Raw genomic sequence first — 72,089 nt, 5'->3', positions numbered from 1 at the left:
TACTTATTCTGATGGCCGGATTGTTCCAGCTTTGGTCACTAGGTGCTCCTTCAGTCGTTTTAGCCACTGTGTCCCTTTGACCTGTATCATTGCAGATTTTTTATTTTTGAGAATTTCCTTACTGCTTGTCACTATAGATGTTCTTGACCCCAAGAACAACTTTTTATTCCACAATTAAAGCTAAACCATAAACTGACACAGAGGTAACTTAAATACTGGGTTAAATTCAGATGAAAGATTTATAGGAGATAAGGGGAGAAAAAGAAAAACATTGAAGACCAGAGGAGGATGTAGAAGAAGAGCCCAGGGAAAAGGCAAAAGGCACAGGAGGTTGGCTTAGCCTAAATTTCAGGTTTGCTCAAGGCTATTTCCATATATTGTTCTACATTCAATTTTCCCATGCAATTAATTCACGGATGATTTTTTTTCTATTTTTATTCCTAAAATTCAACTATTTTGTGTCCTTAGAAAATATAATATTATAGTTATGAGGTAGAGACATTCTATTGCATGTACTAATAGAAAGAGTATATCTTTAGAATATTGTTTTAAAAAATCCTGTTAAATTCTTTGCTCTTCCACTCACTGGTTGTGTGATCTATAGTAAGCTTCCACCTCTCTGAGCTTCAGCAGACACAAAATAGGCATCAATGCGGTAGATGGACAGACAGAAAGACAGCCACGTAGATAGAAAAAGAGAGATTCTTGTGAACACCTAATGAGCTGACACATAAGTGTCTGACATAAGGAGAAGCACATAGTAGGTGGATATTCAGTCAATATCAGATTGCATCAGCTCTACTTCTCTGGTGCACTGGTCCATTTAAGTATTAGCATCTACTTCATCAGTTTTGGGAGATCCCAACATTAATGTATTATGTGTACATGTAAATCATGCTAAAAGCAAATGAAGTCTTTGAAATGCCCAGGCATGGTCAACACTCTTGAATTTTCATATAATTCTTTAACTATTTTGTCCTTCTAAAGATTACAAGGGATTACAGATGAATGTTCACAAAAGTGAACAGTACTTTAAAACTCTTAAAATTCACTGTTTTCAAAGGATATCTTCTCTGGTATCAATTCTAATACTGAATGATTATTTACCACTCATATAAAACAGGTGTGTTTTCTAATTCCGCTCTCTAGTTGGCCTTGACATCTTGATGCTAGAAATAAATAATAAATTATTAGAAACAAAGGATAAGATCAGAACATTGTTATAAAAACTTAAGTATGAGGCCGGGCGCGGTGGCTCACGCCTGTAATCCTAGCACTCTGGGAGGCCGAGGCGAGTGGATTGCTCAAGGTCAGGAGTTCAAAACCAGCCTGAGCGAGACCCCGTCTCTACCATAAAAATAGAAAGAAATTAATTGGCCAACTAATATATATATATATAAAAATCAGCCGGGCATGGTGGCTTGTGCCTGTAGTCCCAGCTACTTGGGAGGCTGAGGCAGGAGGATGGCTTGAGCCCAGGAGTTTGAGGTTGCTGTGAGCTAGGCTGACGCCACGGCACTCACTCTAGCCTAGGCAAGAAAGCTAGACTCTGTCTCAAAAAAAAAAAAAAAAAAAAAAAAAAAAAAAAAAAAAAAAAAAAAACTTAAGTATGATTTTAAGGACCAGATGCTCTTTATAAATTGGGAACACTTTACAATAGGTATATTAAAAGAATCTAGAGAAATTTAAGAGAAAATAAGGAAAAATGGAAAATTTCTCCACATACAAAACAGTAAACAATATACATATATGCCTTAATTTTAAGCAAATTAATAAACATGTAGATGGTCATAAATGGACAATGCTTAATGTCAAGAATTTAAAAACTGATATCGTTTCAAAAGTTAAAATGTTCTCTAACAGTTAAAAATCTGCCAAACTAGTCCCCAAATACTCATGGTTACCTTTGTCAACAGCAATTTTGATTAGAGCCAAGCTGAAAATTGAATGGAAACTGATTTCTCTTTGTATAAATATTTCACATTTTGTAATTCATGTGAGATGAGGCAGGGGAAGAAAATATGGAAAGGAATGAGTTACATTTCAAATTTTTTTTTCACGGTTTATTTCAGGTCAAGGACAAGATAAAAAGTTAACATAGAGATTCCTTCTAGCACCACTCCTATATGTGTATACTAGAAAATGAAATACTCCCTCAAAGGGTACAATTTTACATTACCTCCAAGAACTAAGCAAATTTCTGCCAAGTAGAGGTAAGTCCCTTATCAGGCTTACATTGACATGGTAATGCCTAGTAAGAGGGTGGCGGTGGGTGCAATTCATTTGCATTAAGGTGAGTTGCTAACAGAGGACTGCACCTCCACAGGACTCCAGTCAGACTATTATAAAACTAGGGCTGCTGTTCAGGAGGTGGGAAGTGTATGTGCAAATGAGCCTCTTTATTAAACTGCAGTCTGGCTCCATAAAACTCCACTGGAGAATAGTACACGTTGACAGCAAAACATAGAACATAGTTAGTGGCAACCCAAGGTCCCTCAATCCCCATTAGAGACACAGTTTTTTCTCAACAGAGTTACTGCAGGTATTAGGTCCACTCTCTTGCTTAGCGATATATATATATATTTCTCAAATGCATGTTGTATATTCAAACTTCAACATCCAGAACAATTTATTTTTGAACTCAAAAAATAAGCTAGGACATCAGGAGAGTAGACACTGAAATGTAGATGATGATGATGATGATGATGATGGTGACAGCTCTCAGTTCCTGCTTTCTCAGGTCCCTTGCTAGGCCATTACAAATATTAGTTTATTTATGTATTATACTTTCTAAAAATATTTGACTAGTATTAGAATTACCCAGCTTTAAGAAGAGCTGCTGAGAGTAGTTATTGAAGCTGTTCTTTCTCATTCAATTTTAGAATTTTATGGAAGATTCTAATAAAATCGTTTAAGAGAGATTTCTGGTAATACTTCAGACAGCTAAAATTGCTGAATTTTTAAATTATAATATTAGAGGTGCTGTTTTGTTTTATAATACATAAATACTGTTCTGTTGTATTATATATAATATGTGAAACATATATAAAATACGACACACAGAAACACACTTTGATTCAATATTTTTAAATAATTTTATGAACTGAAAAGAAAATAAGGAATACTCAGAAGCTAAAATCTGACCTAAATCTAAAAAGTAAAGCAATGTCCTGGCCTTCAACTTTGAAAGCATGTGCAAGACCAGGTAAATTTGAATTTGAAATTACAGGGACTCAGTGAGTCTTGGAAACAAGAGACAAATCTTAGAGTCCAACCAAGAAGGAGGTGTATAGGAATTTGTATTTTGGAGGTGCTTGATTTATCTACAAAGAAAAATTATGAATTATTTTATTATAAAATGCTCCTAGAAGTCTTAATTGTGTTTATTTTTTAAAAACTGTTAGACTTGTGTGCATGTAAGTAATTAAGGTACATATCATTATTGTAGTTTAAAAGTTGTACATGATAAGACATTTTATTTTTACTGTATGTTTTTACTGAACGATCTATTCCCCATGCCAAGGCAAGCATGAATAAAATTAGGTTAAATGTAGCATGTGGCATCACAGTCTCTTAGAATTTGTTTCATCTATTTTATTTTATTGAATATGTCTGTATCTTTGGTTTATCCTGTTTGAAGAAAAAATAAAATATGGCCAGCAAAAAAAAAAAAAGACACTCACATACAAAGCTGGGAATGCAGTGGCCTATACCTCACTGTTAGGATAAGTAAGAAATAAAATTTTACATAAATACTCCTCACTCAGTGGTTAGTAAGGAAAATTACTTTTCTAATCTTAGCACTGAGGCAAAGAAAAAAAAATTCCCACGTAGAATTTGTAACTGTAAGCTGGTCTTCCTCTGGATTTAAAGCCTGAATTCATGATATCCAAGTGATCTAAAAAAATCTCAAGCTGAGAATTTATTTTAATGTGTTTCTGACTGTGTAATGTCTTTAGGCACCTTTCGGAAACAAAGCCAAACTAAACCAATAAGACCTCTCTCCCTAGAAGACTTCATTGTCAAACCAAGACTCAAACTATACCACTGATAAAGTTCCCCCAAATACTAGCTTGAAGTCAAAACACACACATGCGCACACACACGAACACACACAACACATGGAAACAAAGGCACTAGTAGCTAAAATGTATAGTAGAATTAGACTGCAAAAGTCTCCCTTTTCTGAAATTATCAATGACAAACTATAAAATAAATGTGTATAATATATTTAAAGAAATAAAAGATTAAAAATATGAGAAAAGGAGACCCCAGAAATATGAGAAAAAAAGATTTAAAAACATGAAAGAAAAATCAAGGGAATCTAACAAATCCTCTTAATGCCACAAGGAAAAGAGAAACAGTGAAGGACAGGCAATACCTAAAGAAACAAGTCCGATCATTTTCTAAACTGATAAAAGATACCAATTCACAGATTCAGGAAGCCTAAGGTAAGATAAATGAAAAATAAAATCCAAATATAGACACACTACTGAATATCAAAGAAAAAGTCAAAATCTTAACTGCATCAACATAGAGAAGAACAATTATTTTCAAAAGAACAACAGTAAAGTCGGGAACTAACTTCTTATCAGCCACAAAGAAAGGCAGAAGTCCAAGACAATATGTTAAAGAGTGAATTTCTTCAGATAAAATAACAGCAAAAAATTATATCACAGGGGAATTCTGAAATGTAAAAGGAATGATTAGCATATGAAATGTTTATGATATGCATATATATTATAGTCAAATAAATGTTAGATGTATAATACAAATAGAATGATATAAAATTTGTGGCATTAAAAGAAAAGATTAAAAATATATTACAGGATAAAATAAAACTTGAGAGTGGGCTAAGTGAAAGTGTTTTAAGATTTTTAAATTGTGAAGAATTTAAATATACTGATGAATTTACACTTTGGTAAGTTAAGTATGTTAAAACTTCTAAGATAGCTAATGATAAATAGACATTGTTGTATAACTTATCTGGTAGAGAAAATAAGAAAAAATATTGAATCATCGTAAAAGAAAATAAGAAATGAGAGAAAACATATAGAGCAAGGGCAGGGTAAGAATAAGGTTCAAAATTTTAAAAGTAGAAATAAATCTAAATATATTAGCAATCAGAATAATTGCAAATGAATTCAGTGCTTTAGTTAAAATGCAAAGATTGTCAGACTTTTTTTTAACCCAAACTTTTTAAGCCAAACCCAAACTGCTAATACAAGAAACATTTAAAAATCAGAATACATAATAATAGGAAGGAAAGAATGAGAAGAAAGCTTATATAACTCTATTCATATCAGGGAAAAACAAAACCAAATATCAGGTAAAAACCCTCATTAGAGCTAAAGAAGGTATTTACAATTTACATATTGATAAATATTGACATTGCACAAAAGAAATGATTCTATAACCTATATTTCATGTAACTAAGATTGAACCACAGAAAGTACTAAACACATTCACCTTTTTATTGGAACATTTGATGTTTAAAAAAATGCTAAGCGTAAAGACAATTAAACAGAACAATTAAGAAACTTCATCCAATAGACACATAGAAATATACTGTGCCTAATGACTGTAGAATATGCTATTTTTTCTTGGACATACTGAATACTTATGAAAATTGAATACATATTGTACTGTAAAGCAAGTCCCAATGAATTGCAAAGAATTCCTATCAGAGAGACTACACCTCTTTTTGTTGCAGACATTTAAAGATATGAATTTAATATGAATAAATTTATACTAATAAATTGGAAAGCATAGATACAATGTAAATATTCCTCAAAAAATGTAACATACAAGACTGCCTCAAGGAGAAACATAAAAGCCTAAATGATCTCTTAAAATATCATTCTAACAAAAAATCATTCATTTGGAGATGATGGGAATAGTCTGTTTATTGATGGTACAGGTGGTTTCACAGGTGGGAGTATGTGGCAAAACTCATCTTTAAATGGATATGGTTTGTTTTACATGAAATAAACCACAATAAAATTAATTCAAATGTTTTTTCTTCAAAGAAGAAATACACCTAAACAGTTTTGGTGAGTTCTGCCCAACATTCAAGAAATAAATGATTTTGAACTTATGTAAACTGCCTCATGGAATATACTCTGTAACTAACTATTTCTATGAATCTTGATAATAAGACATAACAATGATTACATGAGAAATGAAATCAGATACCAGTGTTACTTATGAACATATTAGTAAACTAACAATAAAGAATAATAGTAATAGCAAATAACATTTCCATAGTGCTTATTCTGTGGTAGGCACTGCTTAAAGTTCCTTAAATATATTAATTGATGTTATTCCTCACAACAACCCTATGAGATAGATACCATCATCTCCATTTTACAGATAAAAAATCCGAAATATAGAAAAATAAGTAGCTTGCTAAATATAACAGAGAAAAGACTAGAACTCAAATTCAAACCACCTAATAATCAAGCTTTAAAAGTCATCTCTAACTACCAAACCATACTGTCATTATTATGATCAAGTTTAATTTATAAGGAAATCATTTATGTAACTTAATACATGTACAGGTTAGAGAATAAAAAGAAGTTGACCATGTTAATAGATGGAATGAAATCATTTGATAAAATTCAACATCCATTTATTTAAAAAATTTAGTAACCTACAAATCAACTGGAATTTTCCTGTTACCATAAATGTATGTCATAAAATCTACAGCAAACATAATTATCAGTAAAATGTCAAAATGATTTTTTCTATAAGGTACAATTCAGGTATACTTGCTTGGTTGATTACCACTTCTAGTCAACATTCTTCTAGAATTCCTAACCTGTGCAATAAGGCAAGAAAAATGAAATTAAAAGTATGGATAATTCAGCCAAAATGTTTTAATTATTCAGCATAAAAATTTTTAATTATTCATAATATGCAGATAATTTGCCAGAATTAAAAAGTATTTAACAAGTTTGCTTACTAAATCAGCATACAAAATTCAATTACATATTTTATTCTGGCAGCACACAGGCAAAATGTAATCAAAGAGTTTTGATTTACATTAACCTCAAAATATATAAAGTGTCTGGGCAATATCTAATACCTATTTGCAAGATTTTTATCGATAAAGTTAAAAAAATTATTGAAAGACATCAAAGATGTTATAAATAAGTGAAGAGTATTATCATGTTAATGGGTTAGAGAAATGATTATCATGAAGGTACCTATTCTATTCATATTGATCAATAGATTATAGAAATTCTACTTAAATTTTCAATAATGTTTTACTTGGAACTTAACAAAAGGGATCTAAAGTTTATATGGAAGACTAGAAGGCCATCAGAGCCCAGACAATCATGGAAAACAAGAGCAAGGAGAGGGGACCTGCTGTACCAGTTATCAATAATTATTTTTTCTCTTTCTTAAAAAATTGAGATATAATTCAAATGCCATAAAATTCATAATTTTAATGTGTAAAATTCAGTGATTCTTAATATATTCATAATGTGGCACCACCATCACCCCATCTAACTACAGAATAATTTCATCACATAACAAAGAGTCTCTCATCCATTAGCAGTTACTACCCATTTCCCTTTTGCCCCACTTCCTGGTAAACTCATCTACTTTCTATGTCTTTGGATTTGTCAATTCTTGACGTTTCAAATTAAAAGAAAATATGCAATATGTGGTCTTTTCTGTCTTCTTTCACTTAATCATGATATTTTCAATGTTCATCCATGTCATAGTGTGTATCAGTATTTCATTTTTTTAATGTCTCAATAACATTTTGTTCTAAGGATATGTCACATTTTGTTAATCTATAATTAGTGGATGGGCATTGCATTGTTTCTACTCTTTGCCTATCATGAATTATGCTACTATTCACATTCATGTATACGATTTTGTTTTGATTCTCTTGGGTATATACATAGGAATGAAATTCATGGATCACATGGTAGGTGTGTGTTTAACTTTTTAAGGAACGGTCAAACTGCTTCCCACAATGGCTGGGCCATTTTATATTCTCACCAGCAATGTATAAGCTATTCAATTTACCAACATTTGATATTGTCTGTTTTTTAGTGATAGGCATTTTACTAGATATAAAGTGGTAGCATTGTGGTTTTGATTTTCATTTGTCTAATGGCTAATGATGTTGAACATTTTGTCATGTGCATATTGGCTATTTGTACACCTTTGGAATAATCTATTCAGATGTTTTGCCCATTTTTATTTGAATTTATTTTATTTGCCTTTTTATTTTAAAAAAGTAAAAAATAAAAGTTTATTTTATCCTCTCAGAGAGACAGAGAGAATGAGAGAGAGAGAGAGAGAAAGGGGTGGGGGAAGAGAGCTGGGAGATGGCATGGCATCCCAAAGAAAGAAAAGGGGAATGCCAGTTATATCTTTTCACCATGAAATGTAAGTTTTTTTAAATATTCTGTAAATAAGTCCTTTATTAGATATATGATTTGAAAATATTTTCTCCCATTCTGTGACTTATCTTTTCACCTTTTAAATAATGTCTTTTGACACAAAATTTTTTTGATGAAGTCCAATATATCTATTTTTCTTTCCTTTTGGTTGATTGTTCTTTAGATATATCTAAGAAATTTTTGACTAATCGAAAGTCATGAAGATTTTCACCTGCGTTTTTTCCTAAATGTTTTATAGTTTTAGCTCTTACATTTAGGTCTCTCATTCATTTTGAGTTAATTTTTATTTATGGTGCAAGGCAGGGGCCAAAATTCATTCTATTGCATGTGGATACCCAGTTATCACAGCACCATTCACAAAAACAATATTATTTCCCCCACTGAATAGTCTTATTTCTTTGTCAAATAATTATTCTAAAAAATACTAATTAATATTGTATTGGCACAGTGATGAATAAATTGACAATGAAAAAACCTAAAAACATATATAGATAGATACATCTAATATATTAAGTATATATGTACATGTTTATACCCAAATATATAATTAATTACAGAGATGTCATGGCAAATTAGTCAGGTAAAGACGGACTTTTCAATAAATGCTGCAGAAAAAACTGGTCATCCAAATAAAATAGACTACTATAACACATCTTAGAGAAAAATCAATGCTGTATTTTCTAAAAGTAAATAGCAAAGCTATACAAATTTTAAAAGTAAAAAAGGGGAACTTTTTGTTTTCAGCTAAAATAAAATCCCTTAAACACCATCCTGAAAAGGAAAACTGTAAAAAAAAAAAAAAGGATTATTAATGTCATCTGCTTAAAATTAAAAACATAGGTTCCTGAAAAGATACCATAAAGAGGGACAACACAAGCCAGAAACTTACATATATATATGTGTGTGTGTGTATGTATATGTTTGTGTGTGTGTGTGTATATATTTATATATAAATTCCTTGAAATGAGCAATTAAAACAGAAACAGCCCAGTGGATAAATGCAATTTCACAAAACAGGTAATGTTTGAGTGGCCAATACACACACACATGAAACAGTGTTCAACCTCATGAGTAAATGAGGTAGATTAGAATCATAATGAGATTCTGATTTTTCACATCAGATTAGCAGGAATTTAAAAGTCTGATCAATGTTAGCTAGAAAAGCAATGTTAGGTAGATAGTATATGAATAAGACCAAATAAAAATTCTTGGTTCAAATATACATCAATACATACCCTTTGGAAACAATTTGGCATTATGAAATAAAGCCAAACTTGATATTTCATGGTTCTTCAACTCTGTCCTAGGTACATATCCCAAAGTCTTATATTTGTATAAGAAACTTAAAACAACACAAATGTCTATCAGAAAAAGGAATGGATAAATAACTTGTATTATAGTCATACAATGAACTATAACACTGACAATAAATGACTTATACATATATTCAACATATGGAACAATATGGAATAATCTAAGATTATAACAACAACAAATTGCACATATTATTTCCATTGACACGAAGTTTAAAAATACCCAAAGCAAACCATATATCGTTAAGGTCACAAATATATATGTTAAAACTAAATGTCAAGGGAATGACAAAATTTACAATTCAGAATAGTGGCTACCTCTGAAGGGATTGCAAAACGATGCAATAGACTAGAGACGCATAATGGACTTCAGCATAATGGCAATGTTCTATTTTTTTTGTACCAGGTTGTACACATTATTATTCCTTTTATTATGCATCATTTAAAAAATCTTTTGAATGTTTAATAAAAACATTTTTTGAGAGAGAGAGTTAGGAGAATAATACCTGTCCAATTCTTAACACCAAAATCTAGGCACTTTATATTCATCAGATTAAATCAAAATGGACCTTGCATTAACTTGTCCATGATGCATTTGTTACCAAATTAGATGATTAATTACTTGCATAATTCAGAAGTAATATGAGTTTTTCCCCCAAACTTTTGATACTAGAAAATTTCAAACACAAAATTGAAAGAATAATACAATGAACATGTTTATCTGCCAAATAAATAACATTTGTTGATATTCTTCCCCCTGCCTCTTCCTCTCTCTTAAAATGTATTAAGTTATAATCTATTAAAGTCTCAAATTTGGCCAGTGGCATCCTTTTCAAACTGTGTCCTGTGTTCTCTTGGCCTGAGTCCATTAGTATTTGAGCACTTTTTTTACTTTTGGCCTCACATGATGCCTGAGGTGGGCTCACTGCGATTTCTCTGCTCAGTGGAACACATATTGACTATTAACTTTTCACTGAAAGCAAAGACATACTTTTGATGCTCTTACCAGTGTTTGCTAATTAATTGTTATTTTTTTTTTTTGAAATTGTCTTCTGATTTAGTAGGTTCATATCAAGCCTCAGTGTATCTGTCATAAATGGCTCTTGGTGAGAGAAATTTGCTTACAAATAAAATCTGTGTGACTGTTTTAACTAATCTGAATTCAAAATTGACTCTTTCAGTTTCTTGAGTACACAAACCATAACTTAGTCTCCTTTATCCCCCTCTGAGGCTGCTAAGTATAGCTGCTCAATTAATATTTGTCAAATGGCATTAAATACAAACACAGCTCTGTGTGTGTGTGTGTGTGTGTGTGTGTGTGTGTGTGTGCACATGCGCACATGCGCACACATGAACTCAATTGCAATGCCCCAGAATGAGTATAGGAGGAGGTCTGTAAGTTAACAGAAACCACATTTCATCTTTATCTCTCCACTTAAAAGCTGATTGGCCTCTGAGTTTCAAGGTTGCCACCTTTGTCTGAGAACTGAAGGGGCTTGAAATGCTCCTCACAGATGCAGTTGTTGACTTTCAAACAAGGATCTTCTCCTGGGGGCTCCCGCTCCTGGGACCCACCCCTCCCAGAAACCAGTAGGTTTTTGAGTGACTTATGCTTCAGTGGCTGAAATGATTGGAGCTGACTCAAACACTCCAGGCAGGGCTCACAGCCACACGCTCAGCCTAACTTATGTAAACATCGTCCTGATGACAGCATTCTCCTACCCCATCTGCAGCTGCAAGGGAATCCATTATTTTTCCAGTCCCGGGGGAAGAAAAAGGTCTCGGGCATCATTACTCCTAGGCAAATGTAACTGACTCTACCGCATACCTTAATTTGCTCGCCATAATTATAGGTCGCTCACCTGCTTTGTTATTTTCAACTACTCCCACCTCCCCCCCCTTTTTTCTTTTTTCTTTTTATTCTTATCAATAATAAATGGAGCCCGTGAATCACGACGCTGTAATATTTGGATATTATGAAAACGGTCATAATAACAAGGTAGCGTCGGCAACACCCTGGTTTTATCAGCTGGTCAGATGCTCTATTAGGCAGCCAGTGAGGAGTTCAAGCAAATTGGTTATGTTAATGTCCTGTAGTACTTGGAAAAGATGAGGAGCTGGCAATTAATTTTTTCCAAGCTGCAGGCCGACAGGCAAATTTATATTCCTCCCTCTCTGTGGGATCAGGCTAAGAGAAGGTGAGGCAGAAAAGTGAGCTCCAAGTAGCTTTCCGGGATCTAATTGAACAGTGCTAAATAAAGCCTGGAGAGGAGAGGGAAGAGGGGAGAGAGTGCACCCAACAATGGACAAGCAATGCTCTTCCCCATTCATTCCGCTGACAGGGCTTTTGCAACTTAAACCTGTTTTATTAATTATGTTTGACATTTCCTTAATTAGTTTCATTTACATCCCATCAGCCCCTACCAGACGATTGCTCCATACATCATCTTACTAGAGGAGCGTGATGCCTACAGAATTATAACAACAGACAATTTTATGTAACTTACAGAAAATTAGTGGACAGTCCTTTCCATTTTACGTGGTTTCATAGAAAGGGGTGGGGGAATTCATCTGGTAGGTTTTTTTTTTCTCTGAATTCCTAAGATACACTAGTATATTTACAAAGTTAAAAGTATCTAAATTGTATATTCATATACTCAAGTTTGTTATCCAGTTGTAAGTTTTACCAAATCTTAAAAATTACTTGTAAACAAAAAAAGATAGAAGCCTGAATACATGAACTAAGGCCACAAACACATCAGGAATTGCCTTAGTCTTTGTAACGTAACTTCCCCTGGTCCCATCCACCAAATGTACCTATTTGCCTCTTACCCGGGAACTTAGCCAGCAACCAGTTACAGGAGCCCTAGGCTATACCAAGCCCTTAGCTATAGGGTCGAGCAAAATCAAATTGATTGAATAAGTGGATTAATGAATGAATAAATTGGAGCCTCAGGTCCTGATCTTATCTGCCCAAATTCACTTTGTGACTGTGAGTCATCTAACCCTCTGGCTTTGCTATAAGAGCATGGAATGATATGATATTAATATATATGACCGGCATTTGCAAGCATAAAGCACTACACTCATCTAAGGTTTGACTTTTGTCAGCATTATTGTTGTTCAGATTTGCGATACAGGGGCCCTAATGCTGTGCATGTGAATCTGTCCTTGAAGAACTTGGCTTCTAATCCACAAACCTTTTGCATGGAGCCCTGAGACTTTATCTCAGGTTCCCACCTGAGTTCCTGATTCCGAAATAAAGGTCTTGTTGCTCATGTGAACAAATCGCACCTTCCACTGTCCCTTGTCTTAGTTGAGTTTCCTGGGTTTAACTCTGGCCTTACGTGCCTTCCTGATGCCCACTTGCATAGCTGCCTTCTTGACCACATGGAACCAACCACTTCACCTCTTTGCCCAGCTTCTCTGCATGTGATGGCCTCTTACTACCCAGGCTCTAGAGTGATATTTGCATAAAATTTATACCCAGAATCACTATAAGATAAATGACCTTTTCCAAGCTGTATTTTCCCAAATGACTAAGGACTGTAAGACTTGGTGATTTATTAACACTACCAGTCGAGCTAAACCATGTTGAATGGTATCATTGCTACTGCTAATCCAGTTTACATAGTTTTCATTCCTAAAAGTTACCATGGTTTTTGATTGAAATTATAATCAAGGGTTATGACAGCTATTGGTTTTGCAGTGTTTTACTAGGCAATAGCCATTGGAGGTCCATACATGGGGCAGCTCTTCTGAACCCATGCAGCATGTCTCAGGCTGAGCTCGAGAGACATGAGTTAGCACCACTTACCAAGCAATGAGCAAAGTGTACACCTCATTTAGTTGGTTAAGTTCTACTTAGGTTAATGTATAGCACTTAATGAGCACCTATGAACCAGCCTTATCACATAATTCTTTATTGAATGCATTGGAGTATATTTGAATGAATCTCTTCTTTCTCTAACCACCAAACACTTCTGTTTCTCTCTGGACCTATCTTTTAAAACATTCTTTTCTGTTCTGAAAGAAATTGGCAATTCTCTTCTTTTCCAAAACTGTCCATGGTGATATGAACTTGCCCCCTCACACTTTCTGGCTTAAATACCCTCCTCTCTTTACATTTCTGCCATTAATCCATCCATATTTGCTTTTTACTAGGGGAAAAAAATAAATAAATAAAAGGAAACTGCTATTTTCTCCCATGAGCACTTCTAATTTCTAGTCTAGTTTTCTTTTGTTTTCATTACAAGAATGAGTCATTCATATCTGCTGTAACTTGTTCCTTTCTCTGACTACCTTACAATCCACTTAAACTTCTACCACTGATGTTAAGATTCCTGAAAGTCACCACTTCCATCCTAATTAACATCTACAATTTCAGTTCCTAAGCTTAGTTTTTTGTGACTTTCGTGGGAAACTAGACCTTCTTTGTTGACAATGTTTTCCTCTCCTCTTCTTTTCTTTTTCTGAATCAATCAAGAGTCTACTCTGCACAAGAAGCAAGTTTTGAGTGTTTATCAAAAGGAAGGTAAAATTCTACTCCTTCAAGAGTTTGACTCGGGAGAGGAGGACGAATATGTAAACATGGATGCTACCCATGTGGGGGAAGGAAGGAGTGCTCCATGGAGCATATGGTCTTTCCCCCTAAACCAGCCTGAATTTCAATGCCCTTCTCTGACAGTGAGGTTAGTGTTTTTCTCCAAGTCTCCCAGTTACTAGCCTTGTTTTTTCATTTCCTCCAACTCCCCTCTTATCTAATAAATTCCTGACTACTGTTTATTGTTCTCCAGGATGGTTTTAACTTTGACATTTTTTTTCAACCTTCCTTTGTCTAAAGATATCCCGTCTGGACTACTAAAATGACATTGTAAATGCTTCTGAATTCCAGCTGCTGCTGTTGCGGCCACAGGTCACTTTTTCCTGAAGCCAAATTCCTCTTGTCCACACCCTGTTTCTTCCATTTCACTCTCTGCCCAAAATTTTGAATGACTTCATTGCCTATTTTATAAACTCCCAAACCCGTTAATCTAAGATTCAAAGTCCTTTTCAAAATGATACCATTTCCCTGTTCACCTTCATGGCCATCCACTTTAACACAGGATATCCATTGCTCTGGGACCATAACTTGGGTATTCTCAGCTCTTGCTTAAATTGACACTATTCCTTCCATCTTCTGTGTTTCTCCTACACAATTGTCCACCAATCCAGGCCCCATGCCTAGAGCTCAGTTCACTATCCTCCAAGGAAGTTACTCTCTGACTCATTCAGAGGACACCCTCATTTGCATTCTCACTCCTTCCCATGTCTCCACTCTATACTTTACTTCTCCTGCCCTGAACTTAGGGCACTCTTGGGTTGTTATTTTGAACTAATATTTTTTCACTTTAGTTTTTGTTTAACTTGTTAGCTGCATGTGCCTTATTTCTTGCAAAAGAATGGAAGCTCTTATGTTTCTATATGTATTTATTGTCAGCATAGCACACACATGGAACTCATTCAATACTGATGAAGGGCAGGATGTTATGTTTATCTGTGCTAATACAAATTAACTGGAGTATCAGCCCATAATGGTGCTCAGGCAATACATGATGTGTGAGAATTAATACCTTCAGAAAAAAAGTTATAAAATCAATAGACTATGATAACATCTACACTGTCATGAAGAATCATTTATAGAACTATCAAGATAACTCTACTTTTTCTTAAAGGATGAGTTATATACTTCATTTGCTTAAGTAGACAGTTAAAGGGGAAGTGTAATTCTGTTCATATAATTGACATTTTGAGAATGATAACTAACTTCAATAGTGTGTTTTTCTAGGTGCCAAATGCTGTGCTAGGTATCATCCAAGCATTATTTCAAATATGCACGGCACAAGGTAAACATCTTTCTATCTGCTTTATAGAGAAAATTGAGACTTAGAAGATAAAAAACTTTCATAAGTTCATACATACATGAAATATTAAATACTTGAGCTAAGATTTGAATTGCATCAGCCTGACTATAAAATGATGTCCTTTTACTATATTGAGGATTATTAATCATATTAGAAATCTACACCAATCATATTAACCTTACAATTGCTCAGGATCATGCAGATTGTGAATGAGATAAAGTACTGCTTATGATTTTGACTTATCTCAAGAAATATAACAATACCTAACATTTATTGAATATTTACGATGTGATAGGCCCTGTTCTAAGAGCTTTACTTAATGGATGCATTAAATTCTTCAATCTCATCTGCCACATAAGATGAGCACTGTGATTCCTACTCCACAAAACAAGAAATCAAAGCACAGAGAGTTCTGGTTACTGGCCAAGATGGTACAACCAAGAAGTAGCAGAACCATGATTTCCTTTATGCAGGATGGCTCCAAGGCGTGTCAACCATGGCACCAGTTCAAAAAATGTATTTCTCCATTGGAAGAGAGGAAAACAGCATGAAAACCTCTAAGGGCTGTAGGTGAGCCCACAGCAAACAACTGGACTGCTTTGTACATGTTTTAAAAATTCATACTTCATGACATCTCTAAGTGGTGAGAACCGTGTCAAGCTAAATCAACCCTTATCTCATTTTTGTTCACCTGACTAGCACTGCTTTTCTCATAGTACAGAGAAGAACAAGCAGAGAGAGAGGCAGACTATTCATTTATAGTCACCCAGCAAATCAGCACTTAAGAAGAATAAGGAGGAGGAAGAAGAGAAGGAGGAAGAGGAGAAGAAGGAAGAGGAGGAGGAGGACAAAAGGAAGGAAGGGAGGGAGGGAGAGAAAGGGAGGGAGGGAGGGAAATTATCGGCACTGTCTCTGAACCAGTAGCTCTTGAATCAGCCACTGATGATCACAGTCTGCCACTTTGCACTTGGGGTGTGCACTTACTTACCGTTCCCACTATCCTTAGCTAGGTGTTCTGAATGTTCCAAACATCAGGCCATACAGGGTCATTTCTGTACTATTGCTTCTATTTCAGTTATTCTATTTTACATTTGTATGGAGCTATAGAGAAAGCACTTTTGAAAAAGCCTCTTGTATCCAAAGAGGTAGGACAAAGGCTAATTAGGCAACTACATGAAATGTGAAAAATACACTTGAGGTGATGATAGCTAAGGCCATCGAGACCTCTTCCTAGGGGTCATGGTGGTAGACTGAAATAGTCTTTTTCTCTACTAGATAAATATATTATTATAGTCTGCCTTTTTACATTCCTCCTGAATTCTTAGTGATGTTAGTTCATTATACAAAGTCCTAAGCTGCCACTGTTGTTTATTCTATACTTGAAAGTGGTCTTATTTTGGTATTAATATATGAATGAAGTGAGATCTGTTATCTGTCTTCTGATGCTCCAGAAATCATACTGAAAACAGCGCTAACTATGAATTTAGCAACAACCTACAGGGTTACATTGACCCAAAACTGCCACGAAAACTGTTGACTTCAAGTTGTGGCTGTCACTGATGAGCATTTTAGTCTCTATCAACAAATTGCATTCCGCCCATTGTGTCTCACAACATTATGCAACCAATTATTGGGACTTTGTTTGGTGAATACTCACTAAGCCTGGACAGTGTTCTAGGTAGTGGTGATATGAGATAAAGAAGACAGATAGATCTGAGTCAGGAAGCTTTGTCATACTGGGGAGACAAGATAAAATAAGGAAGAAGAGCATCAGCAAAAAAAAAATGAGGGCCTGGTGCAGTAGCTCATGCCTGTAGTCTCACCACTTCGGGAGGCCGGGATGGGAGGATTGCTTGCAGCCAGAAGTTTGAGACCAGCTGGGAAAATATATCGAGACCCCATCTCTACATAAACCCAAATAGCTGTGCATGGTGGCATGCACCTGTAATCCCACCTACTAGGAAGACTGAGGAGGGAGGATCACTCGAACCCAGGAGTCCGAGGTTACAGAGAGAGCTATGATTGTACCACTGCATTCCAGTCTGGGCAACAGAGAGACCCTGTCTCAAAAAACGAAAAAGGAAAGAAAATGAAATGGTATTATGAGAGTGCCTGGTCAGGTAGTATGAAGGAGGACAGGAATATCACTCAGGGTGGTCAGGGAGGGCACAGTGGATACAAAGAGGCAACTTCTGCCAAGATAATAGTTGGGAAGGGGCTTTCAAGATAGAATAGAGTCTGTAAGCAGTAAGGAATTTGATGTGTTCTAGGCAAAAGAAGCTACTGTAGCTGGACTAGAGTGCGCAAGAAGAGAAGCACAAGAAGACATTGGAGGTGGACCTTTGGACATTATTTAAGCTCAGTGGGAAGCTGCAGACGATACGTCTGTTTTATTCTGGAACAATTAAAGATATCAACATCAAAAGGATATGAATTTAAATTAGAAAATAATTTCAGTGATAATGAAAGTTTAATGCAATTTTAATTTTGTTTTGTTTAGGTTTCAAATCTTGTAAATATCTGATGGGAAAAGGATTGGCTGAGATGCTTAAGGGTTGATGGTGAGCTTATTAAAAATGGTTTTCTAGTGGATTTTCTAGTCTGCTCCCCCTTCCCCAAATCATTGTTAGCTGTATCCTCCAAGAGTTTATGAAGATGTTAGAAAGGAAAGAATTTGAAAACGTAGTCTGAAATAAAAGGTTGATAAGTTGCACTGTAGGGTTGTTTTTGTTTTTGTTTTCTCCTTATCCAAGAAGTCACTTCTGCAACTGTTGAGAGGAAGCTTGGATAGGTGAAAAGACATTCACATTTCCTTGGAGCCTCTGACAACTTAGAGTGTTGGGCCTGTGTCTTTGTGGTTGTTGGCTTTTTTGTTTTTTGTTTTTTTCTATTCTTAAGCGAGGTCCTAGAGGTCTCTGATGGCCTACACGGCCTGTTACTCTCAAAACGCGAGATTCATTCACTAACTTAGGATTCAGTTTAAATCCAAAAGAGACAATGCAGGCATCCAAGGCAATTAACTGCCTGTCCCATTTTCTATGAAACACTGCGCTAGTTTACAAAGGGCTGCAAGAGATCTGAAATATCATCAAATGGTGAAAAATCAAAATATTTTGCTGTCATATGCTGTCACATACTGTCAGGAAGCCTTGTGCTGTGGCCATAGTCAAGTTGAATCCGATTAAAAGATCAGCAAACAAGGCAGGTTTAGGGGTATTTGACCTCATCAGTGCTGTGCCTGGAAGTACCTGTCAGCGTTTCTGTTGTCCTATGCTGTGACACTATTGCTTATGCAGCTTGCCAATGGATATGTCTGATGGCATCCTGGAGAGGAAACAACAGATTGATGTGTTCAGTTTTCTATTTTCAAATACTGTTCAGTGCTGCAAAGATGGAGCTTAAATTTAATTCCAATTACCAGCTCCACAAACAATGAATTATTCAAGATAAACTGCCCAGTTTTACTGAAGCATGTGTGTAATATGCATATGTTTGCTTCCATCTATACATATGTGGACTGAGACGGGAGAAATTAAATTAGCTTATCGTCAGTTTATTAGAATTCCATAACACTGCGTGTTTCGAAGAGGCTGACCAATATTTGCCGAGTTGGGGTTGCATAACTCACAAAAACTTCACCCCTCCAAATAGACATGTGCGTCCACTTAAAAATTTAAAAACTATAAATAAATTACAGAGGAATTTTTATCTTCTAAGCGAGGAAAAGAAGCTCTAGGTAAGATGTGTGTGTTTTTACGAAGGGCATGGAGTAAATAGAAAAATAAAAACTAATCTTTTTTTTTTTTTTTTTCTTTAAACCAGTCTGCTCTCGCACTGGAGTAAGTAGTGATGTCACAGTGTCGTCTTGTCATAAAGTAAATGAAATTAAAATTTTAGCCAGTTTTAAGAAGAAATGAAGTCTCACAATTCATTGTGATTCATATGGAGAAAACATAGACTTTACTTTCAGCAACTCTACGACTCTGCCCCAAGAATTTTCATATATTTGCCTCGGGCAAAGCTGAATTTTTTTGTCCCTGTTTAAAATTTTCACATTTCGCAGGGAAAGAAAAAATCCTACATAGCTAGAGCATGACAGTTTCCCCATCTGTGAGAGATTGCTCTGAAAACACTGATGTGAGTCTAAAAAATGTTTCCATTTTTAAAAGCCCTCATTTTTTAAAGTAATCTTTTTTTTACTGGATTATAAAAATATATAGAGAAAAGTAGACAGATAATTAAGATTGGTTGAATTTTCATAGTTAGCTCACTTTTGTAACTGCTGCACCAATGAATACCAGAGTCTTCTCTTGAGAACTCCCAATCATAGGTTCATGTCTATGGTCATAAGTTATTTTTGTCTGCTTTGAACTTTATATTCATGGAACACTGCTGTCTGTGCTCTCTGCATCTGATTTCTTTCACTCAACATTATGTTTGTGAAATGTATCCACGCTGCTGTGTTCAGTTGTTGATTCATTCTCATTGCTGTATAGTATTCCATTGGTCAATTAGACCAAAATTTATTTATATGATCTGTTACTTGAGATACTCTGGGGTTGGTTTCTTTGATTTCAATTGAAAATAGTACCATTACAATCCTTCTTGTGCATGTTTCTTAGTATACATCAGTATGTACATGTTAGGAACATGCCTTAGGTTGAATCACTGGGTCACGGGACATGAGTATATTTAGTTTTAGTAGATCATGTTAAACAGTTTGCTAAAATAGTTGCACAAATTTATACTGCCAGTGCGTAAGAGTTCCAGTTCTTCACCCTTGCCAATATTTGGTGTGGTTAATCTTTTTAATTCAGCCATTTTGATGGGTATAGAGTGGTATCCCAATGTGGTTTTTATAAACTTATATGACTAAGGAATTATGCATCCCTTCTTGTATTTACCTACCATGTGGATATTATCTTTGGTAAAATGTCTGCTCAAGTCTTTTTTCCATTTTTCTATTCAATTGTTTGTTGCATGCCAATGTTTTCAAAGTGATCTTTTTATTTAGTTCTTTTTATGTCCTCTTTAATAAGCCTTTGCCTACCCTAAGGTTGTTATGAAATTCTACCATGTCTTCTTCTAGAATCTTATTTTACTCTTTTCACTTTTAGATTTTTCAATTCATCTAGATTTGGTAGGTGATAAAGTTCATTTTTTTCTATAAGAATATCCATTTGATCCCACACCATTTGTTGAAAAAAAAGTCATCTTGCATCGCCTTGCATCACTTGTTTCTGGACTCTTTGTTTTGTTCCATTAGGTCTATTTGTTCATGCTTGCAAAAATAAAACATTTTCTTAATTATCAAAAATGTATAATATTGTGATATCTAGTAGTGTATCCACACCAACCTTATTCTTTTTTTTAAAGATTATCTTTGTTATTCTCAGTTGTTTGACTTATTATATACATTTGTGGAAAAAGTGGGCCAATTTCCTAAAGAACCTTTTATGGTTTTAATTGGGATGACATTGAATATATACGTCAATTTGGGAAGAATTAACTTCTTTATAGTATAAAGACTTCCATCTATTAAGCTTGGTATATTACTATAGTTTTAGAACTTTTATAATTCTCTCATTTTTTATGGTTTTTAGAAATCTCACACATCTTTTGTTTCATTTTTCCTGTATATTTTATTTTTTATGAATTATAATAAATACATTAGTTCTTAAATTTCACTTTTTAATTATTTTTGCTAATATATAGAAATACAATTGATTTTTATATATTGATCCTATATCTAATGACATTGGTAAGTTGACTTAGCCATTGTATTTTTTGTAGGTACTGTGAATTTTCTATGTACATAATTTATTTTGTATATACATAATGACTGCTTTATATTTTACATTATAAATCTTTATGCTTTTTATCCTTGCCTTATCTTACTGTTGAGTGCCTCCAAAATAATGTTGAATAGAAATATTCATAACAGGCGTCCTTGTTGTAATCTCAGAATAACAGGGGAAAAGCTTTCAATATTTCACTATTAAGTTTGAAATTCACTGTAGGTTTTATGGATACTATTTGTCAGATTTACCATGTTTTCTTCTAGAAAGAAATGAACATGGTGTATATATATGTGTGTGTGTGTATATAAAAATGTATATTTTTATATAGATTCAATTTGATAATATTTCATTTAGAATTTTGTACCTCTGTTTAGGAAGGTGATGTATTTATAATTTTTCTTTCTTCTAATGTCTTTTGTCATGTTTTGGTATCAAAATTATGCTGACCTAATACAACAAATTAATATATGTTCCCTTTTCTCTTAGAATTTGTGTAAAGGCAATGCTATTTATACTTGAGGTATAAGTAACAGAGGAGAGCCATCTGAGCCTGGATTTGTGGGGGAAGGTTTTTAATTACAATTCGAAGATAGATATAGAACTACTCAGATCTTCTATCCCTTTTAGTGTGAGTTCATGAGGGTTTTTTCTATTAATTTATATATTTCATTTAAATTCCTAAATTAATTGGTGTAAAGTTGTATATAAGATTCTGCTTTTGTTATCTTAATTATGTCTGTAGGGTCTGTAGTGTTTTTTACTTTTTCTTTCCTGATATTAATAACTTGTACATTCTCTCTTGTCCTTAATTAGTCTTTCTAGCACTTTAGTACTTTATTAATCTTCTCAAATAACCAATATTTGACTATATGATATTGCTTTCTTATATAAATTTCAACTCTTATCTTTCTGTTTCTTTTTCTCTTTTACTTATTTTTGGACAATGTACTGTTTAATTTGTTTTTGAGATAGATACTTAGATCGTTGATTTTTTTTAGCCTCAGTTCTTTTCTGAAACACACACACACACTCTCACACACACACACACACACACACACACACACACACACAGGCTCCAGATCATGACTTTTTCACTAGAGAAAGTTGACTATTTTTCTCTTCTATTCAGAGAGGGTGGGTCATTGGTCACCTTAATCAAATCAGAGATGGAGTCAGGTTGAGACTGGGTTGGAATTTTGTTAAGACTTTGTCTACCTTTGGTTGATTTTCATTCTTAGCACATGATCCTTCAGAGCCTGTAAATCTCTGCACTTCTTACATTTGTGGCTCAATATCTTTCATCGGTTTGGGAAAATTCTTGGCAATGATTTGATCAAATGTGGTCTCTTCCCTATTTGCTCTCTCTTCTTTTTCTGGAACTTCAATTACAAATAGGTTATAGCTTTTTACTATCTCTAATATATCTCTTATACTTTCTGCCTCTACCCCCATTTTCCGTTCCATTTACTCTCCACGCCTAAGTGTGAATATTTTCTACTAATGTGAATAGAGATTCTCTTTTTACCTGTGTTCAATATGCTGTTAAAGCCATTTATTGAGTTCTTAAGTTCAGAAAAATTGAATTTTTCAGAATTTACAGAATTCTGTAATTTTTCCAGAATTTACATTTACTTTTTCAATAGATTCTAATTCTCTAGAAAATGTAACTTGTTATCTATCTTATTGAACATAATAGTTTTAGTTATTTTAAAGTCTATAGTTGAATAATCCCAATATCTAGATTACCCATGTCTCTTTCAATCATTCATTTTTGTTCTAGGTCCTATTTACTGGTGTGCCTGAAAAATATTGATTGAATTTCAGGCTTGTGTACACAAAAAGTGTAGAAGCTATGGATGCTCTTATCTTTCTCTTGTAAGGATCATGCTATTTTCTGACAGGCAGCTACCAGAGGAGCAGATCTTATTTCAATAAGAGACTGACTGGATCTGAGTGAGCATTTAAGATATGTTAAGACTTGGTCTCCCTCTGTTTTATCCTATAGCTTCAGCATAGCTTTCAGATGTTCTGGCTGAGAGCCTGAGGTTATTTTTTTCTGGGCATTTTCTCCTTTGTGGGCCCCAAACTTCAATCTCTGTCCTCCCAGTATTATGAACGTTCAATTCAGCTTTTTAGTCAACTTTTTACCTGGCTTCTTGGCATCGTGGCTTGTGCAACTTTAGAATTAGCAAATTCTTCATGGGAAAAACTGATGCAGAATATTAAACTCACTTCCCTGTATCTTTCTTTCTTCTGAGATCATAGACCCTAGTCCTGGCTGCATTGGCAAGACTAAACCTGACCTTTTGTCTTTAGCTTCATTAAATTGTTGCAAACTCTGCTGGTTGCCTGTTAGCAGTAGCCTGCTACCTGCTTTCTCAGCTGCTTCTTTTAGTAGTCTACAAGCCAACAAATACCCTAAAGAAAAACTGGAATGCACAACAACATTGGGCTCATGATATTGAGTTTTGCATTTCTACAAAATCTTGGTCCCTTGAGTGCTAACTTCCTTGGAAGTGCTCTGGTTCCTTGAAACAGAATATTTTTGGAATTTTATATATACTAGTTGTTCTAAATGGGGATGATGGTCTGCCTCAAGCTATACCATCATAGCTGGAAGCAGAAACTGTCAAATCTTCCACTTTTAAATTAAGGACCACTTCATTTTCAGTTTTCACTGACTTTCCCTCAACTAATAAAAGTTATGTACCATGATATTTTTGTTTTTTAAATTTCCCAAAAAACAAACATCTGATAGGATGTGTGATAACATATAAGTGAGGATAAAAATGATAATAATATGAATTGAATTCTGTGCATTTAAAAAATAAAATAGGTCTTAGGCAAATACGCATCAGTATTTTAAGTTCTGAGTTTACTGTTTTTCAAAGATTTAATAAAATTTGCACACATTTACACTAGTACCAAGGTAATTCAAGAAGCAAAATATAAAGACCTAAAAAATGAGTAGATTTTCCTTGGGTTTTAGGAGACCTCTTGTTACATATAATGTCATGACATACTGAGTGGCAGAATATCTTACGGGCTGTTATTCATGACAAAATGACTCCAATTAAGTTGGTAACAAGATGACATGTTCATGTAGTTGGTATCCCACTCAGTCTTGCCATATTTTCTCACAGTTCACTGACTTTAATGGCCATGTTCTTGGTTATTTGGTGAGAATTTATTTCCTTCTATTTATTTTCAGAGTGAAAGCAAATGCTCATAAGAATTGTTTCCCAAGGTAGGCTCGGGAAACCCTTCTTTGAAGAGGATTTTCCTGCAACCTGGACCATGCAGATATCATATTATTTGCCTAACTAACTGATTCCACTCTCCAAACCTAGACGTATGCACACTCACCTCCTTCTTCTCTTTCTTTCTCTCTTGCTGTCTCTTTCTTTTTCTTTCCCAAATGGTGAGTTTAGGTGAAAGAATGACCACATTTCTTTTTTTTTTTAAAAAGTACAGCTGCGTATTTGTTGTTGGCAGTCAAAGTCTTTCCTATTTTATTTCCAATCTTAAAACTCATCCCTGATTAAGCTTAGCCTATGCTTATAGGTTTTTGGGGTTTTTTTGGTCTTAAAGTCCATGAGTACCTTCTTGAATTCTTTCTTGGCTCTCAACTGTGCCTTAGGGATAGTGTTCTTGTGACCACTCTTTCCCCTGTGATTGAGAATTGTCTCAGGGCAAGCTCCCCAGATGCAGAGCCTTTGGTAGGGATTTGGATGCATACGGTTAACTACAAGATTTGTGAGAAAAAGAACTCAAAGGAGTAAAGCAGAATGGAGAAAGGCAAAGAACAAAGCAAGATTATGGCTGTAGGTAAAGTCTTGCTTTGGTCTAATCTTCTGGGATCTCTAGAGCACAAATCCCTGCAGATTTGTATCCCTTAAGGCAAGGAAGCTGGGTTTTCCTGCCTGTCACTATTCAGGCATTGTGTGGGGGGCACTCCAGGAAGGGTCGCATAACTTCCCTGGAGTCACTGAGGGAAATTTTGTGGAGAAGGGGCAACTGTGAGCCCTTGGCAGCCAACACTCACAGTGGCTGTCAGGGCAGTCTGCCCTGTAAGCCAGTTGGTCTTTTAAAAATATAAGTTAAATTGTGTCACTCCTCTGCTTAAAGCCTTTTTTATTTAGAACAAAATGAGAAACTTCGCATAACTCTTCCTGCAATGCCCTGTGTGATCTGGCTCCAGTTTACCTCTCAAATTGCACCTTGCACCACTCCCACTCTGGGCTTCATGTGTTCTATTAGTGGTAAATCTTCATCGAGGTTGGACCATGTGTCATGGCCGTTTCTAGGCACGAAGGATGAAGCTGTGAACAAAGCCTTGTCCCTAAAGTCATTGAGCTTCTTCTCTGGGCTTTTCACTCATCTCATTCAAGCCACAGTTGCCTCTCCTCCCTGCCCCCTCGCCACCACCCCAGAAAACACGGGGATTGGAAATTAACACCCTGGTGGGTGTCATGGTACACATTCTCACTCTCATTTCAAACATTAGTTATTCAGGGAGACTCCTCTTCTGATCCTACCTAAGCCAGCAACTCCGCATTTTCCCATTTATTTTCTACTGTTTAATTATTTTGGCCATACTAATCATAATGTACAACTTTTATCCAATTATGAGTTTTGCTTATTGATGGACTGTCTCCACGTTGTCTTGACTCTTTTTCACTAGAATAATCTCCAGTTCCTGGAAAATTCCTAGGTGCTTAGAAGATGATCAAGAAATGTTTGAAAAGTAAGCAACTCAGTGAAGGAATTTAGTCTAATGTGTAGTTAGGAAGGTTTTAAAATTTTGATTAGCTTAAATCTTGGTGTAAGTGTAAACTTTAAAGGTACAGCCGATGTCTCTACTTTATCTCCCCCAAAGCAATACATACAGAATTGACCTTATTAATTGACCTTATTAATAATTGACCTTTTGTTTAATTAAATTTGCCTTCTTGAGTTGGGTAATCCACATTGCAGCCGTCGGTAACAATGGTCCAGGAATATTTTGTGACATACTGTGATGTACATCTTAAATAGAGGGAATGAGCCTTTACATGTCATATTGAGTGTGATTGCCATTTGTCCAAATTAAAAATGAGAGGTTTCCTAATTTGAGTGTGCAAGTGGTTACAAAAAAGACAATACCTAGAATGAAATGCCAGTTTCTTCCCAAGAGATGAACACACAACTGGTGGCCAAGAACACTTCATACCCATAGATGAAGGATCCTTCATCCATCATGGTGGGCTGAGACTGGATCAGCTGCCGATGTGTTTGAGCTCACGTGGCGGTGAGCTCGACCAGGATGTTTGACCCATGGATATCTGGATGGGCACAGGCTGAGGGGGAGGGGAAACTCACATGGCTGGTAGAAATTGGGAAGCAAGGCATAGTTTTGTAATCTCTCCCTGATTCCCTTTGCCTTCCAAGCAGCTTCTTTTGGAAGAGAACGTTTCCTTGATATATATGTGAACATGACCTTTGAGGATGAAATAGTACTGGAGAAATAGCCCATACTCAGTGTCCTGGGGGCTACTAGAGGAAGGAAGTTGGTAGTGGGGGAAAATAAAGGAAAGAGAGAGGGGAGAAAACCCTGCTGAGTTTAATCTGAGCGGTGTATCCATCACCCAAAATGATACAAATCAGCCATTACTGGATCATGCAAAAGAAACTCTTCTACCTGCGATCCCTTCTTTGCTTTCTAAACCTCTTTTCAGCTCAGCCTAATGAATTGTCAGAACTGTCAGACAGCTCTAAGGAATGACAAATGTCTATGATTTGCTGCTGCTGCTGCTATTTTGCTAGAAACACCTGATGTATGTAGTCTTGCATTCTTCAGTTTCGAATTAGAGACTTGGAAAACAGAATCAACCTTGATAAATATAGCAATTTTTCCCCTGCTCTGTAAGCTGAACTGAATGGATATTTTTAAAGATAAAGAACTCTCTTTTGTTCTTATAATATGTATGTGGCACAGGGTAAATCTCAAACAAAGAACTAATGTCCCAGCAGTGGGTTTGCGTCCCTGTGTATGCAGGGATGGGGGTATGGGGAGTGGTAATCACCAATTCATGAATTAGAGTTCGTTTACATTACTATTGTCAAGATTAATCATCTGTTCCTTCTAAGTAAGTTGTGCTTCCTTGATTAATGCCATTAGAGACCACAAGGAATTGAAAACCTTGGATTTCCATAGCAGACATCTAGGATCAGCTACCACGTCATAGGATTATTGGTGATACTTACTTATAGTTAAAGAAATAGGAGCAATTTTGGAAGGTTATTTGATGCTTTAAAAAAATGAAAGAAATATCTTTACTAACAAATAAGTTCCTCTACTGACATGAAAATTATTTTAGATACCGTATATAAGATTTGTTTAACACAAAGATAACAACCAAGGCTTAAGTTGGGTTACACACACACACACACACACACACACATATATATATATATTTATACACACACACATATATACACACACATATATATATAATCTTCTTCAAATAACTGAAATTTTAGTGTAAATTTAAATATGTTGGAATAAACAAAGTATCTGAATTACAGAGATTCAGAGATTATTATTATCTGAATTACAGAGATTATTCTTTAGCTTCTCCATTATATTTATATGCACATGTACTTGTTCTGATTATATAATTTTAAACTGAAATTTTTAAGTATCTTTTTTCATCCTAATGGCTCAACATTTCTTTTTCCCGTGCAATGATTTCACATTAGCTATAAAAGGTAGAAAGGTTTACAATGCTTTTAGAAATCTTAATAACTCCAAATAAATATTTCTTTTAGTTTATCAGTCATATGAGGGGCTTCAGCCAAACTTAGGCCAGCTGTGAAATGTTATAGTCCTATTTAGTAAAATTATTTCTATTCTTGTCTGTAATTATCACAATAAAAAGAGCTATGTCATGACAATTCCTCAATCCTATGTTTCCATTTCGACTCACCTCTTGTTGGTCATCTTCTAAAAGATATTTCAAAGAGCCAATATTCAACATTGAGAAGACCTGGGGGGGGGGGTCTTACACTTCAAAAGTTCTAAGCAAGAATATCTACTTTTGAACTCTCTCTGTTTTTATGCACTGGGTGGCTACCTGAGGAGGAATGTAACGAGTCAAGGAGACAACACATGCCCCCTCAGTACAAAGTAGAAACCTGATCTCTATGTAGGTATTTTTTTGTCATGTTAGTCTGTATTACTGAGTAGCCAATGGATAATGGAAGGGTGGTATGCCATAGGAAACAGAGCACAACTTTAGAATTCAGAAATTTTTGTATTCTCTTCCCTTTACTGTGAAAATTTGGGGAGGTCCTTCACCTGTCAAATGAAGATTCAAAGTCTCCAGTATTGTTGCCAAGAATAAAAATAATATGTATTGTGCCTAGCATATAATAAGTTCTCAACACATGATTGGTATTTATACATTGGCTGTATATACTAATATCAACAGTCTCTCCCAGTCAGATCTTTTTATTTCCTAAAACATTTTTTGGATCTTTTAAATATCTAACTTCTCACTTCAATACCCTATTTCTCTAGAAGCCATTCACATGGCTGGATTCACATGTTGGTGCCAATTCTCTAGCTGAAAACCCTGGCACTTGAATCCACAAGTAATCTTTCTAAGAGCTTTCCTTTTCTTTTGAAAGGGTTTGCGAGATCAAACCCTTAGTCATGCGTAAAGGAGACGAACTGTATTTCTCTACATAATTATGTGAAAGGAGGAGGCAGCAAGGGAAGAAAAGATACATGCCCAGAGAGATAGAAAGGCTGTAATGAAAATACTTGAGAACTGTATAAAATTTTATACTCTCAAGAATTATTTAGACTGCATGAAGCACTTCATGTTTGTAAAATGCTTTGTAGTGGCTAACCTGGTAGTTTTTCCTAATAACCCTTTGAGATATGCTAGTATGATGACGTTGGTCTTCCAAGAGAGGTGGATGTGGTACAGGGCATTAAACAATCTATTCAGGAGAAAGATGCTGTTGATCTTCCATGGAGGCATCTAGGAAACAGTGAGCTTGCTTCTTTCCCCCAGGGCCCTATTCACTTCCTGACGGTAGATTCAGTACAAGTGTGGGAAGTAGGGAGTGATGCTGGTGGACTAAACTCACTGATTCAACACCAGAATTTTTTAAAAAAACTGAATGACAACAACGAAGCATTTTATTCTTTACTTCTTTTCCCTATGGGATTCTGGGTTGGGCCCGTTAATTGGAGGGGGAAATCAATGAAGTCAAGGTTCTAGAAATTCTGCAAAGGGTTACAGGTGCATTCTTATTTTAGCTACACATCAGCGCACGGTCTCCTTTGCAAAGGTGAGTGGGGGAGAGTTTGGACACTCATCCATATCACCATGACTGGAAAAGCATGTCAAATAACTTTCTTCATTTGAATTATTTTTATAGATAAAAAGGAAGCCTGGTTCCTGAATTTGGGGTGTTTTTTAAGTATAATTTTTAGTCTAATAGTAGTGTTATTTTCTAGAAAATTTTCAACTATTCATTGAAAATATGGAAAACCATAATGAAATTAACCTTTTATTTCATATCCATTTTTGCTCTAACCTCTTCCTAACCTCACTATGAAGTCCCTTCATCACCCTAGGTTGATGATTAAAATAATGGATAACTGAGCTGAAAAGGGGAGAGAAGTGTCAGCGGGGTTAAAGCAATCTAGTTTTAAAAACTCAGCTTCCGTCTCTGCTGCAGCAAGAACAAAGCAACAAAGTTCAAACTTTGAGCAATGGGTTTGTAAGCATTGAACAAGAGAGAGCCAACTGGATTTGTTCTTCCAGGGTGCAAGATATGAGACGGGTCATGTTTTGAATGCTGGGCCAGGTCCAGGCCACTTCATAACACGACTGCATTATGCAGGAATGAGGAAGATGGAAGTGAACACAAACTGAATGACGGAGGGACTCGGGGAGCTGAGGTGCTCAGGAGGGATGGGCAAATGGTGCAGAGACAATAAGGATCAGACTGAACTTTCACCCGAGCCAAAGTGAAATCAAACACTTTTAAAAAAAATTCTGAACATCATATCATTTTTTTTCTCATCATATTGTATTTCATTTGTGCCCCCTTTGACATCTAGAAAAGCTCAGAAATATGAGGAGATGAAGAAATGACAAGACCTCTTGTAGCATTACCTCCAGACTGGGAAACATAAAACTCAATACTGCTATAGATAACAACCCAAGCTCAAATATGAATGTGCGTGTATGGATATATTTATATACATATGATACACACACACACACACAGATATTCACACAAATTCCAGTAACCATTAATTAGGTTACATGCATTGAATTACCACCATGATCAGTCATCCTATTCAAAGTCCCACCTTCCCGTTTTCTGTGCTTCAATCATTGCTACACACAAATTTGGCAGATCAAATACTCTGGTCCTTCCTCTCCTACCTGTGGGTCCAAAGCCCTTGGTTTTTATGAGACCATCCTAAAGCCACCTGTGTCTGATGGGCGGGGAGTGGGTGCTGCTCCTGATCTACAGACATTGGATAGTCCAGTCAACACACACCACCCCAAAACGGACCTCCCCCCCCACCCCTGGTCCTCACGTGGCACAACCACGTCAGCGCAGGGAGGGTGATTCATCACTGATCCTTCGGAAGTGATGGCCTCTGGCCGGCCAGCACCTCCTCCTTCTCCTAATGGTGATGCTGCACCGTGAACCCTCCCAGGACCTGGTTTCCTCTTTGAGATCAGCACCTGGTGCCGGAGAACTACCATGCGGGGCTTGGCAGAGCTACAGGGACACTCACCGACTCCCCCCATCTCCGGCCCCTCCCCGGGGAAACACCATCGCTGGCGCTTTCAAACGCACAGTTCCACAGCTTCCAACAATCGTTCTCTTTTACAGCTATTCATGGTCGCCACCGGTCAGCTCGCCTCTGACTTACAATGCAAAGTTTGACATAAAATAAAAAGGCAGATTCAAGGGGCATCAGTTACAGTAATGCCTCACTTAACACTGTTAAATTCTTGGAAACTGAGACTTTTTAAAGTGAAAAGACTTATACCTAACCCAGTTTTACCCTAGGGTAATTGATATAAACAAGAGGTTAAGTGCCTAAGGCACATTTCCGGTCACAAAAAGATCACAAGGTCTTCAATTCCAGCACTTTTGGAGGCCAAGGTGGGAGGATTATTTGAGGATTATTGAGGTTTAAATAAACTATGATTCGGCCACTGCACTCCAGCCTGGGTGACAGAGCGAAACACTGTCTCAAACAACAACAACAACAAAAATTCACCAAATTTCTAAATAAAGATTGAAATAAGTATGAGCTGTATATACATTTAAGAACAACTAATAAGTGTGCATGCGAGTGTGAGTGTGCCCTGAGATGAGATGGCGTCTTGTCCAGGGCGGGTTCCTGCCTTGTCCCTTGAGTTTCTGGGAGAGGCTCCAGCCACCCAAGTCCCTGAACTGGAATGACCAGGTAAATAATAATCCGACTTGTTTTTATTAGTTGTTCTTAAATGTATATACAGCTCATACTTATTTCATCCGTGGTCCACGCTAGGACCACGTAGACACTCCAGTGAATGATCCCAATGTGCACAGCGTTGGGATATGGGAGGAAACTGGAGTACCTGGAGAGAACCCATGCAGACCTGGGAGAATGTGCAAACTCCACGCAGACTGGGGCCCCGGAAAGGAATCCATTTGTTTTTCTCATCAACGCCACAATGAAATCATGTTGAATGAAACAGCATTATTTGAGGACCTGCTCCTCAAATACTTTGGGGCCCTGCTCCTCCTCAGCTCTAAATATGAAAACAATACTGCTGGGCGCAGTGGCTCACGCCTGTCATCCCAGCACTTTGGGAGGCTGAGGCAGGAAGATCACTTGAGGCCAGGAGTTCAAGACCAGCCTGGGCAACATAATGAGATCCTGTTTTAACAAAAAAAGAGAACCACAGTAAGATAATAATACTTGCAAGCACCACTGTGTATGAGGGCATCATGTATTGTTTTTTCACAATAACCATTTACAGATGAAGAAACTGATGTGGAAAAAAGAGTGCCTGGGGGCCTTTTGTAATCAACCAGGAAGGGACAGGGGATGCAGACTTAGAGGACACCCCTCTGCCTCTGAGGCCTTCACCAGGCAATATTTCACAAAGGTGGGAAAGAAAGACATTTATGCAGCTTTTCACATTATTGCTAAGTTGGTGAATAGCCACGTGATGGTGAAGAGATGATGCTCTGGAATTTAAATTCAAATAACCCTACCATTAGGGAGTTTTCTGGGTTTTGAAAAGACGTATTTGAATAGTACAGTCTATATTAAAACCAGCACAACCAGGGCTCTGATTTTCTTCCCTGTGCTTCTTCTCTTTGGTCATAGTTATAATCATTTAAGCAATGCTCGTTTTCACAAGGGGAACCCCACAGATTTGGTGGAAGCAAGTGCTGGTGGAGGGTACTGGATTGCCACCTGGATGCATTGACACACAGTCACCTAGCACACCTGAGTTTGTGGTTCTTGCCAATTCGCAATAAGAAAAAAAAAAAAAAAATCACAAATATTCTTGTCATTTGTCCAGACCAAGGGGGAACATAAACAATATGGGAAGTTCGAGCGTCTCACCCAGATTGCTAAATTGGGCTGGAGTCAGTGGTGTGATGACTTTAGAACAAAACTGTACATTTCAAAGCATACTTTTTGTTATCACAAGATTAATGATTATATTCTTTTTGTTATTCGTCAAACATTTTGATATAGGTTAAAATGTGACGTCCCCCCCCCAATTTATATGTTGAAGTCCTAACTCCCTGTACCTCAGAATGTGACCCTATTTGGAGAGAGGCCTTTACAGAGATAATCAAGTTAAAATAAGGTCCGTAGGGCGGGTGTTAATCCAATATGGCTGGTGTCATAAGAAGAGGACATTAGAACCTAGAGATATGCTCAGAAAGTTGATGTGGAGACAGAAGATGGCCATCCACAAGCCAAGTAGAGAGGGCTGGAGCACATCCTTCCCTTGGAGCCTTCAAAAGGCACCAACCCTAGAGATACCTTGACCTCAGAGGTCTTGCACCCAGAACTGTGAGACCATACATCTTTGCTGTTCAAGCCACCTAGTCTGCTACTTTGTTACAACAGCCCCTTAATAAACTAATACACGTTTGTTAAGATTGCATTGTGTACCGGGCACCTCGAATTAAACGTCATTTAATCTTTCCAATAGCCTTATAAGCTTTTCATTATACACAGGTGGAAACAGAGTTGCCAGTAAAATAGCTTCTCGAATCACCACCTTGTGAGTCCTCTGGAAGGGATGTAACCTTGGACTTGCCTCACTTCAAATCTGTGTGGAGTTACAGGTGACTGAGAACAAAGCATTTTGCAATATACATTTACATTCTTAGGGTTTAGGTTAGGTCGTAAGTCTAGGTGCATATTTGCACGTTATGTGTTTGTGCACACACATGTACATGCATGTGTGTATGTGCATGTGTGAACATGGAGGCACATGACCCGTGTTTGCTGGGGCCTTCCAGAATCCACTGGGGTTATAATTCATAAGCAATGGAAATTTGTAGACCTATTACATCTATAAAACTGAGGACAGTGTTGGAAGAACTGACCAGAAGGACGTGAAGAAAGAAGGGTGATCACATTCAGTGGCATCTGCTTTCCCCGGAGCATTTGGGCCACGTGTAAAGCCCTGGACAGTAGCTCTGGAGCAAATAGAAGGATTAGAATTGCTTCCCAGCAATCAGTGACTTTTGTTATGACATTAGCAGAGAGATAATGGCCAAGTCTTCCAGGATTGAACCATGGGAAACCCGTTAAGTGGCCTGAAACTCACACTACATCGTCACTCGCCACTGTCATAGAGAAAATCATGCAGATGCCGCAGCGGAGGAGCGTCTCTGGCAGAACAGAGTTCATGCATGACATATGACGTATCTGTTCAAAGGGACAGATACATCTTTCTTCCGCCGCCACGCAACAGCTCTCACCCGCAGTACCGCCCGTCCAAATCACCTCAAATAAATGTGAGTGCTGCAGCGCTCACAGTAGTTCCTTCATTTTTAAACACATAATGGAAATGTATAACTAGTCCTCATAAAAATTTATATCTCAATCCGTCCCTTTAATTTATAACAGGCCCTCTAGGCGGTTATTATTCAAACATTAATAAAATGCCTATGGATCTCCAAAAGCAAGCGTCCCTAAGTTCACTTCTCTTCATATTTGTACATATATAAAACTAGATTAGCGTTAATGCCACTTCTGGTTCTAACAACAATTATGCCTTTGATAAGAGAGGGCCGCGTGATGTATTATCTTAATCATGTTAGGAGTCCGGGCTCCGATCACAAAACCAAAGTTGAATTTTTCATGCCCTTTGCAACAATTGTTACTCTTAATGCTCTGTATGTTTGGATTCTGCAGTTTATGCAAATGCTCTCTTTCTATAAATTTTAGATTTATCTCCATTTGTCATTGTATGTATTCTAATATAAGGTGACTGGGTTTTTTCCCCCTAAAATATGATTAAAAGCCGCTTCAATTATTTATACTGGTCAAGGAAATAAAATAATAGTAGACGGGGTTTTCCTCTACTGCTGGGTTAATTACATGACTTTTAAAATGTTAATAAATTTAACACAAGTCCAAACCTCTCCTCAATTTTAAAAATAGTTGTCTTGAAACAGACTTTATTGAACTCAGTAAAGGAAATTACAAGCGTGCAGCTGTTATTTTCATTGTGGGGCTGAAATGTTGGATTCAGAATGTTCAGTAGGAAGGCAGTTTTTCACTCTCCTGATTCTACATTTCAGCTCTTGTTCTTATGTTTGCCCAGAAGCCTTACAACCTTGTAGCATGTGTTTTCCCGAATTAAGGAATAAATAAATAAATACCTGACCTGTTTTCTCCTCTCCACTTGAGTGATGCATTTCAAACTCTGCCCAGTGCTTTCTAGCGAAGTCGTTTTGTACAAGGCAGGGCTATCGCCATAGAACAACATGACCATGGGTGGAAGTATTGTTCTAACATCTCATTTTTATAAGGTATATTTTCTGATATTAGCAGCAGGTATTAGTGAATGCTTCACAATAACTGGCCTAGAGAAATAATCTTTCGTACTGTGAGATATCCAAGGCTTTTGTGTGGTGTGTGCTCATAAGAAAGTTTCTTTTCTGATACGTCAAATTTCTCACCCCAGCCATTTAAAAATACCAGTGGGAGAAATAGATGAGAGGTTTGCAGTGGACCAAGAAAAATCTTTAATAAGGCGCTTGACTTCGATATATTAGCCAATTTCCCACAGATTTTATCATGACCGTTGATTTTTCATCTCTGAGATCCCCTTCCAATAGATGTACAGCAACAAAGCTAAAATCACAGGTTGATTCCGGTTAAATGTTGGTCGTTATTGCTAATGAGATCCTGTACCTTTAAAAAGCTAACTCTGTTCAGTCTCTTTATTTCCTGCAACTCTAACGGTCTTTCCACTAATTGGTTCTGTGTAAATGAAACAAGCTGAAAAACACTGTGGCACCAATAAATATTAATAAGTTATTGTTTGTTTTCTTTACCTTGCTTATGAATTCATACAAAGACAGTGCTAAGACATTAACTCCAGTCTATTAATTGCCACCTGATAATTGCCACCTGATACTTTTCTCCTGGATAATTAGGTACCCATTAGTTCTAATCAAGTAGTTACTTAATTATTGCAGTAATTAGTCTAATGGACTAGCAAATTGAAGCTTTATCACTTTTGGATACTTAATGTTCCTGACAGAGTACTTCACAAGTGTCAGGGTTCCGGATTCAGCAACCTGTCATCTAAGAACCCCCTCCCCCACCCCACCGTCACCCCATTAGCACTGCATCCACTTCCCCTGACATTCCCCTTGGTGGAGACATCCAAGGGGCAACCTAAATCTGAATTCCCCCCCGCATGGGGCCCTTGCTGGTGAAACTTCATAGAGGTGTGATGCTCTTTCTATGCACAACTGCATTTAGATTGGCCCACCTTCTGAACAACGTGAATATCATCTGCACAGTCTCTCTGGGTTTTCTTTGGATGGTCTCCATGCAGGCAAAATATGTAGATGAAGGGAAAGACTTGTTTAGGAATGTTGGAGACCTAATTAACAATAGTGGTTCCTATCTTCCCCTCCGTGCAAAAAGATGATGCCTGACAATGAGAAAGAGCCCCCCCCGCAAATTACAATGTATTTATATAGGGACTGAAATAAGCCTTAAGGCCAACTGAAGTTTAGATGATCAACGAAAAGGGGGCCTAAAAGTGATAAAATTGCTTTTCAGTATAGTTTTATCACCTTCTTTGTTATGGAACTTCCATGAACATTGAATTTACTGATTTCCTCCTTCTTCTTGATAAAACGCACTGCAAACTGCCCGGACATTCCAGAACATGCTTTTACTCAGTGTGCCTCTCCCCATATCCAAGGCTGATTATTTCTAACCTTCTCCAGTGTCATCTCCTAGACAGTCACTTGTGGCTCCATTTTGGGTGTCCTTTCTTTACTGTCCAATACTTCCCAGTGGTTTTGTTTTCTTTTTTCCAATTTTTTTTTCCCCTGGTATCTCTTCCTCTGCTAATCTCTACATTTTGATGGGTTTCATTTATTTGGTTAGTTGATTATTTCTTTATTTTAACCTATATTCTCTCATCATGGGATCACATTTATCTTAAAAGCTTATAAGTCAGATCTTGTCACTGTCTTGCTTAAAATCTTTCAAAGGTTTTCTGGTACATTCAGAATAAACTCTAGACTCTTGACCTGGTTCCTCTCTGATTCTCTGTGTACCACATTATTCCTGGGACTTCCCAGCCACTTGGTCCTTTTTCCAGTCTTTGTTCACACATAGTTTGTTTCTGCCTCAGGACCTTTGCACATGCTGTTTTCTCCATTTGGAAAGCTTTCCCTCCTCAAGTCTGGTTCTTTATTGATTTTTTTTTTTTTATTGGTCTCACCTCAGATGTCACCTCAAAGAGGCTGTCCGTGAATATCCTATCTAAAACACCTCCCCAAATAATCCTTTATTTCATAACTCTGTTATTTTTCTTCTAGCACTCAGCACCGCCTGTGTCATCCTTGCTGGAATTAAACCACATAAGAACAGGGTCCTTGCAGTCTCATTTACCACTCTTATCTCCAGATGCCTGAGCCAATCTTGCACAGAGTAGGCACCAAATACATGGTTTTTGAATTCATCAGTGAATGATTGAATGAAAGAGAAAAATTATTCATCAATTGTAAAATGCTTGGATCAAAGACATGAAATGCTTTGGAAGCTCTTTCCTGCAGAGAATCTTGTTGGGTGATGGTGACAAGCAAAACCTTTGCGTTTTATTTATTTCCACCCAATCCAATCCTGTGCATTCTCCTGTGTAAGTGCTATGGAGCATGTAGAGAAGGATAGAAAGCTGAGCCCTGGTTAAAGGTGAGAAGCCAGACGGATTTGCATTCTCGCCCCAGCACTCCTGGGCATATGAACTCAGACCTCAGTTTCCTCATCTATAAAATGAAAGTCACAATAAGAATACCCAAGAGACCCCATGTGTGTAAGCTTTGAAATAGTAAGTACAGAAACCTTACTAAGTGTGTGGCAACTAGTAAATGCTCCTTAGAGATAATTATTATCGAATTGAAAATATGACTCCCGTGTTCCCGGAACTCACGTTATTTTGACAAACTTCACCTTCATGACTTAAAATATCACCTGTGGTGGTGGCCTCAATGACAGGGGGTTCACCAGAGATGCTCTTCTGTGGCTGCATATGGCCCTGTGTCACACATAGATGAGCCTGAGGTTTGTTTCTGTAGGTTACTAACTGCTTGGTCTCCACCAGCGTCCCCTAGAGTCCTTTTTTGGACCCTCACACTCACCAGCATATCAATTTTTTGTTTTAATTATGTAGAGATATTCTTAACAACAATTTTTTTTTACTGTGAAGAGTATCTCAAGTTTATTTTGCAAAAGATAAATTATTTGAGCTCACCTTTCTTTAATGTCAAACAACTCAATACACTGTGTCTTTGTTGCATATTTTTAAATGTGCAAAGTTAGTGTACCTGAACCACAGGTTTTCCTAACCTAACTCTCAGTGCATGGCCATGCACTGGCCTAAGCAGGGTGATTGCAAAAATACAGTTCCAGTTAAGACACAGAAGAGAAACTTAGTGAAAGTTCCTGGACAAACTTAAGTTTTTCATCCTTAGTTCCAATCTGATAAAGGTCCATCCATGTGCCCCTTGCTCCCAAAACATTGCTTGAGTAAAAATAAGAATAAGATTACCACCAATTAAATTGCTGCTACATGCCAGGTATATATTAAATATCCTCAAAGTAGATATAATGGATGAGAAGCACAAGGCCAAGGAATTTGAAGTGGTTTCTCCAGGGTCACATAAAGTAATCAGTGGCAGAACTAGAATGTGGCCTTTGTCAGAATACACTTTTCTTTTGGTAGCTGCCCAGACCCTAAAAGCTTGGGGTGGCACTGAGTTTTCAGGACATTTTCTTAAGGGAGAATTTTCTCACAGAATGCTTAGCACGCAGGGAGTATCCAGGAGATGCTGACCATCTTTAATTGATCAATTATACATAGAGATAGCTTTTTATGTTCTGTGGCTGAGAACAATATGCCTTTTTCCTCACCAGTGATACAAAGTATCACACTCCTTGCTTTCCCTGTTCATCCAAACTTTGTCCTACTCAAATAAGACAGTCGACAATCTTTGTATATCTTTGCCTCTCCCTAAGAAGGGTTACAGTTATGCCCTCCCCCTCCAGAATGCTCGTCCCATCCCTAAGATTGCAATGGAACCAAAATGTTAAACAAAACAAAACAAAAAAAACTTTCTAGCAGGTGGTGGGCAGGCAGGAGTGGGGAGGAGGAAAAGGGTGTATGTTTCCATAACATGTACGATGCACATCACCAGGGGATTGGGCATTTTGGGAGGAGGGAGGGGGCAGGAGCAATATTTGTAACCCTAACAATATTTGTACCTCCATAATATGATGAAATAAAAATCGTGTTCTAACATAAAAAAAATAATAAACAACTGGGACGAACCATTACAAAAAAAAAAAAAGACAGTCGACAAGACCTGATTAAAAGCCTGTACAGATATGCAAATTTCACAAAATGCCTTGTTTTAACTATTGGCAATATCACTGCCATCAGTCTGCTTTGGGTGCATGAGACGTTGATTGCTAATTGGCTTCCATACTTAACTAAGTTGCTTTAGTGGCAACCTTTTTAATGGCTGTGGGGTATTGGTGCTTCTCTAAGGAAGATCACCAGTTGTGTAAAGATGAGTGCTGGCTTTGGCATATGAAGGTGATGATATTGGCTCATACAGTTAAGTCTTTAGTGGATACCACTGCTGGGTTTGTCCTGTAATGTTTAGCCTATTCTTGTAGCCCGGCATATAACGAAAGACATTCACTGGTCTTAGCAGAGTATTTATTGATTATAGATGACAAATAACAAACACAGGAAGAAGAATATAGTGCTAATCTTATTGGCATGCTCCAGCTAGAAAGTAGGCACTGGTAACCAATTTTGGTTTTCTGAGCCAATGTGGTATATAGCAAGGGTCTTTGAACCTTGCTTCTTGCCACTTACAAAAATGTAGACTGTTGAAGGAGATATTTATTGTCATTTAAATGTAGTTACCCCATCCCCAAATGCCCTTTTCATGGAGATCTTATCAGGATAACAAATCAATGTATAGAAAAAATACATGTTAATCATAAAGCCGTCTACAAATGTTAGATATTATTGTGTGTTGGGGGGAGAGTCAGGTGTCTGGATGTCAGTAATCCAAAAGGCCTTTCTGTGGTTTTATTTCTATCTCACCCAACTGTTTGGTGGAACTGGCTCATCTGGAGCAGGAAGGCGTATGTCTCTGTTTCTTGCATCAGTGACGTCACGGCGGTTGTTGAAATTGGCTGTGTTGGGAGTATTTCAACACAGAGGTTGTCTAGTGCTGCAAATGAGGGCGCCTTCTCCACCTCTGAGAGCCTGTTGTTAAACATTTACCAGCGTACCCCTGACCCCATCTCTTTCCTGACCTCTGATCCCTCTCCACCTCCCACCTCCATAGCAGCCACAGATTTCAAGAAGACTGACCTTATAAACCCTGGAGGGCAGAGAATGCTTTGATGTGGGATTTTGTTCATTGCCTAGCACAGAGCCATAGACTATGTGCTCAATAAAAACTTGTTGAATGAGTGGATGAGTGAATCACTTTGAGAATGCAATGGAAAGGCACACTAGGATGTGTAACCTATGAGAAGTTGTCTTCCAAGTAACTGCTCTGAGTTGTTGAGGTTTCTGCATCTGTAGAATGGGAAAGTTAATATGTGCTTCATACAGGATTGATGTGAAGATTAACTAAGATAACATGAACTGCACACATTGGGCAGTTAAAGAATGTTAGGCATCTTTCCTGCCTTCCTTCCTTCTCTAGGCTAATGGGTAATTCTGTTCTTTCCCCTATTCATCCTCTTGCTTGACTACACCCCCTGTTGCCTCCCACTGTGTTTATGTACATATTTATGTTTACACACAAGCACACATGCTTAACAACGAGCTGCATAACCATCATTTCACACCAGGATGCCAAGCTCAGTCTACATGTTCAGATGCTAACACCTGTGATGGAGACAGAAAGGATGACTTCCATAAACCAACCTTTAATTTTCGAAATTGGAGTGGGTAATTCAAAAGGGCAATTTACGAATTTTCCAATTGTTTTTCTCTTCAAGCTATAAGCTGGTGGGGATCTTTTATTCATTTTGCCTACCTGTTAGAGTGGCTATAAGGTCCAAGTGAGATGATGTATAAAAAACACTCTACACAGGCTAATTATTGCTACAATTAGAAAAGGAAAATAACATCAATGAATCCTAGAATCTTGGAGCTGGCAGGAAGCTTAAATCATCATTTAGGCTAACCCTGTTAATTTACTGATGAGCAACTTTAGGCATAAATAAAGTGACTTTTCTCAGGTCATCCAGTTTAATTAATGACAGAAATTAATCTAGAATCTGTTGACTCCAAATCCAGACCCTTGTTTGTGTAGTACACATTCACATCCTCAGTTGGACAATGATTAAAATGGCAACTTCTAGGAAAAAGTGTGATCATAAAAACATACACTCTGATTAAAAGAACTGGAAGAAACTGCCAACATGTATTTGAGAAAATATGCATATGTTTTGAGTCAAATTCAGCTCATTTCTGTGAGATCATTTTAAAAGCATTGTTTTGTTACCACAAAAATACAATCAAAATTAGTTAGTGGAAAGGAAAACAGTGACCTCTTAGAAGAGTTATAAAATGACAAAAAAAAATATCTTTTTAATGGAGTAACAGATGAAAACAAAAAGGAATAGCTGGGACCTACGCTACTTTGAATGCAATGAATGATACTAAAGTCAAAGGAACAAAGCAGCAATAACAGCACCAAAACAGCAAACATAAACTCAGGTATATTGGACAAAAAATTTTGTAGCCATTTCAAGTGCCAGGTTCTCTCGTTCCTAAATTTTCTAGCTCGGTGTAATAAATTTGAGTGTGTAACAATCCAGCAGTTTAAGATCTTCATAATGGTTTAGCCCACTGCTGTTCAACTGCCTGTAACGTCTGGGAAAGAAGATGTCCCAGGAAGGCACATGGTGAGAAATAGGTGATAAGAGATTTTCAAGGGATAGGAGAGGGGAAGCAGGGAGAATAAATCAGACTCAGGCAATGCTCCAGGTAACAGGTGATTTTATTAGCTTCTACTCAGGGATGATGTTAAAAATATTTAACAATAATAGTAAAGCACAGGTACCAACTAATCTGAACTGATGCTGGCTGTAACATTGGAGCAAGTTCTAGAGGCAGCCTTGGGGGCAGGGGCGGGGCTGCTGGCATGTGAGTGGGTAGAAGTGGGGCAGGGATTCCCAGAGCTCAGAGTAGCAACTATTTGCCGGCTGGGGTGGAAATAGCCCTGTATCTTCACAACCAGATTGGCAATACTAACTGAGCTGTTAGTGTGCTGCCACACACCTATCCATCCAGCTTTATGGTTGCTAGAAGGAAGTCCCATGGGTACCATAGTTGAAAGCATCACGCTGCCATTTAACTCTAGCTGTAAGGTCCTCAGAGGGCAAGAGGGGAAGCAATGCATACCAGTGAGCCCTGTGTGAAGTCGATCCCCCTAGTTTCAGGGTGACAAAGCCAGGCTCCTGTAGAAGACCTGCCACTGTCCAGGAATGAGGCAGGTCTCACCAGCACAGCAGTGAGCTGGAGAGTGGTCCCCACCTGGGGTGCCCAGCCTCACAAGCCTGCAAGCCCGGGCGGCCTCACCTGGTTTCTAAAAAGAAGCCAGAAACTCAAGATTTTCTCATTTTTAACGCTATCAAGGCTCATGCTGGAAAGATCATTTTGTGACATCACACTTGGCCAAAAAAAAAACTGCATAGAAGCACAGGGGTTAGTGTTCTTCAAGGACAAGCTGAGACTGGATTTTTTCCCCCAGGTAGATTATTTTGCCTCTGTATTCAGGGACAATGATCCATGTGTATCGTGACATTTATGGGTGATTCATCCCCCCTGGAGTTACCACGCTGCTGTCCACGTAAAGACTATTTTCATGGGCCTTGACCGCATGGGCTGAGCTGTACTTTGCTGCAGTCTTCTCTCCAGTCCCCCTTCTGATAGAGAGTTGCCTCTGAGAAAGGCCCCTTGCCCTCTCTTTTTACTGCTTCCTGCAGCACGAGGCTTCTCAGCTGCCTTCTTTGCTGGGCCTGATGTAGCCAACATCTTGCAGATATAAAATGGAAAATGGGCTTCTCATCAGAAAAGCAGCAGCTGCTTAACACCGTCACAAAACAGAATCATCATACTTCAAAACCAGATTTAGCAGTTTAAAAGAGCTGCTAAGACAAAATTAGATGGAGACAAGAGTGTGGTTTTGTAACTGACATTGCCTCTACCAAACCCTCTAATTCATGTAAAAACAACGTTAAAGCATTAAATGGCTGAAGATTTTTGAGGGGAAGAGCTTTCAGTTTCTCAACGCAGGCTTGAAAAGAATGCATAGATTTATCTCATCACCCTTTTTATCAACCAATTTTAAGTAGCATTATGCCAAAACTGCTATGACTTAAATTACAGGGATGAAACATTTTTTTTTTTTCTGGATTCCTTATGCACAAAGTTGGCTGACGTGTTCCCTGTTTTGGCAATTGCTCTATATTCTGTGCTAGTGACTGAATGTTTGTGTCCCCACAAAATTTATATGTTGAAATTCTAACCCTTATAGTGATGGTGTTAGGTGGTGGAGCCTTTGGGAGGTGATCAGGTCATGAAGGTGGAGCCCTTTGACGGATCAGTGCCCTTATAACAGGGACCCCTGACAGCTCTCAAGCCCCCTCTCCACCACTATGTGAGGCTACAGTGAGAAGACAGTCCTCTAGGTACAAGGAGAGGAGCCCCCACCAGTCGGTGAATCTGCAGGTGCCTTGATACCGGGCATTGCACCCTCTAGAACTGTGAGACATACATTGCTGCTGGTCATAAGCCGACCAGTTTAGGGCATTTCTGTTGTGGTAGCTTGAACAGTCTACCTTCTCTACTGAAAAAGTAGAGATGGGGGTTAATAATGCACTGTGCTTAGTTTTGTAGATTAATGAAATAAACTCGCTTCTGCAGTGTCTCTAGTTGTTAACATATTTTAAGGTTATTGTTTTCCTTTTTGATCGAGCTATTGGTGATTTCACAAAATCTATCAGACAAATTACTGGTACAGAATATTATTCTATTGACCAAATTGTTTTCTATCCTAGCCAACAGAGGCCCTCCTGTAACTTGTTGTTATTTTTGTTTTCTTTGTTTTGGATATAAGGTATATGTGTAATGTAAATTTGTAAAGAATATTTTAAAAGTTTTAATTATCATTGAATACCTGTTTCCTAGCTATGCCTGCTCTTAAGCTGATAAAAATTTTTGATGACTATATTGCAATTTGTTTATTGTTGCAATTGGATTATTTTTTTCTTAGTATCTAAAACTAAACAAACAATTGCATATTTGCTGACTTTTTTCCATCTCCTATTGCAGAAGTTTTCTTTCTCTCTTTCTTTCTTTCTTTCTTTCTTTCTTTCTTTCTTTCTTTCTTTCTTTCTTTCTTTCTTCCTTTCTTTCTTTCTTTGTCACAATCAGGTAATAAATTTTCCTGCATAAACCCTGGATTAAATGAGTTTTTAATCCAAGTTCATTTGAACTAGTAACTGTATAATTAGGTTAGGAGCAGTGGCATTTGCCAATTTTGATATTGGTGAGTTAAAAGTGAATGTCCTGAGTTCAGAAGGTACCTCCTAGAATGCTGGGGAACTGGAAAGGGGATGTGTAATAAAAAGAAGTGCTGGAGAGGTGGGTGGAGGTTGGTCCTGGCCGGGGCCCCTTAGAGTGAGAAGATTGAACGAGAAGGTTTGGGGAGCACACTGGACATGCCGTCTTTCTGCAAACCTTGTGCCTCCAGGGAATAGTAAAAAGTGATTATGAAAAAGGAATTGAAAATGAAATGCTCTTCTTTGGGTGCTTCTGCCAAGAAAGGAGTGATCAAATGTGAGAGTGAGACCTTGGAAACAAAGTCAGGAGGTCCAAGGCCTGATGCACCTGAGGTCAGTAAGATTAGAATAGGGCCTGGTTGCCCAGTGGGTTCAAGAGGACTCTCTGCACAAAGGGCACAAGATGTCATCTCAAAGGCATTTAGGACAAGCCCATCAGCTGAGGAGGTCAGTGCCTGCCTTGACCCATGCAGTGTGTGGCCAGTCAATCATCCTACCCAATATAAAGCCTCATTTTCTTTAAAAGAACGTTTGTGTACTTCGTTCCAGGCGAGGAACTCAAGTGACCCCAGACTAACTGCAAGGCGTTCTCTGACCCAAATCGAAGGAGCGCCCAACACCTGCCATTCATCTGGCTCCTTTCAGCAAAATAGTCATGAAAGGAAAATAATTTTACTCGCTTTTAAAGTGTTCTTCTTTGGGGAAGCAGATGTTGAACAGCAGCCCAGTAACATGACACAACTTTGTAGGACAGGGAGGAGAGAAAAAAAAAATAGATTCAATAGCAACCGTAGAGGAATTGAAGGAGGCAGAGCATAATCACCTGCATTGGACCAGAGCCTGAGGACTGGCACTAACACCATTACTCTTACATTAAGAGGAAAAGGAAGTTTCCCTAAATACATTCAGAGATTCACCCTTAGATATTAACAATTCTATAGAGGGCAGTGGGGGTGGGGAGACTTTTAAGAAGGTGAGAAGGCAGAAAGAAGAAATTAGAGTGACAGACATAAGGGCACCTTTCTTTATTAATACTCTTGGTCTTTCTGCTTCTCCAATCCACTTACTTTTTGGCCGGCACCCATATCACATTAAAAATTGATCCTGTGATTCTTATATATTATCTCTGCATTTGCATTAAATGACAGGGTGGTAATTGTAGATATTCACAAGATGGGGCTTAGGTGTATCTCAGGCTTGATGTAAATTTGCCATAACAATTTCATATACAATTGTGACAACATTCCAGTTTCTATGGTATAAATGATTGCTTTTTAATGGGAGAGAAGTACTGGGGATCAGGATTCAGATTCTTGTTTTCCCAAGTTCCTAACTGGGTGATACTGGGCAAGTTACAAAAGCACTCTGTTAGCTCACCTGTAAAAAGGACAACTGATAGAACATACTTGGGTGTGTTGAATGTGCGGGTGCACGTTAAACAATATAACAATTGTGCATTAAACAATATAACAATCGCAAAGCACCATTCAATAACTGGCAGCTGGTATAATTATTATTATGACTTATACTCTAAAATAAAAATCAAGACTATCCTAAAATGCAAAGCCTACTTCAACTTCCAAACAAATAAAAAAACAAACAAAAAAAACAACTTACTAAATTCAACAGGCACAGGATGGGGGCTTTCTAAAACCACAACCCTGTTTGAGACCATAAACTTCCCAAACCCAAACCATCTATGCTGTTTGTATCAGCTGACAACTGGGTCCATTTTTTTATTTGTCATGTTATGCATGTAGAGCTGGTTAAAAGGCTTTTTAAACAAGAGCCCAGTGAAACTGCAGAAGAGAAAAAGAAATCCTCACCTGCAAGTGGCAGAATTCAGGATCCAAGCATGTGGTGACGCCCTGAGCTCAAAGTCTCTACAAGCTAAGTGGTCGATATGGCTGCCTAAGATCATCCCCCCAAATGTCCCTGAGAGAACAAATAAAGGGCCTGGCAGTGAGTGGAAGAGAGAGGGAAGCACTGGGCTGAAAGATTGACTGATCTTGCTACAGATAGATGGATGGATCTAAATGACCTGTAAAGACAGTCCTGGAGCCCTGGGCCATAGCACTAAGAGCCCAGACACCACTTGTACTTCTGAAGTAGTTATTAGTGACTGAAGTTGCAATTGACAACTGCGACTTCAGTTTCAAGTCTGTAATGGTTTAACAGCATCAGCTTGAGGAAAGGTTACAGCTCCTTGTGTCTGGTGTACTGCTGACACTTAAAGAGAATAATTGGTAGATTTAGAGCAGAGAGAGCGAGCCAGTGCGTAGAACAGGAGGGCAGTCGAAAACTTAGGATAGAACTTCAGTGTGATCATGTGAAACAGAGCCAGGAATTCTTCTGAGCTGCAGCTTCCAAACTGCATGCACACACAACCACGTGCACACACAACAACATGCACACACAACCACATGCACACAAATGCCAGCCCATCATGTGCAGCTTGATCTTCTGTATAACATCCAAAGACCAAAAGGTCTTGTGTTTTTCCCTCTCTTGTGACCAAGTCACAAGAATTCCTCACGTGCCTCTATTGGCCAGTTGGAATCTTTACCATTGTAGAAATGCCACATTGAACAATGAAAGAAGTGTGCTTTCCCAGCACCTTTGGGCGTGGGGTGTCTGTGCACAGGGCGATTAGATCTTGTGGTTCTGCCTACTGCTCTCCTGTTTGACACCAACCATCAATGAGACATGTGGCTCCCACACCCACCTGACTGTCATCACTCAATCAGCAGGATTTGATTTGGGGGAGGTGCTGAAGGAGGGAAGTTGGCAGGAGGGAAGTAGGAGAAGGACATCGGGCATGGCAGGAACTGGGCGTGCACGTGTGTGTGCACACATGTTTGTGTTTGTGTGCATGCCCCCATAGATGATTAATTCCTTGGCAATTTCCACATACAGAACTGCGTTTGCCTTCACAAAAGTTATACAGGTTAGTGTTGAGTTGTTGTCAAACTCACCCACATTTTGACCCCCAGAACTTTTTAATATAGCCATGTTGACACCAGGAGGCTTTTCTTTACATGACACCATTTCTAGTAGTTTTATTAATGGGTGACAACTCAATAATTTGCTAACATTTGCATGTCTCATAAATAGCACTCTTATAACTTGTAAGATCCCTTGTAGAATTTGTGTTGTTATTTTCCCTGCCTGCCTACCTTCCTTCTTCCTCCCTCCCTCCTGTTTTTATTTCCTTTCTTCCCCTTTCTCTGTTTGCCTCTGCTTATGTAGCCTCCCCATGTGTCTATCAGTGGGAAGATACAGGATAATTTAAATGACACCATTTATGACACAGGATCATAAAGCACATAATAGGTTGACCTGAACTGTGAAAAAGGATTGGAGAATTGCCCTAACTTCCCACAGAACGACCAGCCTTCGGTTTGGATAAAAGCAACTGTGTTAGAAATAGCAGCACTATGGCAGATCTCCTCAATCGCTCCTAGTTGCCACTGATGAAAAACATTTAGATGAGTATTTTGACAAACCAAGTTACGTGTGCCCCCTGCCTCCTATGAAAAGTGTCAGGGGAATCATTGTAAGTCACCATCACGATGGGCTCAGACGTTTATTTTTGTCTGCAAAACCACCAAGATAAGGTTAAAGGAATACAATTGGAAAAAGAAATAATAAAACAAGTGACAAATGAAAAAAAAAATCAGCCTAAGGTTGGCCTGCCTTGCAATCTGGCACCTCTCCAGTGAAAGATAACCCGAGGCTGACAGGGGCAACCCTGGAGCTGAGCTGGTTTAATCAGGTGCACCTCCCGGGCCATTGTTATGTAGAGCAGGCTCCCTGCCGCATTGAGCCAACAGAGCTGCTTCCTCACTCTCACCGCACAGTATTCACCTGGGAGGTGTTAAATCTTCAGTCTGTTCCTAGAAGGACTTCATGTTCCCCATAATTAATTCCTCCACTGGATGTCTATATAATGCCATACTCTAGTGGTCATTACGAACTGGCGTGATGGCTCCTGGAGACAGCTCCAGGGCTTCCAGCCTGGTGTTTTGGGAGGCCCACGGAGACCAGCTCACTGCAGCCTTAAGGAGAATGTGACACGAGTTCCACGTGCACACACATGCAGGGAGGCTCACTCAGGAGAACTGCTGAGATGGCTCTTATTTGGGCATAGGAAACGCTTGTCAGACGCATCAGCTGATAGCATCCACGGAGCTGGAAGAAGGAAAATGAACTGCATTACAACGAACTCAGATTTCACAACCGAAAGCTGCATGCTGACATTTATATTAACTTCGTTTGACATGTCCTGACGGTTCAGATTGCATGAAGAGGAGCTGTTTCCCACACTCACCCACCCCGTTCCATAAAGTGCACCTTTCATCCCAGGGCTGTAGAGGTAATAGATCATGCAAAATGTTGCAATTTCCTGCTGGCTGTTCCCTCGGAGGGCAGAAACCCCTAAATGGTCAAAAGCATCATGTTCTCCACGGAATTCCTAAATATGGGAGGAAATTATCCATGCATCAAAGGCATGGAGAAGCATCTAACGAAAGCAGTGGTCCTCACACTTCACTAAGCCAGAGCAGCAGGTAGGGTGCTGGCTTAAAAGGCAGATTTCTGAGACAACATCCGACATCAGCAAAATCATTAGGACCCAAATAGGGCCTGGAAATCTGCATATTTAGCAAGCAGATTCTCACTACATTATAGTTATGATTATTGGTATTAATAGGATATTATAGATAATAATAAGATATAATATCTAGTATTTTAAAATTATCATTTAAATAATATTAGGTTAGTAATAACATATACATATATATGCATATATATTTTCATCATTCAAAATTCTTACCATATAGTTAATTTGGACTATGTGCCGGGCTATGATGTGTTCCAACCATTTAGAAACCACCAACTGGTGAAACAGAGCAGACAGAGCTCAGCGTGTGTCAAACCACGTTGCAGTTGATTCACAGACTTGAGAATTTTCACCAGCAAGTAGAATAATCCCATGCTGCAGAGAAGACTCAGGGAAATGAATTTATAAAGCCAGTCTAGGGCAAAGCTGTGATTAGAACTTTGATCTTCTGACTCTCATTCTTGAGATCTTGCAAGCTAATGAAATAATCATTCTACTCATCATAACCACAGGCCTTTAGCAAGGATTACCTAATATATTCCTCGTGCTCAGCCTATGAAGCAGGCCATGCATTTTTAAAAAACATTTTGCCAATGAAGAATGTGAAGTTTAGTGAATTTAAGTAACTTGGTCCTTGGTCACCCTCCTAGTAAATGGGGGAGCTGGATTCAAATCTAGGGTTTTCTACCCCAAGACACAGCAGTTAGTCTTCATGTGATATAGTCCTCTACTCATGCACTGAATTTCTGTGATCTGACAGGCTTTGGTCCAAGTGCTGGGGATACAGTGATGTCCATAATACAGTCCCTACCCCTGGAACTTAGGGGCTAATGGGATAAAATGGCCTCACCTTTTGCAATAGAACGTAGCACAGATAGTGCCATAGTTGGAGAAGAACAGAGACTTGCTTTTTCCTTGCAGTTAGGAAAGACTTCCAGAGAAAGAGAATTAGACAGAGGGGTGACAATGACGTTGGGGACAGGGGAAAATGAACCATCAGTGCAAAGGCCAGAAGTGAGAATTCATTTGGAAACATGGTCAAGTGAATAATACACTTTGAGGCTGTACACTGCCCAGCAAATGAAGTGGAAATTTGCCACTCAACCAGTGAGGGCTGCTAGTCCACACCAGCTAAGTATTAATACGTATGGACCTAGAAGATTTGCTCAGCCTCATGGTATAGTGAGAATGTTGTACTCCAGAAAGGTGATGTGGTATGATGCAAAGAACCTTGGCTTTGGAGTCAGATAGATTTGAACACAGTCCTCTTCTTCCCCCGTTTGCTAGCTAGGTGATATTGAGAAAGCCTTTCACCATTTCTGATCTGCAAATTCCTCAGCCGTACAGGAGAATGGTAAAACATAACATCTGCGGATTAGTAATAATGTATTTAAAGATCTGACACACACATAACCAGCAATAGCAAAGCCAAATTACAAACTGGAAGAAAAGCATTTGAGACACATTTGGTGAAGCAATAATTTCAGTAATGTAGAAAATATTCCTATAAATAAATAAGAAAAAGACCATCAAGGCTGTAGAATAATGGGCAAAGGATATAATCAGAGAAAGAAATACAAAGGTCCTTAAATATATAATATTTTTTAAAATGCTTGCTCTCACTCATATTAAAATAAGTATAAATTTATTATTGTCCATATTTTTAGATTATCAAAGTCAAAAAATTTATCATTACTCCATGTTGGGGATGGGCATTGGTAGTTTTAGAAATATCTATTAGAGATTTATAAATACAGGCTCTATAATCTAGCAATTTCACTTTTGGAAATTTATGATGCAGACGTACTGACATGTGTGTGCAAAGAAGTATGTATGAGAATGTTCACTGCAGCATATTTTGATATAGCAAATTACTTGAAACAACTTACATGCCTATCAAAAGGGATTTGGTTCCTCAAGTCATGGCAGAAGAAAACAGTGTCATACAAAGCAGCTGCTAAAACGAATGAGGCAGCTCACGCGCTATGGAATGGTCTCCAAACACGCAGCCAGGGGTGTGCAACAATATATTTATGCATTGATGATTGCATATGCACAGAATAGCTCTGGAATAATATGCAATGGCCTGGTGGAGATAATTCACTCTAGAAAGGGAAACTGAGTGACCTGAGCATAGAGCAGGTGGGAGAGTTTTAATATTTTGAATTTTGTGCCTATTAATAACACATAAATACTTTTCTAAAGGAGAGAAATTAGACACACACACACATATACTTCACACAAACTTATAAAATACGGTGTTTCCTGATACACAAAGTCTTCTCTTGAACGTGTTACTCAGAAGGGTGGAATAAGTTTGAACATCCAAACTCTCACCCTGTGTGCCTTGTGATGAATGTCCCTTTTCACACCTTGGGGCAGCCTATCATTGAGAAAGAGGTGCCATAATTAATATTGGAATAGAATAAGTGGACTACTGAACTAAAATTAGAGCTTGTCACATCTGTACGCTCTAGTAACAGAGTAGAGCAAAAGATAGGCTAACTGCAAATTTCAGCTCCATTCACCACTTGCTAGCTGTGTGACCTTTGACAACTTTCTTAACCTCTCTGAACTTAGTGCAATCATAAATTAGAGGGAAGTAGTTCTTTTACTTAGTGATGAGAGTACTAAATGAGATTATGAATTTACAATACAGCAATGAACATACAATGGTTGTTCAATTTTGTTGTTACACCCATGAAAAAAATGTCTTTTAATTATTTGCTTTTTGTATGCCTTCTACTAAGCAAAGTGAGCATGCAGATATCGTTGAGCACTTTGATGTTTTAGATTATAATTTATCAAAAGTCATAACAAAAGGATAGATCCTTGTTCTTGAGCTCTAGCTTGGACTCAGGTGGAAACTATCAATATAATCTTGAAAAAGTCACTCATTCTGTGTCAGTTTTTTTCATCTGTCCAATAGTGAGAATCATAACTGCACCATCTATTGCATGAAGTTGTGAATTCCAAGTGCATGAGAAAAAGTGTATTTACATGTAACTATTTAAAGTCTAAGACCGTTTAATAAATAAGCCAAAGTAACTAACTTACATCATATAAAATCCGAATTCCTTCACTGAGTAACAGGGTATTTTGCAGGGAAACTCAAGCCATACACATACCCCCAGCCCCATCCCTGCAATGAGCCTTTTATGGTAAGCAGGCTACTCTTATAAAATCTCCTTTATACACTGATATAAGATCTATTTTAATGGGTCATTGGCAAGTAATTGTATGAGAGAAATTGTCTTGTAGAGGTCTGAATAATGGTTGAAAGAGGTCGTGGTTGGATCTGGAGCTAATAGGAAGCCTTCAAAAGAAGAAAAAAGAAGGAGAAGATCACAGTTACTCTGTAGGCTTCACAGCCCAGAGATTCCCAAAGAACACTAGCAGGGAGGAATACGGGGCCTTCCTGCTGCAACGTGGTCAGGCTATTTTAGGGACAGTTGGACAAGGATGACCTTGGTCCATCTGGGCGGGAAAGGCCCACGTCCCTGACAGCTGTGCAGGTGGCACCTAAGGCAAGAGAGTAATTGGTCTCAGGTGACTATCAGAACTTTATGAAACTAAAGAGAATTCTGTTAGATTTTATTTCTCAGCTGATCCAACTGGATCCTATCATTAACCTAAAAGCGTATGATTTTTCAACTTAATATAGTTAATTATCTGCTAAATCCCACATATAGTTACTCCCCATTCAAAAAACTAATATGAAATTATTTTCTTATTAATACTTTGGCACTAAGAGTCACTACAATTATATGGGTTTATTTTTTAAGATAATCCTAATTTCAAATATAGTATTATTTTGGCCCCATAAACCTTCAAGATAACTTACAGATTCCTATAGTTGCACTACTTCCAACTAGATTAATCAATTCAGAAAGCATTACATTAAAAAGTGCACACGTTACAAAAGGTTCTCGTAAAAGAATCAATGTTTGAAAAATATCTAGTTACTCAAAAGACCACTGACACCAGCATTTGAGTCTCAAATGTCAATGGGTATGTCCATGTCCTGTGAGACTATTTGCCTTAGAGTGGAATTATTTGGACAAATCTGCCACTCTAGAAACCCCCATGATTGGGGCTGCACGGCTAAGCTGGTCGAATACAATAAAAGGAGAAAGTGAAGTTTTTCCAGTTGCTTCTTTAAACACAGTCATTGTGCCTGTCAATCAAATCATTTAAAGCGTTCCAGTCCATTTAATTATTATGTTTTATTTTAGCGTCAAAATGAGTACAAGGGGCAGGGAAGGAAATACATGTTACAATAGGAATACTCTTCAGGAAAATTATACATTAGGAAAAAAAAAATTACTCATGTGTCTATATTTCGGATCAGAAAAAATTCCAGACGTTTTAGCCAGGATGAGAGTGCCCCAGGGTTCACAAGTTATGGCAGCGGCCGGAGCAGCAGGCTGAGCGTGTCAGCAGGCCTGGGAAGGACTGCGGGAGCAGGATAAGCAGCGGGCCTCCCTGGATGACAGCTCAATGTGAAACGAGAAGCCGGCCTCCATCCCGCTTGCCCTGCATGGGTGTCAACATCAGAAAATGCTCCATCACACAGCTCATAGAAGCACAGCCTGACGGACACCGAGCCCGGCCTTGCTTCCCCAGGAGACAGTCCCTCCGGGTCATGGGTGAGGGAGACTGGCAAGGGTCACTGAGGGGGGCACGCAAGTACAGCTGCTTGCTCAAAATCCATCCCCTAATCAACAGGACTCAGCCCCAAGGGGTTGTCATGCCAGCCCTCTCGCCAGCTCTCACTGAACAGGCGAAAAGCAAAAGCCCAGGATACGCTCTCGCTTTTAAAGATCCAGAGCTGCCTGGAAAGGAAAGCAGCAAGAAAAGGATTAAAAACAAAGGCCCGGCATGGATGGGTGGGCCCAGCTAGCTGGTTGTGGTGGGCCTCACCTGGGTCTTTTCCTGCAGGGACTAAAAAGACCACTGCTTCACAGGGGTGCAGAAAAGGGGGAAGATAAGTGATAGATGAATAAATGGATGGGTACGTGGGTGGATGGATGGATGGACAGACAGGCAGACAGGATAAATGATAGATAGATAGATAGATAGATAGATAGATAGATAGATAGATAGATAGATAGATAGATAGATAAACAGATGGAATACCTAGTTCTACAGCCATACCTTTATGTCTATAGTTACAGCTGTGCCGGAAGCTTTGTCTCTTTGTACACATGTAGCCATGCTTGAGGCGCACCAGCTCAGGCACTAGGCAGTAGGCATATAGACGCCCCGCCCCCCACCCCTTTACGTGATCAGAGATGTTTAACTGCCCCGGTTGATTGCTTCAGAATGAAATCTTGCCTTATGACCCCTGCGATATGCAGAATCCTGCAGGGCCCTGGAGGCACACATCAGACCCCCTAGTTTATTGGGAGCTGGAGGCCGCTTAGATTCAGGGCAAGGGGGAATGACACATCCTGCCTCTGGAAAAGGAGCCATCAGCTGCACTGTGCCCTGCGCCTTTAGCAGGTGCCTCAATGTCAAAGGTATTAAGGCTCATTATTCTCTTTGCCTCCCTCAGTCTGTCTCTCCCTCCTCACTGTGCACACTGGCCCCTTCCTCCACACCCCACCTCTCCCTCTCATTAGATTTATGCTCAGTGACTACTAGCTGGTCCGGACGTGGAGATGTCAAACTGAGCCTGCAAAGCTAGCAGTTCGGGAACCCTTCCAGCTGGGGAGAAGTAGGACTCAGTTGGTGGTGGTCCTTCCATGTGGAAAACAGAGATATGTTTCTCATACATTTGTCTAAACCGATTGCACACATTTAGGTAAATTATTTCTGACACCTACTACATTTGTCCTGATTTCTTGCCCATCATGGGAAGGAAAAAAAAAGAAAGAAAGAAAACAAAAAGAAAACAAGAATAGGGCATAGTCACATGAAATTCTACATGCTCACATAAGATCCCAAATTAGAGGCTGCCTTAATGATTTCATAAATTGAGTCAACAGAAACTTAGGGTAGAACAAGACATCATGTTATACTTGTACATCTGTGTTTAAAAACAGCCACAGCACAAATGTTTTAATGCTCTATGGGCTACTTCCATATTTCTACATGTTTTGATTTCATGAACTTCTAATAGATCAGATAGGTAGGCAAAACTTATCAGTAAGAATGATAATGATAATAGCTAATACTGGTGAGTGCTTAAGTATTTCTAATTAGTATTACTAATCCACATACTAATAATTACATGGATTATCTTCAAACCTTATGATAACCTTGAGAGTTAAGAATTATGACAACAACCTAATTTTATAAATAAGAGAGCTGAGACAGAGAAAGGTTAATGGCATGTGCAAAATCCCATGGGGACAGAGTGTAGACCCAGGCAATCAGACTCCAGGGTCTGTTCCACTCAAATACCACATTATACAGCCTCCCATTATTTTTACTGATGATTGGCCTGGATAAAGCATCAATCGGAAGCCTCCATTGATTTGGCAGAATACTTAAAGGCAATTAGAAATTAAAGCACACATTTTGCTCATTTATTTTCATTTTTTCCATATTGTAAGCGAAGAGGCATTAGTGCCATTGCACTAAAAAACAAAACAAAACAAACAAACTACAGTAAGAAACGAGGGAGAGACTATCCCATAATCTAGACAGGGACATTTTGAATTAGGATCTTTGACTTGTAGTTGTAGTATAGTAGAGGGATTAATTCTATCTTCTTGCACTGGAACAGGAAGGAGGAAAAGGCCAGCTCTTTGTGTTCAAAGCAATCATTCTGTAGGAGGAGAATCAAACCAGAAGCAAAGAGACGACCAAACTCGACCTAATGTAATGCAACTCAAATACCTGCAAATGATAGACTGTCAGCAACCTTCATTCCCCCGGATCCTAAATTTGGAACAGACTTAAGAAAGAATGTTACTGCGAGAACTTTAATGAGTAGAAAGCCTCTTTGATCCTATGAAATCAAAAGAATCTCTGTCACATTCTAACTAAGTTTCAGCCCTTGGACCAGTGTAGACTGCTATGGGTATAAATATGAACAAGAAAGAGAAAAACTCCAGAATATCTAGGTAGATGAACATATCTGAGTCACGATTCACTCACTGCCCTGATTTCCCTGTCACCTTGAAACTGCCCTACATTTCACAGGGAAACCATGAAACGAAGGGTTAAATGATCTACCGCCTGGTGATAGTAATGGCACAATTAGTTAAAAAGAAAAAAAAAATAATAAAATACGGTGTAAGTTCATTTGCTGTATGCAGATCTCTAAATCAGTGTAACAGGTTCCTTAGTAATGGGTGCACACTATTCTGTGGAATACTACTCCATCAAATTATTCTAGAAAAAACATATATTCCTTGTTGAAACGCATTTAGAAAATGCCACACACTCTTCTTGGAATCAATTGTGAACTACTTTTCAAAAGTCAAAGAAGGTTAAGGTCCACAATTATTATGAAACAATTAAAAGCCCTGATAAGTCCTGCAGCAAAGAAACTTCAGAACTTTCTTTAAAATAGTGTTTGCCAAAATGGTTTGTCTTTTTAAAGTTATGCCCCTAGACATCACATCCATTCTGGGAAATTCTCCGCTTTGATGGAGGGGACATGGAGTTAGAGGAGTTTGTCTTTGCTCCCTGCCTTTCCTGAATTGTTTTGCTCTGAAAAGCCCCTCAGGCACACAACAGACTTCTGTTCTTTATGGAAGAAGCTACAGGGAAGTATAGTTTGTATTGTTGTCTTTGCATCTTTGGATCAGCCTGGGCCGCTTATTCAATGTACATCCCACTGTAGCCCCAACCAAAATATTTGGGCATCTTGGGGCTATTAACACAGAAAATTATGGATCTTCTGGCTCTGATCCTGCCTATCCTCTCTGCCTGCCTTTCCAGAAATGTTTTTTCCCCAACACTAGTCTTTTGCCTTTATTTTCCATTCCTATTCCAATTTTTACCTTTCTCTTTAAGTTTTTTTTTTTTTTTCTGGACTTAGATTCTTTCACTTTCTGGCTTTTTTGATCCTGTCAAGCCACTCCTGGCAAATTGCTTGGTAAAACCTTAGGACCAAGGCCCGATTGCAGGCTTGCTTTCACAAACTGGCGATCCTCTTGAAGAAAAATCCGACACTATTGCAGCAATCAGGAAATAAAATCACTGTGCCAATCATCTAGGGATCTGGGGCCGATGGTGGCTGCATAGATAGAAAGTTGCCTATTACGCTAAGCACAATGCAGCTTCCCTGTCCTCAGTTTATTGCTCTATAACATGGCAACATTCTTATCTCCCTTTCTCATAGCACAGCAAGGACAAAAAGTTGCCACACGAAAGCCTTTCTTTTTATTTTTAATGTATCTTTGCCCTTTCCTTCTATATCTATACCTATGTCTGTCTATCTATATATCTATCTGTATATATGGTTGATCAAAATAGTGTGTTTGTTGGCTCTTAATAGTTTACAGAATAGTGTTATACACACCATTTTTATTTAAATCCAGGTGTGAAGGTGAGGCCGGGGTTTTGATGGTGAATTATCAAATGAGACAACTGAGGCAGGCCCAAGGAAATCCAGTGACTTGCTCGAAGTTGCACAGCTGGTAAGAAAGGGGCCAGCCCGGGACCCCAGCGTCCTGCCCAGAAAGTGGTGTCGTCTTTGACATCCGCAAGCAGCAGGAACCTTGCACACCAGGGCTGCTAGCTTGGCGATGTTCTACTGCAAAGCAAGCCTAATTACAAGCTTCTCACACAATGCGCTCTCTCTAAGTAAAGAAAAGTGGTCACACAACTTACCGCTGCTTCCTTCTTGTAAAAAAAAAGAGAGAGAAAAATCTTAAGTGGATGCCTCCTCCTGACTTTTACACAAAACGCTGCATGGCCTCTAGAGACCCATTTGTTTGAGGAATGGCAGGTGAGCTAAGTTGTGGCGTATGAATGCTTTGCTTTGTGAGGTAGGGACAAAATGGCAAAATATTCATTCACGTATTCATTTGTTGATTCATTCAATACACATTGGAAGCTACTCTGCGTCACATGTTCTTGTAGGCACTGGTGACACAGAGAGAATCAAAACTGAAAGCTTTTCTCTTCTCATAGAACTTACCTTCTAGTGGGAGAACCAGACCATAAATCATTAAACACACAAATAAATGAGATGCCTAGTTGATATTAAGAAATTTAAGAAGAGACTATGACAGAATAATGGAGACAGTGGCTGTTGGAGGTAGGAGAGGATAGTAAATGCCACTGGTAAGGACAGACAAGTCTTCTCTGAGGAGAGCAGCACCTGATACCTTCAAACTACGACAGTGGGCAAGTAGCAAGCACGAGTTGGACCTGGCATTAGCTCGTGTAGGCTCAAGTTCAACACACTGGACTGTTGCACTTCTGGATCAGAAAATGATTCTCCCAGTTCTTTTGGGAAAAAAATTAGCACAAATCTATTAGAAATCCACATTTATAGATATCAAGTGTCTAAAGAAAAGGGAGTTTGGGGGAAGAGAGAAAAAATAGAGGCTGACTTAACGTTCTACATTTGAGAGTCTTCCACTTTCACTGTTAAAAAGGGAAAGAGCAATTTACTGGTGGAAGAGAAAAGAATGGATGCAGAAAGAAGGAGTAGTGACTTGGACTCTGGGAGAATTTGAAGGGGGATGTGGATAGAAAGAGGAAAGAGATCGGAAGGGAATTTGCCTTGTTAGAATGAAAGAGAAATGTCAAATTTTTCTAGGCATGGTAAACTTAATCCTTCTTGGATATATTTATTTCAAGAGTAAAAAATGTAGATTACCTTTTAGTAAAGATTTAAATTATTTTTTCCATTAAAAAGGAGGGGAAAGAGCAAAGGAAAGGATAATTATCTTCATGAGCAGGGGTCAGGGATGGTCTGCTCTCCAAGCAGCACCAGGGTCAGCAGTTGCTATGTTTGGGCACCATTAAGCAGGCTCTTGTTTACAAAGTGTGAATTCCGACTGCTGAGGAGTTTTAAGCTATTCAATGAACATCTTCTGTCATGTTCATTTTCCAAAGGATATAATTTCCTATCCAAACTGTAACATACCAACTTTCAAAGGAAGTCGCTGTGGGTAGGTGGTGATGGCACTGTGTTTTCTAACTGGTGATTAGCAAATTTATTGCATGATAAACCATTTTCAGTGCAGTTTTGCAAAATAAAAACATGCTTCTTCCTAAGTAATTAGTTGCTCTTTACCGCCAACAAACTGTAATTTTTATTCCTTTTACACAAGCCCATTTATTAGGGGAGAGAGAGCTAGTGAGCATTTGTGCTTTTGTGTTTATACTCCAAAGAAGACATGGCATGGAAAACCCGCTATGAGAATTCTGAATGCTGTTATATTTTAAAATCCACATTAATTATAGATCCACTTATTCTTAGAAAAGACAGGAATTGCAGCAGTATGGTGGTTGGGGGAGGGATTCATGTATAAATTGCCTCCCAAGGACCCCACTGAAATTTCCATAACATTCACCACATGACACTGATGTGTGAAAATTGACATGAAGATTTGAAAATTGGGACCGAGGGAGCCCAAGCATAAAATAACTTCAATTTTGTGCTCTCTCTGTCTCTCGGAGGAATAGCGCGTAGGACTGACCAACACAACACAAACAAGTGAAGGGGAGAAAAAAATCCAGGGAGAAGGATAGGAGTTATTAAGGAGAAAACACACTTCTCACTCACAGAGAGAAAGGATGATCAATGGATTTAGTCACAGAGAAATTCAAGCAGAAAATTGCTGCTGTTTTTTATCTGAACAGCAGTAAGTTTAACCAATCCAGAATTTTCAAGACGGAGGAAAGCATCTACAACTACCTGTGGACAAAGAGATGGGAGATGGGTCTTTGAACCAGAGGAAAATGGCCTAGTCTCCTTATTCTTTCTATCTATCTATCTATCTATCTATCTATCTATCTATCTATCTATCTATCTATTCTGTCTCCAAATGCTGGCTTATAAATATATAAGGTTTTTGATAGAGGAGGCTTTGCATCTGAAATGCCCTAGGTCAGGGCTAATGTCCATTACAGCCCAAAAGAGTATCAAAGTGTGTGAAATAAGTAATCTGCTCAGTTTGAATGCCTGCCCTTGAATGAAAATAACACCCCAAATAGTGTCCAAAATTAATGTGAAAATGATACACAGTCCATGGACAGTCCACCTTGCTAAGAGTGACAAATGTAAAATCATTGCTGACAAAATGGAATGTTCCAGCAATTCCTCACTTGGGAAAAATATTTAAAGAACAGCTCATATCACACTATTTTGGTAGTTCACTTTTGAAACTTGAGGAAAAATATCAGGAAAAAAATGACTACATCTTAATCCACCCAAGACTTTGACTGTCACGGGTTACTTTTGATGCAAGAAAATTGAGAACCCAGTTACCTAAACTGCATAGTTTTGAGTTGAAAAGAGCTGCCCATAATTGGAGAATGACTTTCAAAAAGGTCCTCTCCAACATCAGGATGAACATAGTGTTCCATGTAAACATACCTGCTATTCTTCTGCAAAAGACAAACTGTAGTTAACAGTTTGGCTTTTCTCTAGAAAAAGTTTTAAAATTTTGAATGCTATAATAGAACGTAAAAGCAGACTTGGGAAAAAATTTAATGAAAGCACTCAGCCCTGGAGAGTTGTATAATTTTAGACAAGCAACTTAATATATGTAAAGCTCAATTTCTTCAACTGTAAAAATAGGAAACAAACAAACAAACAACCTTACTTCAAAATGACTGGGAGAAACAAATATGCTAATTTGCATAAAGTTTTCATCCTGTACTAAGTATTAAATACATATCAGCCAATAGTATTTTATCTCAGTATAAATCTATTAACCACTCCCAACGCTTTATACAACCAAGACATTAAACACTCTCAAATCCATTTAGCATTTAGAGTAGACACAAGGTTTCTGCATCCATTTTTTTTCTACTTGTTCCTTGTATTAATTAGGGCAATACTAGCTGCTATAACAAACAAACCCTGAAATGTCAGTGACAACATACAAGACAAATTTACTTTTACTGTTGTAAACATTCAACACAGGTGTTCTTGGTTGGGACACAGCTTTATTCATGATGATCGAGGAAGCTGGACTCCTAACACATCATTCTGTCCTCCTCTGGGGCTTTGGAAATCTCTGCATTCAGCCAGCATTTGGGAAACAGTATAAAGGGCCCTTCATGGGAGGTTTTTGTTTGTTTGTTTTCAGCTTTGTTTGTTTTTATAAGTCAAATTTATTCTGGCTTTGAGTTTTAACTCTCTAGAAAGTGAGAAATGACACCTCAGTCTCATTTGGAAGGACACTCCATTTTCACGCAGGTACCCAAGGATCAAGAGAGCAGGGATGGCTGAAGGGTCTCTAATTTGTAGATCATCATTGTGACAGCCAAGAGGCTCATTTTTCAAACGTAAATGGTCCATTTGGCCAGGCGCAGTGGCTCACATCTATAATCCTAGCACTCTGGGAGGCCGAGGCAGGCGGATTGCTCGAGGTCAGGAGTTCGAAATCAGCCTGAGCAAGAGCGAGACCCCATCTCTACTATAAATAGAAAGAAATTAATTGGCCAACTAATATATATAGAAAAAATTAGCCGGGCATGGTGGCGCATGCCTGTAGTCCCAGCCACTCAGGAGGCTGAGGCAGGAGGATTGCTTGAGCCCAGGAGTTTGAGATTGCTGTGAGCTAGGCTGACGCCACGGCACTCACTCTAGCCTGGGCAACAAAGCAAGACTCTGTCTTAAAAAAAAAAAAATAGTCCATTTGAAGGTGGGTGACTTTACTGATTTCTTGTGAAGCATTAGTATGGCATCTTTGGATATGGTTCCAAAGCCACCTCTCTTAAGGTTCAGGCTGCTCATGGGAGATTTTTTTTTTTTTATTTCGGCATATTATGGGGGTACAGATTTTAAGGTTTCAATAAATGCCCATTTCTCCCCCTCCCCCCAAAAGTCTGAATCTCCATTATGACCATCCCCTAGATGGTGCACATCTCACTCATTATGTATGTATATACCCGCCCCCCTCCCACCTGCCCAATACCATATTACTGTAGTACCTATGTGTCCACTTAGGTGCTACTCAGTTAATACCAGTTTGCTGGAGAATATATCTTGTGCTTGTTTTTCCATTCTTGGGATACTTCACTTAGTAGTATGGGTTCCAGATCTAACCAGGAAAATATAAGATGTGCTATATCACCATTGTTTCTTAGAGCTGAATAGTACTCCATGGTATACATATACCACATTTTATTAATCCATTCTTGGATTGATAGGCACTTGGGCTGTTTCCACAGCCTTGCAATTATGAATTGTGCTGCTATAAACATTCGAGTGCAGGTGTCTTTTTTGTAGAGTGTCATTGGATCATTTAGATTTTTATCGGTCACATTCTTCCACTTACATTCCATTGGCTGGAAGTCATGTGACTCCACCAAACCAAAGGGAACACTGGGGCATGTTATGTCTCTCTCTACACTCAGAAGCAACAAAACAGTTTCTGCCCATGTCTTTGTCCTGACAAACCCAAGACCTACATAGAGAAAATATTATTTTCCCATTTCATATGTAAGAGTGGAACTCAGAACAGTAAGATGACTTCTCTGAACTCAAAAAGACTTGAACCCAGTTTCTTAAATAATAGCTTTTAAATTTTTCCTTCTGTACTTTTCAGCTTCACAATGACTATCAAAATGGCCTGAGAGAGATAGGGTGGCTTGGTGAGGGTGATCAGAGATAACCTTTGCTGCTCCTGCTATCCCTGTCATCTCTGCTTGTCGGGGGGAAAGGCACTGTGAGCTTTCTAGAGGCTTAGAGATCCACCAGGTAAAGTTTTAAAATACACTTGAAAATTGCAAGCCTTTGGCAAGACTAATTTATCATCTCACATGACGTTAGGTCCAACAGAAAAGTGGATAAAAGAAATCTCACACGTTTGGGTGGGAGAGCAGTGCCGCCTCCTCACCTGGAATGGATCTGAATAAATACTCAGATGGTGTAAGACAAAAGGCAGCAACAAATTTACTAAAGAGTCGAAGTTCTTTTGTCCAAATGACAGTTATTTTCTTTCACCTCAAACAACTTCAGGATATTGGCCCGGGGCCCTGGGAGTGTTTTGTTATTTTCTGTGTGAAATATTATATTCCCCGGTGGACGTGGAGAGATTGTATTACTGTCCACTGATTCCCTTAGTTGACACAGCAAACGGTGCTGGTGACCTCAACACTCCGGGTTGCATCCAAATGTGGAGCTTTTCTGCCAGAGGACGAAAGAAAAGCACAGCGACTGGAAGAGACCATCGGAAGCCAAGGCACTAGGGCACCCCAGATCCGCAGTGCAGAGCTCTTTCTTGCCTGAGTGCTGTGGCAGTCCTGAAATGCACGGTCTGATGTTCTGTTCAGCACAGGTAGCTGATAAAACCCTTATATTTCATGCCACTTACTAATGAGGGATCTCCAGGGATTGAATCCGGTAAAGCACAGCTTGGTCTCAATGAGTTCTTCTCTACTCTTCCATACAAACCTTTCTAGGGGTGAAAATAAGCTGGCATGAAGACAGAGAAAGATCTAGCACTTATTTTATTGATATTTTTTTTAAACCACCCTTAGAGCCAATATACTTCTCTGAGGCACAAAAACTTCTGGAGAGGGATAGAAAGCTATGGGAAATTTCATCAGAAGGACTCTCCTTGGAGTTCATTTATTTTTTACTTTGTGCTGCGTTAGGTCTGTGATTTTCCCTAAGATGATGATCTACAAGACTGGCTGTTTGCATGCTCTGGATCTCATTTATTAGGAAGTGAAGTATGTAATGGTGAAAAATAGCTCCACGGGTTTCCTCTTTCTCTGGGGTATCTCTGCCGCAGCACGGCTCGCTGCACACACAGCCAGCGCCACGGAAATAAATGGAAGGGAAACGCGGGCTCAGGATGCGAAGTGTGAGATGGCCTCCTCCGCACCTGCTGGAAGCCTGAGACAGCCTCGGCTCCTCCTCCTCCTCCTCCTCCTCCTCCTCGCACAGGACTAGGAAGCTTGAAGGATCTGGGGTCACCATGATGGCGTCTGCAAAGACACATGTGAGATCCACGCTCGGTCATTTATTTTCTTGAAGGAGTGTGTGCATTGGGGGGGGGAGTGGGGGTGTAGACTTGGCTCACAGGGCTGATGGGGGCAAAGCAGACTTCTCCGCCTCCCAGTCTGCAAGATGCCTTTCTCAAATCACCTTGAGGACTCGCCAGCAGTGAGTGGAAAATCCCCGAGTGCTGCGGCAAAAGGATTTAAAGACTTAGTAGGAAGAGAAGACTTGGAGTTTGATCTTTCAAAAAATCTTTATAAAATGCATTAATAATTTATACTTCTGCATTTCTGGCTATGTAAGAAACACTGATCTCTGCTGATGTGACTCTTCAAACCGCTTGCCACTCCTATTTTGACATTGATATTCTGGAATACTGAGATAGTTCAGTGACTCCTCGAAGTCATGTGGTAGGTGTACAGCAGAACGGCTATGAGGCTCTGTTCTGTGCAGGCAGAAATTGTGATCCTTCTGGCCATATCATGCCATTGACCACTATTAATGTACTTTCACTCCATGTTTAGCTTTCTGCTGAACACTGGGAAAGAAATACTTGCCATGAAGCACGAAGTGTTATGATATAGATAACTGGCATGATCTGTAAAGGTAGGAACACACACAACACACAGAAATATGTAGATTTTTGAGAGCATGAGAAATATAGATCCTAGACAGTACTCACCCCTATGTGCCCATATCTGGGTGAGATTTTCATATACCTTGTTTCATTCAGCCTCACAATCCCTTTGAGACGCTATAGGGATGTTATGATGCCCCATCACTGATAAGGAAATAGAAGCTCAAGGAAATTAATAATTTGCTGGAAAGTCCCACTGTTTATCAGTGAGAGATCCAGAGCTGTGACACCACAATACTGGATTTATTCACAGATGTGCCTACATACGAGAAGAGACAGGAAGACTGACCCAAGAAAACAGGAAGTGAAATTTCCTCCATGAACCATTACTTCATAAGGAGCTCTTAATGCTCAGGGGTACTTCTCTGCAAGCCTCCTGGGTTGCATTCCTATTCTTAGTTGCTCCTAATTTTTAAAAGCCAGTGGAAACCCACAGGGTCATATACTTTACCCATTGGGTTATAGCTGAGGAAACTGAGGGCCAAGTAAGTGAAGTGGTATAGACAGTGAAGAAGATGAGACTAATACCTAAGTCTTCTTGATGCCTTGTTGCTCTTGGCTATGAGGAGGCTAAATAATGGATTCTGCCAAACCTTTAGTTGTCAGGATGGTCTCCACTTTTCTGAAAGGTGGGTTGGGGGATGGAGGATTTTCATCCTTCCTTCTTCACTACTCACATAAGAGTAAGAAAGCTCAAGGGTTTTTATTGAGCATGTCAGCTATGTTCTTCATCTGATTTGAATGTGATTCTATTCTTAGTTAATCTATTAGGTATTATTTTCCAAGTAGCTACTGCCAGAGAGCATGCCTGCTATCAAGTAGCTACACAGGTAGGTAAATAATGATACACCAGGATGGAGAATGGTAAGGCTCTGACCTTCTGTGGCATTCCTAGATAGGGAGCACAACCATCATTTGGCTTCTGTCATCTTTCTCCTTGTGCATTGCTAGGAAATTTTATAGAGATGCACAAACTTAGCCAAAGGCAGTTTTACCTCTGAATACCTTAGCCATTCCATAGTGATCATTTATTCTGCAACTTTTTAATTCTCATATCTTGGCAACTCCTCATATAGACTGCATGGGATTTCTTGAATCCTTGAACTTCTAGTCCAGAAGTTCTCAATCTTGGATGCACATTAGAATCCCCTAGGAAGACGTTGAAACTTTCCGTGTTCCCAGAGATGGGGTCATGAGCAGTTTTTAAAGCTCCCTAGGTAAATGACATTGTGAAGCCAAGGTGGAGAATCACTGTTGTCATATCCCATCATCATAATCAGCATCATTTGTAGAGGAAAAAGAGAGACAAATATGCATTATATTTTCTATATACTGGGGCAAGCTTTTGAAATGTGTTATCTCATTCAGAATTCACAATACTTCTGTGATGTGAGCTTTACCACCTCTCTTTTCAATTGAGAAGATTAATGCTCAGAGAATTTAAATCCTATACCCTATATCACACTAGCTATGGCAGATATGGGATTTGAACTCAGTACTGCTCCATTCTCCTGACCTCACATTTTGTTTTTTTGTATGTAAGACATCTAGCTTGGTGCCTGGCACAGGGTGGCAAAATAATGTGTGTAATTTCCTTCTCTTTCTAATTTTAAAAATCTATGTGTTTTCTCATACCTATCCTAAATAATTTTTCCAGACTTGTATTCTGCTAGCTGAACTCAAATCATGATAATCTCAACAGCTAAAACTTTGAAGATTTTCCATTTCCTACAGTATCAAATCTAAACTTCTCTACCTGATTTTCAAGGATGTATTTTATATTTTTGATTAATTTTAGCATTTATTCTATCTCTCCAAATTGTATCTCCCTCCATGAGTCCATTTAATATTGCACAAAAATGCCATAATATTCCTCCGCATCTCTTATATTCTCTACTTCTCAAGTCCTATAAACTATGAAAATCAATAATAAGAAATAATTATTTAAGAATTATCAATGAATCAGTAAAATGCCTAGATATTATATGAAAAAGTAGTACCAAAACATATCTAAATATACCTTTATCCTAATTATGTAATATAAACTAATATTATTATACTATGATCCTAATTATACAATATAAACATACGTATACATATATCACATATGCAATTATTTGAGTATATAAGCATACATTTTTAATTACATGAATACATGTCAAATAATAATAATAGTTACATCTAGGTTATAGATAAATTTTCATTTGCTTCTTCTTTTTATATTTTCCAAGTTTCTTACAAAGTTCTTACCAAATAATTATATCTTACTGTACTATAAAATTAAATCCACCCTACCTTCCAGATACAAATATGACCTCTCTATAAATTCTACTTTGACCATATTTAACATAGTTGGTCTCCCATTCTTTGAAGGCTTATAACCCTCAATATATACATGGCATATTCTTAGACATTTTTTTGTATTTTTTTATCAAGTATATATTCTTTCTGTATCAACTACACCCTGATTTTTCTGGGGTACCTCCATTCCTTCGCTTGCTCTGGAGGAGCTGATGCCACCATCTGGCTCCAGAATTAGAGGAGGTTAAGTGAGCTAAGCCAATTATACCATTTTATCCAGAGAGCCACAGAGATGGGTCGATGACCAAACTTAGGCCAATAAACCTCCATTCCAAGACTTCTGTTTGAATTATCAGAAAGAGAGACTCCCTCTACACCACTGACTTTGAAGCTGAACACGTGCAGTCCCAGGAGCTCCTGGCAACCGTCTTTCCACTACAAAGCAAGAGCCAAGGATTGGGCACATGATGGAAGGCAGATATGGGGCAAAGGAACTAAGCCCCTTGGAGTCTTGTTCGTGCCATTGCTCATCTGAGGCCAACAATGCTGGTGGACTCTCCTCTTTTGTGAAGCAATACAATCTCTTTATTTTTAATAATCCATTTTGTTGGGTTTTCCATTGCTTGCAACCTCTGGATTTCTAACTGATATACCACAAAGTCCCCAAATGTTCCATGTATGTTATTTTTATCTTTACAACCAAGTTGGCCTTCATTCAACAAACATTTATTGAGCATCTTCTTATGGTAGCCAAGACCTTAAAGCCTGTGAGAATAAGATAAACTGCCACCATCTGATCCTCACCAGTCTTGAAGTCTTGGCTACTGGTCCGCCATCCCATGCAGAACAGAGCTAAGTGCATGCTACATTTTCCTTAGAGCTGGATGAGTACATGATAGTTCAAGGATTCACCTTGCCAGTTCATGCAGTAGGGGGGTTGAATAGCATATATCTTCAATTTCAAAGTTTGCTTTTCAAATTTGGCTATTACACTCTGTTTTACCACCTCCAGATTTTTCTAGTTTCATGAATTATCTCCATAATATTAACATTTTCCACCCTAAGCATGTGTATTTCAGTGACTGCTGGCATAGTTGTTTTATTTATTTATTTTTGGCTTACTTTAAAGATAATTATATAGATTTTTTTTTCTTTTTTGCAAGCATTGGATCTTAAGTCTTTATATAATTCAGTTTAGCTCATCTTCAGGAAAGAAAAAAATGGAGAGAGCAGGAACAAAAGTGACAAAAGGGACTCAAGTGGTCTTAACTACAAAGGCCTCCGGAAATACACAAAGAGAGATGAAAGATGAAACGCTGAAGGTAGGCTTACACATTCTGAGAGTGATCGATGGCGACAACGAACATTTTAAAATGTGCTTGTAACCTCAGAGAAGTCACAGCAAAAATAACTTTAGGTTTGCAATCCAACCCAGTGATTGTACCTCAAATTTACTAATCTTGGAAACTGAAAACAAAATTATAGGGTAGGAGCAACCACATAGAGTAACCCTTATTTGTAATTACTGTAAGTGTGAGACAGAGAAAAAATATCCATGGCAGCTTTCTAAGAACTCGTTCCCAGCCAGGAGCACCTGGGGCTAAATCGTGGCTGTTTTACAACATGCTGCTGAATGAAAGGCAGACACTAGAGCAAAAAATCCGCCTTCGGAAACGTGCTGGACACAGTCACGGGTCTGATGCATGAAAACATCCCTCTCCTTCTCCAGCTGTTTCCCAAAGCAACCTTCAAGCTTTGCTGTGGACAGTGTGGTGTCAGGGACAAAGTAGCAACTTGGAGAATAAAGCTGGATAGCATTGTTTCTGGAAGATTTAAGTTCAAAATTAAGTAAGTCACTTTTAAACTTGGAGTTAGATAGACAAGAGGTTCAAAGGTTAGACTAATATCCCTACCCAGGCAGTATTATATATGGAAAAATTTAAAATAAATATGATGGTGCTCACAACCTTTCTTTGCCTAGTCATTCCAAGAACACTTAGGAAGCAGTGGGTCAGAATTTAGCTTAGGTACATTGTTGGGGTGTTAGGATATGGAAAAGATATAACATTTCCTACTGAATACTTACTCATGCCAGGTGCTATGCTAGATGTACCAAACATAATTTTCCTTTAATTCTCACCAGCAACCCTAGGGAGCAAACAAATGCAAATAAATATTTGCATTTGCACAGGTAAGAAAATTGAGGCTCTGATAAATTATCTGCCAAAATTCAAACACTTTTTAACTCTAAGAACCAGGATTCATATCTGGATTTTTTTGTAGTTTAACTCTAAAATGTATGCCAATTTAGTAAATATTTCCATAGGAGTCAGACTCTATAATTTCTCTGGTGGTGTATTAGTCCGTGCAGGCTGTCTTAACAAAATACCATAGACTAGGTGGTTTAAACAACACAAATTTATTTTCTCACTGCTCTGGAGGGTAGAGAGTCCACAATCAAGATTCCTATTAGTTCAGTTTCTGGTGAGGGCTCTTCTCCTGGCTTGTATGTGGCTGTCTTCTCATTATGTCCTCACGTGGTGGAGAGAAAGATCAAGTTCTCTGGTGTCTCTTCTTATAAGGACACCGATACTATCATGTCAGGGCCCCACCTTATAACATCATGCAGCATTAATTAATTACCTTCTTAGAGACTCTACATATGCAGTGACATTAGATGAATTGGGGGGAGGCACAATTCAGTCCAAAGCAGGTGTTTTGCATGACTTTCTATTGTACACATTTTTTTGGAACTCTGCACTGTATTCTACCTTAGATAGTCCCCTTCCTCTTCCCAATTCAGTGAGTTTCTAAATTCCAGAGATGATTCTTCTATATCATCTGTAGCATTATTATATTTTCTTAGACCCAACTTTCAACACCTCTCCCTTTGAGTACCAAATTGTTCTCAATTGGCAGCCTTCATCTTCTCAAATGCATCCATCAGACAGTCACAGCACAGACAGCCCAGCTAAGACTCTGTGTCAGAAGGCCATTCATTTGTCTAACAAATAAAACCCAAAGCCATCCCCACGGACTGGTAGTCACTGCCTCTCGCAGTCAGGTCCCAGGCTGGCGTTCCAAGTTCATCTCCTCCTCCTAAAGCCCTTTTCCTTCTCATTAATACAACTTGCACTGGGCGCTTGCAAATCATTTGTTTACTTATTCACTTAATCATTTATTGAATAAGTATTGAATTTCACTAATGTGTCAGATAGTGTGCTGGGCTTTGATCCCCCAGCAGTCAATAATACAGAGACTTCAACTCTACCACCTGGAATATGTTGGGGCAGGGAGAACCAAGTGTTCTCACAGGAATTGCCTTCATGAATATCAAAGAACCATCATTCTCCAAGTCCTGGCTTAAAGCATACCTCCATTAATACTGTTACTGAAGAAAATATTTGGAAAACATACATCTGGTAAAGCCTTTGGGTCCAGAAGACATACGATTAAACAGTAAAGAAATAAAAACCTCAATTTTAAAAATGAAGACAAGATCTGAACAGATACTTCATCTAAGAATACATACAGGTGACAAATAAGCCGAAAAAGAAGCCACAAATCATTCATCATTAGAAAAATGAAAATTGAAACCACAGTAAGATACTACTATATGTATAACAAAATGTCTAAAATAAAAGGCTGATAATATGAAATGTTGGAATGCAGAGGATAAGAAGGAACAGAAATGCTCAGACATTGCTGGTGGGACTACAAAATGGCACAACCACTTTGTCAAACAGTTTGGCAGTTTCTCAGAGAGTTACACATGCATTTACCATATGACCTACCAATCTCAGTCCTAGGCATTTACCTGAGAGGAATGAAAACATATGACCACATAAAGACATGCATGTGAAGTGAATATTTATAGCAACTCGTTCACAATAGCTTAAACCTGGAAGGCACCCAAATGTCCATCATCTGGTGATTGGTTCAATTAACTGGGCATTTGTGCACCAGAATACAACTCATTAATAAAATGATCCAGATGACTGATACTCACAACGTGGATGAAACCCAAAAGCATTATGCTAAGTGAAAAAAAAAAAAAAAGCCATAAATAAAAAAAAATTACGTATGATTCCATTCATGTGAAATTCTAGAAAAGGCAAAACTATAGCATTAGAAAGTGATTTTCAGGATCCAGGGTATTGACTGGTGCATGGAAACACGTGGGGGTGACAGGACAGTTCTGTGTCATGTTTGTGGAATTCATAGGGAATAAGGCCCATTTTAGAGAGGGCACATGAAGAATGTAAGAATAGGGAGACATACCCTAGTATCTACCTAAATGAGAATATACATATATATATATATATGTTTGCCTCTTCTTTACCAGTTTTCCAGGTGGTTAAACCATGGTTATATCTTTGTTTATTAGCACCTTTCTAACTTCCTTGGAAACTGAGTTAATGAACCTCCAAGCTGGAAGGGCAGGTCCTACTCACTTTCATACCCACAACGTCAATCCAGAATCCTACACAGAGTAGGCTGCAGGCAATGCCTGCTCCATGGAACTGGCTGCGTTGTGCAACCGCCACCTTGCATTTTGAAACCAAACCTCACTCTTTCAAGTACGAAGGAAA

The sequence above is a fragment of the Microcebus murinus genome, chromosome 7, assembly GCF_040939455.1.
Source record: "Microcebus murinus isolate Inina chromosome 7, M.murinus_Inina_mat1.0, whole genome shotgun sequence".
Lineage (NCBI taxonomy): Eukaryota > Metazoa > Chordata > Mammalia > Primates > Cheirogaleidae > Microcebus > Microcebus murinus.
Note: the sequence above shows the minus strand (reverse complement) of the source record.